Consider the following 60,948-nt stretch of genomic DNA (forward strand, 5'->3'; position numbering starts at 1 on the left):
AGTGGCTTCCAATGATGATCGAGAATTGAAAGTAACCAGATTATGGCATATGCATTTAGGGCATGTCGCAGAAAAATCCTTGAATCTTTTGATAAATCAAGAATTATTGAAAGGAGCCAGTGTTTGCAAGTTAGATTTTTACGAGCATTGTGTCAAAGGGAAGCAGACAAGGGTAAAATTTGGCACTACAATTTATGATACCAAGGGTATTTTTGATTATGTACACTCTGATGTGTGGGGACTTTCCAAAACAACTTCTCTGGGAGGCAAAAATTATTTTGTTATCTTTGTCCATGACTTCTCTCGAAGAGTATGGGTATATACTATGAAGGCGAAAAGTAAAGTATTGAAAATTTTCATCAAGTGAAAAAAGATGATGGAAACTCAAACAAAAAGAAAGATCAAATGCTTTCGAACAGACAACGAAGGTGAATACACTAGTGATCCGTTCATGGAGGTTTGTGAGAATGAAGGCATTGTTCGGCACTTCACAGTCAGGAATACACCACAGCAGAACGGGGTGGTAGAGCGTATGAACCGGATATTGGTGTAGAAAGTTCAGTGTATGTTATCCAAGACTGGATTGGACAAACAATTTTAAGCTGAAACTTTAGCATATGTAAATCACCTCGTCAACCGTTTACCATGAACTACTTTTGGCGAAAAAATGCCATTAGAGAAATGGTCGAAAAAACCTGCTACAGATTATAATTCCTTACATGTGTTTGGTTCTACTGCATATTATTATATTAAAGAATCAAAGTTGGATCCAAAGGCGAATAAGACGCTCTTTATGGGGATCACGACAGGCATTAAAGGTTATCACCTTTGGTGTTCCGAGACAAAGAAGATAGTTTTCAGCAGGGATGTCACCTTTGATAAATCTACCATATTAACAAAGGTAGATGTACAGCAGAATTATGGTACTGCACAACTGGTGGAGAGCACTCCGAAGTAGGTGGAGTTTGAAAGAAGCATTATCAGACCAGCGGTGGATATAGGAGCAGATGAAAGGACTCCTATGATAGAAAAAAAATCAACTGAAGAAGATGTTCCTTTTGGAGAGTCTTTATAGCAACTTGAATCAATTGCATTGAGTAAGGCAAAGAGAAATATTAAAATACCTGCTTGGTATGTTAATATGGTGGCAAATGCATCTGCAATCGCAATAGATGAAGTTCCTACCACTTATCTTGAAGCTGTCCAAAGTTCAGTGAAAGAAAAATGGACAGCCATGGAAGAAAAAATGCAGTCCTTTTATAAGAATCAGACTTGGCAACTTGTCAATTTGTCAAAGAGAAAGAAGGCAATTGAGTGTAAGTGGATATATGCAAGGAAGAAAGGATTTCCTGACAAGTCTGGTGTTCGCAACAAAGCAAAATTGATGACTAAAGGCTACGCTCAGAAGGAGGGAATTGATTACAACGAAGTGTTTTCTCCAGTCGTGAAACATTCCTCCATCAGAATTTTATTGACTTTGGTAGCACAATTGGATCTGGAATTTGTCCAATTAGATGTAAAAACTACATTTTTACATGGTGACTTGGAAGAGTAAATCTACATGATTCAGCCACAAGGATTCAAAGTTGCTGGTAAAGAAAAGATGGTGTGCAAATTTGACAAATCATCGTATAGATTGAAACAATCTCCAAGGCAGTGGTACAAGTGATTTGACAATTTTATGATGGGGCAGAAGTACATAAGAAGCAAATATGATGACTGTGTATATTTGCGCAAGCTACGAGATGGATCCTACATATATCTTCTTCTTTATGTTGATGATATGTTGATAGCTTCCAAGGATCAAAGTGAGATTGAAAAATTGAAATCTCATTTGAGTCGGGAGTTTGAAATGAAGGATCTCGGCGAAGTCAAGAAGATTCTCGGCATAGAAATAAACAGAGATAGAAGACTGGGGAGATTTTATTTGACTCAGAAAGAGTATCTTAGTAAGGTATTAAAGAGGTTTGGCATAAATGAAAAGACTAAACCTGTTAGTACTCCACTTGCTCCTCATTTCAAGTTCAGTGCATCTTTATCTCCAAAGAATGATGCAGAATGAGAATATATGCCAAAGGTACCGTATGCAAATGGGGTAGGTAACTTGATGTATGCTATGGTGTGTACAAGACCCGACATTTCACAATTAGTTGGAGTTGTGAGTAGGTACATGCATGATCCTGGTAAGGAGTATTGGCAAGCTGTGAAATGGATTTTACGGTATATTTTGAACATCGTAGATGTTGGATTGGTATTTGAGCAGGATGAAAAGATTGGTTAAGGCGCAGTTGGATATTGTGATTCCAACTACGCAGGTGATCAAGATACACGTTGATCAACGATTGAGTATGTGTTTACACTTGTTAAGGCACCAGTCAGTTGGATGTCAACCTTGCAGTCAACGGTTGCTTTGTCTACTATAGAGGTGGAGTATATGGCAGTTACGGAAGCTGTTAAGGAAGCAATTTGGCTTCATGGGTTGCTTGATGAATTGGGAATCGGACAGAAGTCTATCAAAGTTCATTGTGATAGTCAGATTGCTATTCATTTAGCAAAGAACCAGGTTTATCATGCAAGGACGAAACATATCGACGTATGGTATCATTTTGTGAGGAAAATTTTGGAAGTTAATACGATACTATTTCAAAAGATTCAGACTAAGGAGAATCCTGTTGATATGCCTATGAAGATTGTGACAACTATCAAATTCCAATATTGTTTGAATTTGATAAATATTGTGCACAACTTGAAGATTGGAACTTGACAGCACATTTGAAGACACCACCGAATGTTGGGAGAAGAGTGAAGCATTGAAGATGTAGAGATTTCGCCAAGGTGGAGATTTGTTGACTTTGGCTCAATAGCCACAATTGTCAATTGTGCAAAGTTACAATTGTTGATAATTGTGCAAAATTACAATTGTTGACAATTGTGCACAAACTTTACATCCCACATCGTTAGTTTTGTTAGAAATTCTCTAATTTGTAAACTATAAATAGAAGGATCCTTTGATAGGATAAAATATACAAAGCAAGAGAATTATAACTTGCTTCCTTCTCTCTCTTTGTAATATTTTTTCTAGTGAAATATTAAGCTGTCAGTTGTGTCTGAGGATGTAGGCAAATTAGCCAAATTTCGTTAAATTCTAGCATTCTATTTTATTGTCTATTTAGTAGCTATATTTGTAGGTATATTTGTAATGAGTTATTGTGCAATTAATTGCATATATAGGTGATTCTGTCTAGAAAATTGATATTTAAACAGGTCAGTGTGTCTCACCAAATAGTTCCTGAGAATTACCATTTTACAATTTTAGGTACAATAATTTACTTGTTATATCTTAATTTGATAGAGCTTCCGCAACACAAATGGCTTTGTAACGAAGAGTCTTGATACAAATAAAGTAATGACGAAAGGTGGAAAGCGGGACAAACAGTATTACTGGGAGAAATAACGCCATTGATTTTCGAAGGGATACAAAGCCAGTGGAAAAGAACTAAAAGGGATGAACAAGACTGATCAGAGGAAGACTAATTAAATAGGCTCTCATCATATATCATGTGTCCTGCTGATATGTATAAATCATGGCCTGAATTTGTCTCCCCTTGATCTGAAAAAAGAGCTCTATTTGTGTTTAGTAGCTAACAATCGTTGCTGAGTCTTTAATTTGTGGCATCTGTAGTTGTATGCCATTGTGCTTCATCCATATATAAATCAATATTGTAATCCCATTAGTCCTTAATTAATCTCTCTCTATTTTTTCTTTAAGAAAGCGACTAAAATATGTACAATTAAAAAAAAAAAAAAAACAATTGGGACTCACCCACGTTATCAGCTAAGAGAAAGGGAGATAATTCGACAAGGAGATAATTACAGACAATCATATTTTAATGGGATTTAATTCCTAAATTTGCAAAAAAATTTGTACACATATTTCCTTCTCCAGTATATTGAATAATAGTTCCATTTCCTTGGTTTGGTGGGATTTCACATTAAGAGTTCATTATGTTCACTGCCACTTTCCAATCAGGCTCAACATTTAGCTTTATTAAGCTTCTTTCCCTAATAATTCGAAGAACAACTCGTATGCTCCATATGTTATACATAGTTCTGCAACAAAGCTCATTGCTAATCCAATCTTTCCATGAAATCCATCTAACTATTTAGCCTTGATCGTTCCTAAAAATTCCTCACAAGCGAATTGGATTTGGGTTTCTTGCTGTTATTCCATCCATGTTTAAATTCATGTAACCATGTATGTACATAGAATAACATACAAGCTTCTTGAGTGATATGGATTGCTGTTGCCAACAAATAACATACATTATTCTTCTAGGATATGTATGTATTGCGGCAATGATGTGATTTTTGCTCAATTTTTATCTACGCCCTGCAAGGTTAAAACTCGTTTTTAAAAAAAAAAAAAAATTGCACCTAAAATTTGGTGGAAAAAGTGATGCCTTTGAATTTTGTATTGGAACACACAACGATATATGAACTTTAAAACCTAAATCTTGATTCATTTCAATTGCATAAATTTATACCTTCTAGGATATGGATTGTGGCAAGCAACGATATGATTTTTGTTCAATTTTTACTTATGCCCTGCAAGGACAAAATTTTTTTTAAAAAAAATTTTGCTCCTAAAATTTGGATGATAGAGTAATAAAATTGAATTTGACTTTTGCATTGGAACACACAACAAAATATGAACTTTAAAACCAAAATCTTGATTAATTTCAATTGCATGGATTTAATACCTCAAATCCATTAATGTTTGGATTTGTGGTCTTGCCACATAAGTCAAGCTAGAGGTTACTCCAAAAAATAAAATAAAATAAAATAAGGGCATGCCACATAAGTCAAGTTAGAGGTTACTGGATGCAAATTTGAGGATGCACCAAACACCTATTTTTATATGGCCACCAAATTCTTCTCTCTCAGTTACTTCTGTTTTGTTCCAAAAATTTGGAAGCTTTTATTGGATAAGTAATAGTAATTGTTAAACTTAATACCTGTTGCTACTATTTTGTCATCCTCAAGACTCTTCAAAGCAAAGCCGCTTGAGAAAAACTTAACACTACAAGAGTTCTTAGAAGTCAATGCAGCTACTGAAATAAGATTGTCCTTGGCTCCTTCAACAATCTGAACAGAATGTAGCATCATACCGTGATTTGGACCCCCTAAGTAAGTGTTTCCAACATGAGTTGCTGCGTGTGTTCTTCCTACAAGATCACCCCAATAAACTTTCACTGCAGAAGGGCAGTGATCTTCAAGTAAAGCCACATTGCTGGCAATGTGAATGGGAGAACCAGAATCAAGAATCCACAAACCGTCGCAATTTTCACCCTTAGAGGGATTAGTCCTCGTGTAAACAAGTTTAGCGAATCCATCAGCACAAAGAGCTACTAAATTACTCAAATTTCCCCAGAAAACGTTACGAAGTGCAGTCATTAAGCTTCTAACTGTGATTTTTATATCAGGTTTAGGCCGGTGTCGATGAAAGACATCATTAGGCCTTGGCCAAAAATAGTAATTTCCAAATTTCTTGCCCCATGCTAGCAATTCATTTGTCATGAAATTCTTCACAAAAAATCCACTGGAGTTGAACTCGACCATCAAGGTTGGAGAGTCAGTTGTCAATCTCGAAACAGAAATTACATTATAAGCCAAATCTGGAATGTGTAAAACACCATCCAGGCTAATAGTTTCGTTGGTTGGACTAATAACAGACAAGCAAGCATCTCCAACATGTTTTGCTACTGAAATTTCTCCAAAGAACCCATCAAAGTAGGTTTTGCATGGGACGATGTTTTGAAGTAAATTTGCGTCTTTTACACCATGGAATGTTGCACCTGAGTCGATTATCCAAGTGGGCTCATCGTCAGAATTGTTGGCAACAAAATTGACCAAGGCATTCTACAAATTTTGCCAAATATGGTGTGGTTTTTCAGCCAATTCGTTGAAGGGATTGATCATACTCCAATGGGCTGGGCAGTTGCCAGCTGACCGTTCTTCTCCGCTACCCACTAAATGGTGAAAGCAGTCATGATCCGACTATCTACCAATTCTAATTTTGCGACATTCTCAGTATATATGGAAGATCTAAACACGGCCTTGATTAAAGGTACATGCTATAATATTTGCTTTTTGGGCAGAAAAAACTAAAAAGAAAAAGAACTAAAATGAATTAATACTACTAGCTCTCCGAGTACTAGCAGGAATAAGTGTTTGATGGGCTTGTACTAGGAGGTAAAAACTTTCTAATTAGAGTTGGGTTAGGAGATTAGTAGATCAGGATATCTATACCTGTCCTACTACTAAATGGATTAGGAAATTTCAGATTACAGTTTTTTCGGTCTAATGAAAAACTCCAAACCTTATAAGTGGAAAAGGGGAAGCTTTGAGAGTGGAAACAAGAACTTCAATTGGCTAATGTTCCTATCAATCTTGAAGACAAAATTAAATGAGCTAAAAATGGATAAATAAAATCTCCAATGCTCGTTGAGCAAGTAATATGGTCACTGACCCTCTACAAAAATCATCCGTTTTCTTCTTTTATTTCTTTTAATGTTTAAATTCAACAATCACTACACTGACGAAGGATATCGTAATACATGAGCCAATTAAAGGTAGACACATTTTATTGAGGCCACCGAATGGTATTGGATCTATTTGATCATATTAATTTTTCTATTGGGGGAAACTATAATTTTAGGAATTGCAAGGGGGAAGGTGCAAGGGCGACCCATCTTTTTTTTTTGGGCAAATTCCACTTTACCCCCCTGTGGTTTAGCGTTTTTCACATAACCCCCCTATGGTTTTAAAAGCTATACATAACCCTCTTATAGTTTGGATTAAAGTGTCAAAGTAACGGAAATAGTCACTCGTAACGGCGTCACATAAAATGTCAAAAATACCCTTATGTAAAGTTGAAATTTATGTATTAACCAAGGGGGGTAATGTGTATATTTTGAAAATCATAAGGGGGTTATATGGTAAAGTATTAAACCATAGGGGAGTTATATAGTAAAATATAAAAATCATAGGGGGTTGATGTGTTATGTATTTATAAGGGTAATTTTGACATTTTTAGAAGTTCCGTTACGAGTGACTATTTCCGTTACTTTGACACTTTAATCCAAACCATAAGGGGTTATGTATAGCTTTTGAAACCATAGGGGGGTTATGTAAAAAAAGGGTAAATCACAGGGGGGTAAAATGTAATTTACCCATTTTATTTTTCCCTTTGCATCGCTCACCACACCGTCTCATTTTTAAATGTCCAGCCCTGGATTCGAATCTTAAACCTATCTCATCTGTAATTGTCCAACACAAGATTCGATCTTAAACCTGACAGCAGAAAAGACTTTAAAAGCTTTTCCCTAACTATTAGAATGGGTCTAATTAATGGATGATATGCAATCAATAGTTTTTACCATGCAACATTATGTATGCTCGAAGCACTTAATATTTCCATAAAAATAACAATATTGATGAATAGTTGTTTTTTAGGAAAAATGCTTAGTGATTGTTGTTTGAAAAATTAATGGGGTAAAAATGCACGAAGGGAAATTACATATAAACAATAACTATACATCCCCTAGACTTGTAATGGGCCAAGTAAACCTTGGGGTGCCTGCCTCAGCCCCAAAAAAAAAAAATTTATCACATTATTATAAAATTCATCCTTCTGAGTGAAAGGCTGACTATCTTGAAAATTAAATACCGGAAATTCAAACACTGCAGCTTTTCTAACAAGTGAAGATTTTAAAAAAAAAATTAAAATAAAGATGTGTCTGTCAAATTTATTTCTATTTGTATCATTCACCAGCTGATCTTAATGTGTTATCCTCTTTTAAAAAGCAAAAATCCCGACCTTGCCATGGAAATATTCAAATAAGCATCTAATGACAAGAATTTTAGCAAGAAAGGATGAACTAGAAATTAACCCCAATAAAATAAGGGTTATTATCACTTTACCCTCTTAAACTATATCACTGCCATCAATTCACCCCCTAACGCTCTGTTTTAGTCACTTTGCCTTCATAGGTAATTTAATTCAACATGTTAACAAATTTTGAACAAAAATACCCTTTTAGCATTATTATATTGTTATTATCATTTTATCTATTTAAATTACAGTGATACAATCTCTTTACTCCCTAGGCATTTTACCCCGTTGTTAACCTAACTAGTATGTTTAAAATTTTTTAATGGATTTACCCTTTTTGCTATATAATTAAAAGTAAAAAAAGTTGGAATGGTTATTCTTTCCTTTTTTTTCACTCTAAGAGTTCGAAAAATATAAAAATAAAAGATTTTTCACAAATTTCTTTTTTCTACTCTTACTGATACTAGGAAAAGAAAAAAAAAAGGAGAAGGAGATAGAAAATTAGATTTTGCAAAGAAAGAAAATAAGGAGGAATTTACTATTATCATATTACTTTAACGTCGTCGGGATTAGGATTAGAATTGGGTGATAAAACAAAAAAAATAAAATACTTTTAAAATAATAAAAATATTGAATTCTTTCTTATTTGTATTTTAAAAAAAAAAAAAGAATTGAGCTCTCTCTCTCCCTCATCTACCTTTCTTTTTTCTTAATATTAATAACATTTCCAAGAAGAAAGAGATTAACGATTTGACTTTTTTCTTGATATTAAAAAGGAGAAGAGCCACACTAAGTTTTTTTATTATTTTTATTATACAAAGAGAAGAGGGTACTTTTTTCTAATGTATTTGAACTTGCTAAATTGGTTTAATGGTGAAATAAATTGTCTAAAAGAATCTCTAGGGGTAAATCGATAATAAGGCTATAGTTTATGAGAGTAAAGTGATAATAATTTTAAGAACTAAACATATCTTTTCACTTGAGTTAACAAATTCATAGTTTTGGAAGTAAAGTGACTAAAAATACATTAAATAGGAAATTGATGCTGATACCAAATATTAAGGAGGTAAAGTGATAATAATCCAAACAATAAAGCTCTACACCTTCCACACACAAAAAATACATGGACTCAGGGACTGATTGTGCAAGATAAGAGTATAATTTGGCCGGGAATTCCTTTGCCAGAAAGAACCCAAGAAATGCTTAGAGGCCAGAACCCGTCACCCAAATTTTCACAATATAGTTTTGACAATCAATTTTAGATTCGGAAAGGTGCTTAAAAGTCATTTGAATTTTTACAGATCAATTTTCCCTTTTATTTCAGCCATTCGGACTCTTTCTTTCTTTTTTTTCCATCCACCGAAAACCCATTGGATTTGGATTCAGGTAGTCCATTTTTTCAATTATATATTATGCATGCTGCATGGCCAATTTCACTTATACCCAAGCATAATTATTTGGTGATGAAGGCAGGATTAGAGGGTATCCCAAGTTTATTGACCTATTCTATTTCTTGATTCTTGTCCAAAAGGTTGTGCATAGAGGCGGGCTAGTAGAACTTTGCTCCAGTTTTTTAACCATAAATTCGCTTTTGCCTTGTTATAATCTTGAATTATACTTCCCATCTCAGATGAATAACAAGATTTGGAATCGATTAACCGAAAGTTACTACCACTACTGGAAAATCAAGATCACCTCATTGTACAAAACGAGTCGAAATTCCGAGATTTCCGAGGATGACTGCACAAAAGTAAAGGTAGATTCAGTCGATGGTAGTAGTACCACAACTAGCCATGGAATCATGCTGCATGGTTTGGAACTAATTCAAAAATCTAAAACCAATCTACATGCAGTTGTTCCATTGACTTCAGAATTGGCTTCTTGTATCAATTCTGAAGTAAGTGACTATGTATCGAAGATTCTTAGCAGAATTGACGTAAAAGTTAAAGGTACAAAGCTGAACAATGCTATGAATTGGTCGAAAAAGAGGGTCCGTTTTCAGAGGAATGAAAAAGTAGTCAAGGGGCTCGAGAGAAGATATAAGAAGAAGCATAACAGGAAGACTTGTTATTGAAGGTTTCGATGTTTAACTCCAAGAAACTGTAGTGCTCGAATTTTGGATTGAGGTTGATCATTATTCCTATTGTTCTTCAATGGTCTTTTAGGTGGATTAGATTAATTTGTTTAAAGCTTGATAAACTTTTAGCTAGATAGGCCATCTATAGTTTGCAATGATTACTTTGATTTATTCCCAAAGTTTTGTTGCCAATACAACACTATTGTGGTCCTTTTTTTTACGCCTATGTAATGTAATGTATGCCTCTGATGGATGAGAAATTGAAGAATCGATCTTGTGACCTGGAAAAGATTAACATCTTTGTCGCCTTAACTACAGTAAAAAGAAACCCAAAGTATGTCAAAATCCAAAATTGCGAAAGAAATAATTCCTGTTTGTTAACTAACAATTTACAAAATGGCAGATTGAGTGTATGCAATGTAGGTTAGGACATTAAGATTTAAGAAGAGAGACAATGCAGATAAATTCAGGTTTATGAGGAGAATTCTGTGGGATGTCAGAAAGCAACAACCTGCGGTTTTCAGGCTGACAAAATATGAGGTAATGAAAGATTACCTAATGTGGTGTTGTATGAAATTAGAGTTGCTGATGTCTTTTTCTTGTAACAATGATCTATCTCAATCATCGAAATCATTCAAGATTAGTTGTAGCCTTTGAACGCTTCAGAACTGAAGACCACAAAAACAAACTTCCCCCTCTTTCCTGACACAACACAATTATGCAAGCATGTATCTTGTTAGTTACTCCTTCTAGTATGTAATGTACTGATATTGTATGTGAATGCCCTTGGCAACCTTTGAAAATCGGCAAAATTGGTCGAAATTATTACTCATACTTTCATTCATAACTAAAGGAAATGAAGCAAACAGTCCATCTAAACTAAATCAAACATGAGAAAATTTGATTATTATGAAAAGAGAGTTAACAAGCTCCTTTGATTTAAATAAAAAGCTACAGTAACTGCCAACAATGCCACCAGCAACATGTTGAAGATCAAGCTCATCAAGGACTTTTGAGACATGAATCAGGCAATTGATTCTCCCCTGCTGAACAAGTTTTATGGTGACTTGATCATCATTTATGTGTACATCTACTTCATCACTCTTGGACTTCCTAGTTCCTATGGGACCATGAGCTATTTAGTTATGATTCATCACAAGGCTGATTAAGATTTTCCTCAGTCTTCACAGCCATGCCATTGGGACCAACTTCCCTTACCAGCCTAATCTTACTGATTATCCATTTAAGCTCAATAATGAACTTAATTGCATCTCTCAGTTGCAGCTCTACCCTCTGAATTGCAGCACAAATGGTCAAACTTTCAAAAGCAAGTAATAATAATTGATTTTTGAACATCTGTTAAAAGTAAGTAATAGAGCGTGAACAAGTCAACAACATTTGGTAACTCATCATTGAAACTAGTCTTGAGCAAAAAATTTCTTCATTTTACTTGTCCTTCTTGTTCTGTGCAAGAAAGGAAGGAGGAATATGGTGGAGAGAGGTGACTACCTTGGTGGAGTTGGGACTGGGAATCAAATGCTCTAAGTCTATGTACTTGTCATATTTCTGTCGAATCTTCTTAAAAGCAGATAGCTTTTTGATATCCTTATGATCTCCATCAATAGCTAATATCTTCATATGCGTCATGATCTCAGAATCCACAATTTTTCCTCTCAAGTCTTGGTCACATGCCAAAGTTGGCGACTTTCCTCCTGCTGCATCCCCTGAAAGGTCCTTAAGAAGGTTTAAGGAAGTCACAGAATATGATGAGTTCTCTAAATAGATGATGGTGGCAAATGGGAGGCTGGACATCTTGGTAAAGTTATGTCTTGCTGTTGATGGTTCGATGGATCACATTCACATGAATAGCCATCCCCAAGAAAGTACTTCTTCTTTAGTATTGGAATCATCAAAACAAGCATCTTCTTGGGACAGTTCACAATGTACCAGATGTGTCTTTGCTTCCTACAGTTTAGCAATCCGCTAGAAAGAAACAAGCACAGAAGTGTAAGAAAACCAATGAATATAGATAAAAGAAGAACCAAATCAGCTGAGAGGACTTGGTAGAATGCTGGACTTCTGGTTACAAAATACCAGAACCAGCTTGTTATTTTTATTTACTTTAATAGAAACAAGAAGAGTAACCTTTTTTGTCCTGGTAAGATGATCAAGAATGACTTGTCATACACTTAATTAAGCTGGAATTTCTTTCAATAGAAGCCATAAAAACCTTTCAGATTCAATCTCTTTTAGGATCACAAAATAAAGGGAGGATTAGTTTGGTTCGGTTTAGGTGAAGCAACGGTTCCAATATGGCCAAAGTTTGTTACTTAGGTTCCCCATATTTTATTCATGATCATCCTGTTTCAATGTCCTCTCCATCCTCCACTGTGTTTTTCTTTCTTTCCCTTGTATTTGAATATTATGATAAGTTTCTGAGTCAAATTTTAGTTCTTTCTTCACTAATTCAAGTGCTGGCATCAGGGATTTTCCTTCTTTGTAGGTTTTTTTTTTTTTGTCTTTTGGCTGTAATTAAGGTTTGAGATTTCATCAAATTGGTAATCTCAATTCTACCTCAAGGCTACAATAGGCTCATATACACAATTTGTATCAAATGAACTCTTTCAAAATTTGCATTAAAATAAGATCATATGCACAATTTGTATGAACTGTGTTAGGAACTAACTACAAATTTTTTTTTTTCCTCAATTATACTAGCTTCAATCTTGAAAGATATCATTATATATTGTCTGGCATTTTTATGTTTGTAATGTTCATACGAGTATGGTTTTGGTTGAAGCCTGATAATCATTATGGGTTGACAAAAAGAGGTCCACTCATCAGAAAAATCTCAAGACCAATAGGATTTGGCCCAAAAATATAGGGTAATTGATCCGCTGCTTTTACTGGGGCGCGTTGCAGGAGGAGTTTGTTCTAACAAACTCATATGGGTCGGATTGTTATTAACCCGACCCGCACCTCAAGTGTAGAATTTCACATATATTTGGAGATAATACTGCAATTGTCTTTTTTCTTTCATTTTATGAGAGCCTTTTGTCATTTGTTTTATAACAACATTCTTTTATGATCCCATATTTTTCATAACATTTGGTTTGTCGAATTTTCAAACTCGCCCTTATGTAAAATTCATCGTGATTTTTTAAAATTCAAAGGAATCATTTTTCATTAAAAATTTTTTTTTTTGCCTCTTTCCCCCTTTTAGTATCATTTCACATTTCTAAAACACAAGAAAAAGCAGCCCTTTTCTTCCATGATTTTATAGGAAAAGATTTTGCAACATTAAGGCCTTGTTTGGAAAGGAATTTTCTATCAAAAAAATTTCTATGTTTTCCGTGAAGAAGAAGCAGCGTGAAGCCTTGTGATGATCACCAACATTAAGTTGCCACCATGATGATCATGAGCAGCATGAAGACTATTAAGTCAGGCAGCACGACACCAGAAGAAGCAGTTGATGATCAATTTGAGAGAACTTTGTTCAGGTTTTCATTTTCAAGGATAAAGCCTATTGTCCCAACGAGACTGTACATCCAAATCCCTGCCATGCAAATAATGAAATAGCCTTTGCTGACTTTGTTTTTCTTTTTCTTGGTCTTGTGAATTACAAACAGTTGCTGATATTTCGTGCATGACAGCTATTTCTTTTCTTTGGGGGTTTCGTTTTGGGTGGCAAATGAAATTAGCAGTCTAGCACAATCATGAGGCTGCAAATCAAAACAAAAAGGGTCTATTCTCAACATCTCCTAGTGCAGGTAATACTTTATGCACCGGTGCCTAACCTAAAGGGGAAAGACTACAACTGAAAGTTTGACCAGTTATTTGCTTTCTTGGAAATGCAGTATTGGAAGGTTAACATTCACTGATTGGAATCAAGCTTTGCAGTTTATGTTTTATAGTACACTTAATCTGCATTGAGTTGAAAATTTAAGTAAATAGCAACAAAAAAAAATGTGCTTCTTTGCAAAATTTGGACATAAACATCAGCTCATGAATTCGAAGGAGGCCGACTTTTAAGTTTCAAGTTTTTCAATCAGCCAATTTGCAAAGGAACTAATACTACACTACTGATGATCAAGAATGCTATCCATTGCTTCAAGACAAAGTTGTAGATTGAATTGCTCTGCACATTGTTGGACCGGAAGAGTCGAGGTGAGATAATAATACTCTTAACTCAGTGTGCAGGCCTCAAATTGTAGTGCTAATGTAAAATCATCTTGAGACAGGAGTCGACAGAAATGCTGACAGACTACAGATTAGCTCCACAATGAAGTCTGGAAAACGGTTTTCCTTTTTAAAGTGAGTGTTTTGTTCCAATAAGTTAAACTTCAAACTTACATCACAGACCATAGATGCACGAACTGCCAAACACACAGTCAATTAGAAGAGTGAAATAAGGCTCTGCATCTTGCTCAGGACCAAGGAGAACAACAACCTTCAACCAGCCTTGTACCTTGCATCTTCAAGGAAGCACCTTTTATCATCAGTTCAAGCCCTCCAAGACTGCAGAAAATTGCAGACTAGATAATTAGACTAACCCTGAGGCTAGCTCAAGAATTTTGAGCTACAAACTTGAAAATATGAACCAGAAATAGTACATCACATCCGAAAATTCTTTAATCGTTTAATAGCTGCTGGTTGGTTGAACAGCTGCATATTGTTTGTCCACAACCTCAATGAGCTTGTTTGCTATGGCATGTGCATAAACGGTGGAACCTTCAGAAATCTGCCAGATTTGTTTAAACCATGACTTTGTCATATTTCCAAAATCACAAGGTAAAACAGTTTCAGCAAATTAAGTGTGCTTATTAATTATGAAAATGAGTTATCATGACCTTAGAATTGAACAAAAAGCTGTAGTAATCTCCAATTAGCCCACCAGCAACATGGTGAAGATCCAACTGAAGTTCGTCAAGGACTTTCGATACAAACAGAAGGCAGTTGATTCTCTTCTGCTGAACAAGTTTTACAGTGACTTCGTCATCAATGATGCGCACATCAACTTCTGTAGACTTGGACTTCCTATGAAGCCATGAACTCCGTAGTGATGATCCATCGTAGGGCTGATCAAGATCATCCTCAGTCTTGACAGCAGCCCCTTCTGCACCATCTTCTACTTTATGCCTTTTAATTCTATCTCTGCTGCATCTCTTCTTCTCCACCAGAATTTTAAGTTCAGCCACCGTCCTCTTGAGCTCATTGATATATCCAATTGCATCTCCCACAACTGAGGCTCTATCATTCTGGGATGGAGACATAAAACATCAGAAAAGCTGATACAGATGTGTGCATAGATAGATAGGAAATCTTGACAACTAAATCTGGTAAACAAATTTAACATTCCATTAACAACCTGAAAAGTTTCAATCATTACCTTACTGGGATTGGGAACCAAACTCCTTAAAGCTTGGTACTTGTCATTAATTTGCACCCTCCTTTGCCTTTCAGTGGTAAAATGCTTTCTACCCTTACCATCTCTACCTTTACCTAAACACTTCACATCCGCAGTGAACTCAAAAACCCCATTTTCATAACTCCTACCATCTCCATCTTGGAACAAACAGCCACTGGCCTCTCTATCATCTACACCAGTAAACAAGGAATCACTCCTTGAACCTCCCAAGTTATAGCCATGTGGGAAAGAGTGAATCAACTCCCTCAACAAAGGGGGCTGTGGGGGAAGATTCACAGGCAATAAAGGGTCATAAACAACAGGTGAGGGCGTTGTCACGCCGTCGGTCCCGGAAAGGTCCCCGAGAAGGCCTAATGAACTTAAAAAATTTGAAGGTTTTTGGGCTGATGAGTTTGCAAAAGAGATCGATGTATTTGGTACTAGCAAAGCGGAAGGTGAACATCTTGGTAAAGGTAGCATGTTAAGGAGATCAGGAGTTGGAGGATATGGGGTGTCAGGCAATGGCATACTGAAGTTATGATGCTGAATGTTTTGCATATCAACTTGTTGCATGTGCTGGTGCTGCTGCTGGTGATGATCTTGTAGTTGTTGTTGGTGGTGATAGATAAAATTCACATCTTCCCAGTTTGATGGATCACAAGATGATAAAATCTGGTTGCGGCTAGACTCGTGAACCATGTCTTGCAAGTTAGTGTGTTCCATCTCAATATTGAGTTGCTGCTGAAGCTCCATCTCCATGCCTGCGGCTGAGGCAGCAGCAGAAACTACTTGCTGTTGTGGCTGGGAGGCATTTCGTTGGTGGTAGGGATGATCCTCCATGGAAAAGCTAGGGCTGCAATTTGGGACATGGGTTTGTGAAAAACCATCCCCAACCAGCCCCCCTCCTTGTATAGGATGAGGATCAAAACAAGCACTTTCTACAAGCATCTTTGTGGGATCAAGAAGTTAGAAGATAGTACTAGTACTGAAAGTTATGTTTATTTGTCTCCTACTTTTTGGGCTTTTTTGTCTGCAAACCTGGCAGATAAAAACAAAGGAAAAAAGTGTAAGAACATAGTACTGTCAAAATTAATCCCAACTGAGAGTATGAGTAGAAGAAAGAAACAAATCTGCAGAAAAGTGCAGAACCCTTGAAGTTTTATGTAAACTAGGACCACTAGCCCTGCAGGCTTTTTAGCCAGAAAAAGATTGCTTTTTTATTTTGGGTGGTCCTAGAAATAGAACTGTCAAGATTCAAGAATGCATGGCTTGGCCATAGGATAAATGAACAATCAAAATGAGGAGAAAACAACAGGAATTGAGAGATAATCAGGTCATGGAAATGATGAATACCTTGTTGTTTTTGAAGATTCACTGATGGAGAGTTAAGAGGGGCAGAAGAGTTTTGAGCACCTAGGATTAGGAAATAAAAGAGGGAAGGTTGGTTTGGTTTGGGTTAGGGGAGCTGGAAGTTGATGATATAGCATTTGTTGTAGTACTACAACAAAACATTTTCAGTTTTCTTTTTTATTTGTTGTTGGCTTTCTGTGCATTTTGGTTTCCAATTTGGGGAAGTTTGTTACTGAGATTCTCTATGGCGTGTAGGGCCTACTCATGATCTCCGTATTCTGATTGCCTCTGAACTGGTGTATGATTTGCGCGGACTGGCCATTGCTCTCTCCATCTTTGCCTTTAGTGCTTTTATTTTGAAAGAAAAGAAAATGTGTGATCAATTTATTTTTTGAAAATCAATTTCAATTTTGTTAGTAATTTCAATTTCAATTTTGTTAGACTTTTAGATTGTGAATAAAAATATAACTAACACGCGATTAGGATTGCAAACGAGTCGAGTCGAGTGGAATTTTTAATTTATCGAGCCAAACTCAATTTAATAACAGGTAGTTTTGAGTGATCAACCTCGACTCGACCAAGAAAAGCCAGGCTCGAGCTCAAGTCGACAAGGCTTGCGAGCAGTTCGAATTGTCAGCTCATAACATAACTCGAATTTTTGACTCGTGAGCAGCTTGTTAGCTCGAGTTTCCGGAAATTAATCTAATAAAAATAACAAATAAATATTTTTCATAATAAATAATAAAATATTAAGGATATATATGTAATTTTACTATTAAAATAATATATATATATTTATATATACTTGAGCTCGCGAGCCAGGTTTAATATTTTGAACTTGACCTTTGACTCTAGTCGCTCCCGAGCAGTTCGGTTCATTTGCAATTCTGCGTGATAGTTTTCTTTCCTTTCCTTCCATATTCCTAATAAGATGAAAGGACACTGATTTTCTCAGTTTCCTTTCTTTTCCTTCCATATTCCAAACAAGATGGACGGACGGTTTCCTCTCTCTCGCTCTCTTTTCTTTTTCTCTCTCACAGAATCCTATCCTTTCCTTTTCTTCCCTTTCCTTCTATCCAAATGGTGCCTTAAGATGAAATTGGACATGTTTGTTGTGATTAAAAGTGATACTTAAATAGACACATCATAAGTTATCCGTATCAGTTCTTTCAAAGATCTGAGGAGCGTACAATGAACATTGACAAAGACAAATAATGCTAGAAAAACTCTGTTTTTATTAATTTGTGGAGTAGAAGTGTAAAATACTCTAAATTGAGTGATTGCAGGAGCAACCAGCCTTGCGTTGAACGGTCTAGATTAGTCGAATGAGCTCAGTTCAATTGAGATTATCCATTAAATTTTTTAAGTGGACGGTCCAAATTAAAGAGAGCACATTCAGTCAATCAAAGCCATTGAACACATGCTGCGATTGTAATACATACAGCAGACAACCCATCTCTATGGCACTCTCATGCTCTCTCATTTTGATTGCAAGTTTATAGAAACACATAATTGCTTCAAATTAGGCAGCCACTTTAATTAATCTCATTTGATGCGTTTATGAGCATTATAATAAAAAAATATCCAACTTTTTATAAAACAGTTGACATTACAACTTTACATACAAATAAAATAGAATAACACTTCAAAATCCCTCATTTACATTTAAAATAAAAAATAAAATAACACTGTCGTTAACAAAGACAGCACCTACTTCCAAGTCTTCGCTTCTATGTTGGAAGTAGGTGCTACTTTTGTTAACGTTAGTAGTGTTATTTTACTTTCAAGTCTTAACTTCTATGTTGGAAGGGATTAAATTTACGCCATTTTATTTGAAAACTGTACGTTTAACACCACGTTAGTGGCAAGTAACATAAGGATCGATCATTTAGTATTAGTATTGAAATTTATAAACAAAGCGCGTATTTGAAATGAAAATTGAGGATTAATTTGTAACCTCTTCTTAGAATATAGTTTCTTTATTTTATTTTTTAATTTTTTTTTGTTGTATAGGGAATAGGGATTGGTTGACATAAATTGTGCACTAAAATGTTGATGGTTTCTTTGGTTTATTAGACAAGAATTTCAGAGGACTGGGGAACAACTTCCAGATGAGAAGTGTGTCCCAGCGTGGGGACGGATCTCGTAGGGCCAAGCTTGGCTGCCTCTTTCGATTTGTTAGTTTTACAACAACTTCAGCGCGTTTCTATAACACAACTGTATATTGCATTACATATTCTAATGACGAATTTGTTAAAAAATTAATGAAATTTTAATATTTTATTGAAAAAGAAATATTCTGGGCGATGCCAGTTGGCATCTGCATTCATACTTTTTTTTTTTTTTTTTTTTACCGAAAACGATAAACTTAATCTATTCTACACTAAGGGGAAGAAAGCGAGTCTAAGGAGGCCCAGGAATAAGTCGAAGGGGACTGAACCACCACCGGATCAGACGGGTGCACAGCACACCCATTTAGATTTTTTGGAGACAAACCGCAGAAATGTACCTCCCACTCCACCGATAAGGTGGTGGCCACTGAGCCAAAGGCCCAGTGGTTGCATCTGCATTCATACAATTTGCAAATATTTCGTAACTTTTTTTTTTTTTTGGTAAAAAAAAAATTTACATGATCCCGACTCCTATAATCATCATCATGGGTCAGATTGCATCTTCAAAACTATAGACCGCTTACGAGTTCTTACAAATCGTCCATTGATACAGCCTTCAGGTTTCCACAACAACAACGTTGTTGTTAAATCGGTTGAGTCGAGAATTGCTAATTGGTGCTGCAGCCTAGTACTTACTGTTCAGCATCCAATTTACAGTTGAAGCGTGGGTCCCACTCCCGCCAGTGAATTCCTCCATGCAAACCGGACTTCCCAACTAACATAAGCAGCCTCCAACTAACAGTCTATTATATTAGTGCATAATTTTGACAAGGTTTAGATAAATCAAATGGTAAGAAGAGTTAACGTATACAATACTGATGAGTTTTATGTCGCTTCAAAAAATAAAAAATGAAAAAAAAAAGAAAGAAATTTATGTCATAGATGCTCTTTGGTGTGCTGTGTAAGGTAAAATTGTAGTAACAAAATTTGTAATGATTAATCAGAGGGTAAAACTTAATCAATTTAACACGAGAAATTTTATGTATTACTAATATCAGTGATAAAAATATATTATGGATGGTGTCGATTCTCTGAAATAATTTCTAAATTAATTTTTTTGGAGTTTAATGGAGGGGGGGATTCTCTCCAATATAACTGGAGAGGAGCCTAATCTGTTACTTACCATTTAATTAGGTTTCTCACCATACCCAAAAAAAAAAAACAACAATTATGACTAATCTAAAAATATAATTCACCTTATTGATTAATACATTGGAATAAAATCTGACCATTTCTAGAAAAAAAAAAAATGACACTGAGCTCACTTCCTATTTTGCACTCCGCAGCACATACCACAAGGACCCTTCCATCTAACTTTGTAATAAACAAAACCGCAGAGGTGGGAAAATTACCAAAGAGATTGCTTCCCCCCCTTCATGAATCTCAGAAGTAATATCATCCTCTCTTTTTTTTTTTTCTTTATAAAAGAAACAAATAAAGCCTTTTATTTATCTTCTAATACAAACAAAATATAGACATCCCAACATATGTTTTGTAGGTGATATGTACGGTGGTCAAAGCAATTATTTAGGGGCTGAATAGAAAATCAGGTCATGGAAAGTTGATGTGCCTAAAGCATAGCTGATTTTCCTATTAGTTAGCCCTGTTTCACGTTAATGTTCTAATGTCTTATTCTTGCCAAACAATCCCCACAGGATGAGTAGATTTTTTTTTGTTTTACTAATAGTATAAATGGGGAGATTCGAACCCGAGACTTCTCACTTGCAGTACGAGCAGACTGGTTTAATCTCTAATAAGTTGCTTAAAGGAAATCTTTCACACTCCACGTTTACGAACTTGTACGATTAATTGCTAGATGAGTTTAAAAGGTTCAGTAAAAATGAATGCAATTCCTGGCAATATCAAACAACTGACTTGCAAACAAAAGTATCACAATATTATTGTCTTTGGCATCAGAAATTTTTACTCACTGGAATATGTCCATATTGTTAGCTATAAGAACCTAATGGCATCCGGATGATCTGTGATTCTTTTTCTAATCTTTGGAGTAACCAAGTTAATCATTAGACAGTGAAATGCGGTTGCACACAATTGTTATGATCATCAAATGCCATTAACCACCAGAGATATGCGTGTTAATCACTTGCCTGAAGTGTAGTAAAACAGGGTCAAGAAAATCTCACAACATTATTAAGCAAACTAAAGGAGAAAACCAAACCACACACTGTGTATCAAGAGAATCAATGATAAATCATGGACAGACTATGACTCTGCCACAGCTATGATTTCAGGCAACTGCTAAGCATCCGAAGTGAAGAGATTAATAAATGCATGTGCAGCAAGTATTGCTTACTTTCAAAATTGTCTTACGAAAGGAATGACAAAAGACAAGCCACCGGAGTAGGATGCAGTTAGCTTTCTCCTCAATGAGGAGGTGGTGAGAAGCTGGAAAAGATCCTTTCAAGCAGAATCTCCAGCACTACCTTTATATGTTGTGCAACCTAAAATTTAGTCCAATAAGAAAGGCCATGATTAATTTAAAAAAAAAAAAAAAAAAAAAAAAGAAGACATGCCCGAAAGGAATAACTGCCTGCTATCATCAATTTTCGATATAGAAGACTGAGAATCACATAAAAGAAAAAGGAATTACAAGGCACAAAACAGAAATGTACAAGTAGATTTGAAGGTGAAATGGCTGCATTAGATTCAAGTATATCCTATTTTGTCTCTCAAGATTGTACAGGATAAATCCTTTTTAGTTCTGCCCACAGCAATAGCTGCCAAGGTTACTCCTCCACAGAGAGAATGAACATGCTTCGAGACTTCTTATATGTTGCTTCTTCAACAAACCTAACAATGGTTTCAATTAGAAAAAACTTCTTTTTTCAATGATGATCTTACAAGTCACGATTCAGAACAAACTATGTTAAATTGAGACCTAAGTATGTATTGATTTATGTGACAAATAAAGGATCACTTATCAAGCACCCATTTAAAATGAGCCATGTCATGCACTAGTCAAATTTGCAGGAATTCCAAATCCTAAATATAGTAGTTAAAAATTGTGCACTGCCCTCCAGGCCTCTCTCTCTCTCTCTCATGCTCTTTTCACTGCTTGTATCGATTTTTTCTTATAGAGGTTGGGAAATGTAAAACATGCTTCTCAATAATTAAGTGGAGATACCAAAGGGTGGTTGCTGGCTTTCCTAAACAGATGCATGAACATTAACAAGCTGGCACACTTGCTCAGAGAGAAGGGGAGGGGGAGAGAGGGAGAGAGAGAGAATATAAAACACATATACGTATGCATCTGGTTTGCATATATCTGCATAATGTGTTTCTTAAAAATAGATAAAGAGTTTAAGATTCACCTATTATCATTCTGATAAGCTAAGAGTGTCAGAAGATAAGCACCAGTCCATCTTACCATCCCATGGATAGAAAGGAAGCTCTTTAAGTGAAGGTAAAATTCAAAAAGAATAATAAAAAAATCATCTAAGCTGCTGCTCAAAATCTTTCAGTTAACTTGATAATTTGCTTCTGCATTAACTTTAATGTACAGAACTGCTTATGACCATGTTGATGAGGGCGTCTGCTTCATGAAAAAACTGGAAGATTGAATGCCAGAAAAGCAACTTTTTTTTGGGTACAAAATGCCAGAAAAGCAATTACCAAAGATGAACAAGAATTTTTTTTTTTCTAAATTAGTCAAGGCCAAAGCAATTTGATAACACTGATATGGAAATATGGGCAGTGGCATTTCTTTTCCAAGCTAGCATTCTGTGTTGGTCCAGGAAAACCAGACTTTCCAAGTCTTTAAACTAAAATTAGTGATGATCCTCTGATTCCTTGGCTCAGAGGTTAAGGAGCTCAATATATTTCTGAAACAAAACAACAATTCTACTAAATTAAAGATGACTCTTTGGTTCTTTTACAAAAGTATAGTTCCGAAAGATAAGGGCATTATTTGACGTGCTTTCCAATCTAACTTCTTGATGTTAAGTTCAATAATCAATGTCTATCTCTGAGCTGGCCAGATCTAAGGTAGTTCAGGGAATTATTAATAATTGGTTTCCCAAGAGCTAAGAATTGAAAGCAAGCACGTCAGTTGATTTGAAATGGACTTGTCGGAAAAGTAGCTCAACTCATCAGCATATTAAGTTTGGGGGCATCAAACTCGACCGTTTCTAGGGAACAAACTAACAGTCTGTTTCTCTCTCTTTCTTATGTCTATGTTTTAGAAGAAACTATTGCATACTGATAACCTGGAAAAATGCCACATATCTGAGTACTTTGAGTATGGATAAGTCTTAAGGAGTTTGGTACTTATTGGGCTCATAAAGAATCCCTAGATAAGAATCCCAAATACACACATCATGACCATATGCAACAGGCATTTCCAAGAATTTTACAGAAGAGATACAAAACTTGCAAAGAGATCAAAATATAGTTCTTGAAACAAGTACGTCAAATCATATTGAAGCTCTAATTCCTGTTCCATGATGACCTTTTTTGGTTTGTGAAATTCTCTTTCACCATATAACAAGATGACTAACATCCATTGCAGATATAGAGCATCACCTGTCACGTGATGAATGAAAAACCTACATCTTAAATGAATTAAAAATCACAAAAAACTAATAATTATATATAATTCTCTTTGGAAAAGTAACATCTTGATTCCAAGCAACTCTAACCAAGAATTCGACACAAGTAGTTCATTTGTATTTTTATTTTGCAACATATTAAGCAAAATATTGCATCTGACACAAAAAGAAGTAGACAACACTAAATAAATTTACTATTCTTTTTGTGGCTAAAATAATGGGAACGCAAATAGAACAGCCCAGAATCCCAACAAAGATTATTGCATTCGCATCATACCATCCTGTATCTGCAGAGAACCAAATACACCCATGTTGAAGCCAGAGCTTAATGAATGTCTCAAGAGGCTATTTGGTCATTTCAGATAACATAATTGCTTATAAGTTCATTAAATGGCATATCATATTTATGCATGGTACACCTAATAGAATGAACTTAGATACTAGTTAAACCTTTCACACTAATGAATAAACTCTAACTCAATATTGTCTATCAGTTAATTTTATGAAAAGTGTGTCAACATATATTAATCTCAACTGATATTTGCCTATGAATCAAACACTGTACCAAATAGGTAGGTGTAACAGAGAATAAGACAAATTTTGTATGTCACTCACAATTTTGTTCAAGGACTATAAAGTTTAAATGAAAGTAAATCATAAGTTGACAGAAGGAATTCGGAACCTATTGCAACATAATGGTTAAGAAATTTGATATATTCCATTTACACTTGTAAAAGTGTTTATTCATTTGCTTAACAAGTCAATAATAATAATAATAATAATAATTAATAATAATAATAATAATAATAATATTATTATTATTATTATTATTATTATTATTAATTATTATTATTACTATTATTATTATTAAAAATAAACAAACAAATAAAACTCTACCAAGGGAAACATCTGTCAAGGATTATTGTGCATTTTCGACTTCAACTATCAAAAATGAACATAGAGAATTTTTTTTAGCCCAAAAAAAAAATTCAAAACCCATATATACTTTGTCCACTTTGTCACATAGTACAATTCTTCTTTTGGTCTGGAGTGTAGGGGTCAAGTATTTGGTGAAATTTGCACTTCTTGAATTTAAGAGAGGTAAAGGATATGGTTTACTTTCTTACCAGTGGTAACATGGAGCTAACAAGCTAGAGCCAGATGAGAGTCTTGGAGAGAAACAGAGCAAAAGTCGAGTTCTAATCTCCCCAGCCTGCAATGGAAAAAAATGAAAACTCTACTACATCAAATAATACCATCAAGATATTTTAAAATGCTATAGTATCTGAATTTGCTTTATTCACTAGGAATAACATCCGGAGGGTATGAACTACTATGCCTCTTATCATCGATAGGTACAGTATCACTATGAAGTAATACCTCTCTTGACATCTCTTGCTGTTACATGTTTCACAAGTATTTTGCTTCTCAAGCGTCCTGTATAGTTTCAGGAAGCTCCCTTCAGAGGGAAGGAAGACAACAAAATTGCCCGATTCTTATAACAGGCTACATAACTCAATCGGCGGTAAATCATATATACAGCAATTCAAAATGAAATATTCAACATGGAACTCATATCTGGTGCACAACATTATGGTGCTTGCATACAAGTAATGATTGCATTTTTTAACTCAATTTCATTAGCATTTCCAACTGATTTGAATCTGTTTAATACAGTACAAAGCTATGCAAGATAAGTATCTGAAACGCTATCAAAGTGGCTAACCTGTAGAGTGCATTGAGCTAAAAGTACCATGGATGGCCCAAGATTACTCGGCACTGTTGACTGACAGGGCTACAAATGGATAACAGACTTGTTTTCATTTGGCTTACTTCTGCAGAGTAGAATCTCTTAGATAAGTGTGACGAGGAAATTTTTTCAATGAGTTGCAGCAACAGCAAGCTCTGCTATGCAATTACAGTCTCTTGTTTACATAGATAAGTGAGGAAATATGTGTTTCTTCTATCCGTTTCCACTATTTACATAGATATCATTCATCAGTAGATAGCATCATACAACTGAAATGATATCTTATTAGGCACTGCATATCTGCCTTCAGTTTTAGGGTGTGCTGTATCACCACTCCGAAATTCATAAACTATTCCATCCAATTCAATGCAGCTGCATCCTGGAGTTTTCTTCAATTTTCTCTTTTTCATTGCTTTTCTCAACTGCAATGCTTTGCTCCATTTATTCGCTGAGGCGTACATGTTTGACATAAGAACATACCCACCATCTTTCTCAGGCTCTATGCGAGCAAGGTGTTCCATTATGCTTTCAGCAAGCTCAAGTTTTTCATGTAACCTGCAAGCTCCCAGTAAAGTTGCCCAAATAAAGGCATCGGGCTCCAGGGGCATATTTTCGATAAAATCCATGGCCTCGGAGAGAAGCCCAGCTCTTCCAAAAAGGTCAACCATACACCCATAGTGCTCTGTTTGAGGTTCAATTTTGTGCACTTTGGACATGTCCGTGAAATACTTCTGCCCTTCTTCCACAAGCCCTGCATGAGTACATGCCGCCAGTACCCCAACAAAAGTCACTTCATTAGGATGAATGCCCACTTCAAGCATCTTGGTGAAAAGTTTAAGTGCCACCTCTCCTTCCCCATGCAAAGCCAACCCAAGAATTACAGAAGTATATGTAAACACATCTCTATGCTCCATGCGTTCAAAAACTCCTAGAGCGTCAACTATGCTTCCGCACTTTGCATACATATCTACAAGAGCATTCCCCAGAAACCCATCTGCCTTAATTTGGCTTCTATCCAAATAGGAATGAACCCACTTCCCCAAGTCAAGTACACCTAAATTAGCACAGGAGTTAAGGACAGCAATTAAAGTCGTCGCGTCTGGCTTAACTCTATTAACCTGCATTTCCCTGAACAAATTCATAGCTCCATCAAAATCTCCCTTCTGAGCTAGTCCTGATATCAGAGAATTCCAAGAAACAACATTTGTCGCTGGCATCTCTTTGAAAACTCTACAAGCAGAATCAGCATCGCCACATTTAAGATACATATCCACCAATGCATTCCCAACAAATACATCAAAATTCACGTTGTTGTGGACTACATACTCATGTAACTTCTTGCCAAGACTAAAATCCCCTAATTTAGCACATGCAGAGATTACAACAACCATCATCTTCTCATCAGCTCTTTGTCCTGATTCACACATGTCAAAAAACATATCTATTCCTTCTCTCCATTGCCCATTGTCCACATACCCTTGAATCAACGTAGTCCAAGATACCAAGTCCCGCTCAGGACTTCCATCAAACACCTTCCTAACGCTGTCAACAACTCCACAAGCACCATATAAACGCATCAACGTGTTCACAACATACAAATCTAAGAAAAACCCCGTTTTCACCAGATGGGCATGAATCATTTCCCCTTCGCTCAAGGCATTTAACTGCGCACACGCTCTCAAAACAAAAGGGTGTGTATAGCTATCAGCAACTAATCCATTTTTCATCAGCTCAAGATAAAATAACAGCACAACTATACAAGTTTCTTTGTTCTTGGAACCGGAAAAACATCGAATAACGGTGTTATAGAGATTGATATCTGGGTCAGACAATTGAGCAAACAGGGAGTGGATGTAGCTGAGATCAGTAAAGGGGGTAAAGCAAGCACATAAAGGTAGCATCTTGGAGTATAGTAGCTGTTGTATTTCAATTGATGGGCTTGTTTTCACGATCAAAGCGTGGATTTGCTTAAGTTCTTTTATAGATTTGCATGAGTGGAGGAATGAGAAATCCTTCAGGGATTTGAACGGAAAATCTCGGGAGTTAATCAAATGGTGTGGTGAGAACGATGAAGAACAGGTTATCATGGTGGTTGCGAATTTTGATGGATGTTGGAGATGAACGGCTGGAAATTGGATAAGTTTCAAGAGCCCGAATTAACTGTTTTAACGGTATGACTACTGGCGGGAAAGTGGACCAAAGTAATAGTCTAATGAAAATATTTGCATCTTTGCCTCATATACTTTTATTTCACGGTTTTTTATTAGTATGGTTTTCGGTTTGCTAGTTCAAGTTTGGGTTTTTTACTCTTTTTTTTTTTTTTTGGAAAAGGTTTTTGTATGTCATAATAATCAACAATTGATAATCTCAACCCCCTCGCTTTTTAAATCTCATTCCTCCTTTTGATACAAAAAAAATTGATAATTTAGACTACTGATGTTATATTATAATTTTTTAATTATTTGCTTTGCTTCAAAAGAAAGAGATAATTCTAAAATGAAAAGAGTAAAATATGCATAGAACTGTATAAAAGCCCATAGTACTAAGTTACAGAAACATCAGTATAAGAAGCACTTGTCACTTAACTGAGAAAAAAAGAATAAACAACAAAAACACAATTAAAAAAAGGACGGAAAAAAAAAAACAACGATCACGAAACAACCTAAAAGTTTTTTAGCATCAATGGTGTGGTTGGGTTGATAATTTCATTTAAATATTTTCTCATTTTGTTAGCAGATGAACAAGTTGTCTATGAATGAATCACCTTTCTAGACAACCAAAAACAATACAATAATAAAAAAAAAAAAGATCACTATGTCTAAATAAGAAAAATAGCACTACTTTTTTATATTCTCATGGCTAGAAAAAAAATTGTAACTTGATTAGGTCAATATCATATTGAAATAAGAAAGTAAAATGTAGGGTTAATTCCAATAAACTTCCTTAAAAAAACATTTTTTTTAAAAAGAAGCCTTTTCTTTACATTGCCCCCTTGAAAGTTTAATTGAGCCAATCCCATCCTTATGCTATTACAACTTTCCCAATGAAATACAATTGGGTCAAGCAATTCAATTTTAGGCTAAATTAGTCGTATGCAGTGGGAAATGATTTCGTGAATTGACTAAATTATCTTGCCCTTGCTATTTAGAATCTCATAAAAAAAAGTTTTACACAAACTTTCGAACGAATAAAATAAATCAAGATGAATTTTAGATAATTAGACCCGTAGAAAAAATTTTTGAAGTAATAAAACATACTAGAGTGCAATGTACTAAACAATCATGTTTTTCATTATGTTCTTATATGTAATAAAGATACTACAAGAATTAGTAGCCATAAGCTAATAGATTTTAGCAGCCATAAACCAATATACACTAAAATAAACTTCAATTATGAGAATCAATAAACTAAAAGGTACACAAAATTAGACCTTTTGACGGGGGGTAATTTGGTCACTTCACAAGACCAAGCGCACTGCACATGACACATGACCATTTTAGCCAATGATTGGATCACCCACAAGGCTTGAATTGGTTCAACTATAAGTGGGTTTTTTTTTTTTTGCAGACAATATGCGAAGTAAGAGTAGCTTAATGGTTGAGAAGATGGAGTAGCCTTAAGCGTCATCTTGCATGATTTTGATGGGCAGAACCATAATTATGTGATATGCGTTCAGTCTCATCTTACATGATTTTGATGGGCAGGAATATTAATTAATTAATTAATTATGATATGCGCTCTTTGCTAACGCATAACAACGTTGTAATAATTGTTAATAGGATAAATCAAACAGCTCTTTGTGGTGATCAATCACATCAACTGATGTCTTCATGGTTTATATTTAGCAAATGATGGTAAAAACTAACCAAAAACTTCAATAATTTTGTTTGGACGCCAGATTATTTGTCGAATTTTATTTGTTTACATTATCAACATTATCTTCTGATCTCTATTTTATTTCATACGCATCGCATCTAAAAACGCGTCACACTACTATTTGTTAAAAAAAAAATTATCTCAAATAATTTACTATCCAATAAAATAAAGACATTGCATATCGAGTCATTTCACAATATTGAAATGACTCGACGTGCCTAGGTAGAAAACTAAATAAGAGTCAACATATGCAGCAACAAACATGGATACATACTTCAGACTGATTAATCATGTCAAGATTCAAGAACCCCGTGTACGTTATCCTGATGTTTGAACTTAAATTAATTGTTGCTATTGTGCCCCAATCCTAATTATATTACATGGGATTTGCACGCTCTATTCTATAAATACCCACGTCCATCAACCTTCCTGTCAATACAAATAATGGCATCCAAATCAGAGACTTCAGTTGCATTTTCCTTGTTAGTTTTGCTATCAGTAGCACTCGGTTCTAATGCAGGTGGAATAGCCATCTACTGGGGTCAAAATGGAAACGAGGGCACATTATCTGAAACTTGTGCCACAGGGAACTACAAATTTGTGAACTTGGCTTTCCTTTGTGTGTTTGGCAATGGACAGACTCCTCAACTCAATCTCGCAGGCCATTGCGATCCATCTGTCAATGGCTGCACAGGTTTGGGTTCCGAAATCAAATCCTGCCAAGCCAAAGGAATCAAGGTGATGCTGTCCATAGGAGGAGGTGCAGGGAGTTACTATCTCGCCTCTGCTGAGGATGCCAGACAAGTTGCAACACACCTGTGGAACAACTACTTGGGAGGACATTCATCATCAAGGCCTTTGGGGGATGCTGTTTTAGATGGAATCGACTTCGACATCGAGGGAGGAACAAACCAATACTGGGATGTTCTTGCCAAATACCTCTCTGCTTATAGCCAACGCGGAAAGAAGGTCTATTTGACGGCAGCACCTCAGTGTCCTTATCCTGATGCTTGGGTTGGAGGCGCCCTTCAGACGGGTCTTTTCGACTATGTTTGGGTACAATTTTACAACAATCCTCCATGCCAGTATTCTGGTGGGAACTTGAGGAATCTTGAGGATGCGTGGAAGCAATGGACTTCAATCCCGGCCGGGGAGGTGTTCCTTGGATTGCCTGCAGCTCCTGATGCTGCTGGAAGTGGCTTCATTCCTGCTGCTGATCTTACCTCGCAAGTGCTTCCAGCAATCAAGGGTTCCAGCAAGTATGGAGGCGTTATGCTGTGGTCCAAGTTCTACGATGACGAAACTGGATATAGCAAATCCATTAAGAGTCATGTCTAAACTCTAAACAACTTCTTCTTGATTTCAACCGAGCATGAAATCAAATGTATGATTCTACAGTGTCCCTTGCTGTCGATCCGTATAATAAAAATTTTGTCCAAAAAATGTAATGATTCCCTAATTGAGATTCTGGTTGCCAATTCACTTGTTAATGAATCCTGATTTTTTTTAAATCTTGGTTTAATTATAAATTGTAAGTGCCAATAAAATGGAAATTATAATTATAGTTTAACAAATGATAGGACTATTACATATTAATTGTAATTCAATCACATTATAATTTGAATATCTATAAACAATACAAACTCTTGCAATCTAACTGTCCATTCTAAGGCTGAGGTTCCAAGAATTAGAGACTTTAATTCTAATTCTTGAACCCCTTCCTTACTTCTTAAATCCTACCCTTTCTTGCCAAAAAAAAAACTTAAAAAAAGAAAATAACAATCTATTGATACGATATTGTCTGCCTTTAAGATAGTAACAAACAAACTGACTGCAAAGGACATCCATAGGAGAAAGATATTATTGCTCCAAGCACTCAATTACCTAAAAAACAATATAATATCTTTCGAATATACTCATGATTTGTATTAATTTAATATCAATGAAATAAGAAATAAGCTTGCTTACACATTTGAAAGATTAAAAATGTCTTTTTTTTTTGTTTTATAAAAAAGTCCTATTTCGTTGTGGATTAATCGCTCCTACACACTATTAACATCGGATGATAACAGTTATGCAAAATTTAAATTTGAAATTCAATTTTTACTCATATGTCGCGGATCTAACGGTAATACCATATATACTATTCGTGTGGATAAAAATTTACTCTTTGGTTATTATAATTTGCTTGATTCCTGGCTACTACATATTTTATAACAACCACCACTTTGCTGGTGAAACTATTGCTTGGTCAAAATAATATTATTGACACGATTATTATTTCATCATAGCTCATAGGTAATTTAATCAATTAGTAAGGTCAGATTAATGAAATAAATTTCTCCATCTATTTTAATATTCACCTGAGAAGAAGGCGAAAGCAGGCTAATCCAATCACAGTTTCAGCACCTCTTTATAGAAACCCAATTACCACATTTCACATCTAGTAAGAACAAGAAGCTTAAGCTATATGGGAATCGTTGATGGTTTAGCAATTGGGACATTTTTTCTAATTGCACACCAAGTGTTTGATATAATGTCCACGCTAATGGTGCTGCTATTTCTTGTACAGGAGAGAGTGATCAGTGGGAGATGGCAAAGGGTCTGATATGGGCAACAGCAGAGGACTTAGCAAGAAACAGAGGAAGAGTACTTTCACTGTATAGACAGATTTTAAGGAGCCTCAACTCGCCCGCTTTGCCTTTGAATCTGGCTGCTAGATTGTCCAAGAAAGCCGAGGTTCGTGCAATCTTTATGCTGGGTTCTGAAGAACGATCCATCCACAACATTGAGGACCTTATAGATGCCGCAGAGTACTCTCTATCTCTGTTGAGGAAAGGTGAAATGCCAAAGCACATCCAGTAATTGAGTGATGGATGTCTATATCACTTCCTATGGACTAAGCAAGCTGTATACTTGAATTGAGTTTGTTTCTGTCTGGAGTTGATACTCTCCCATAACTGTAGTTGGAAGTATATGACTGATAACTGGAAAGGCTGTCCTACAACTGTTTTTGTGTAGCAGGAATTTTCGTTTGTCGATGAATAATAGTTGATGAAACCAAATTTACTAACGAGATACTTACTAGTATCTGGGGGAGTTGTCCTTCAACTCAACTCTAAATGCCTAGTGGAATTAATGTTGAGAGATGCTAACTTTAGTTGTGTCCTTAGAGAGTAGGTACTAGGTTGTTTTATTTTATTGTGTGTGTGTGTTTGAACTGGAACTGTGGCCATGCTAAAGTTGTACCAAGTAGTTTTATCTTAGGAATCGTAATATACTTAGTTGTAAATCCAATTTTACTTTCTTTTGAAGTAAGATGGGAAGATGATGGAGCTTCTCGGATTTGCTGAATTGGAAATTTCTGAATCTCCCAACAAATTTTGTCTTGTGGGTTGCCTATGGTTCTGCAAAAACTCATGTATTCTCTCAGTCTTCTAAAATGAGCTATTAGATAGGTCTGTATAGTCATTTAATTGAGCATACTTGATCCTGCTGCTGAATTTTATGATGACATACTCTCTGGTTCGTTTCCCAAGAAAGTTACTGCAATTTGAAGCTGCAGTCCTGCACTCCAGTGATTACTGGGAGATCTCAAGTGGATGGTTTCAGCATAATAATTCTAGAAATGTACTTCATAATTTCTATGCACCCTGGAGTTATCTGTGATTGAAAAGACAAGGTAAATGTGTTGTGCCCGTGTTCGTTACCAGATAACAGCTTGGATGATGCATAGAGAAATAATGGTTTAACTTTGCAAAATACGCAATCAAAGATTTACAGTACAAAAGCCAGCACTTGCTGTGGAGAATGGAAAAAGAAGATCTGATTTATAACTTGCCAGTTCACAAATTGGCGCATAAGGAATGGAAAACCAAACTGCTCAGTAGATCAAGAATGGCATCTGATTTGCCAAATACAGTGGTGAATTGAGTTCCATGCAACTAACATTCTTGAACGGAAGATGAAAGGGGCGCAAAGTGAAGCCCTTCAATGAATGTACACTAGAACCTGCAAAGAGCACAGATACTAGTTGTCCTTAAATGCCACTTAAATTCCATTAAGAATTAAGGACAAGCTCTCACATACTCACATGAACGTAGACAGGAAACAAATGATTATAGACACAAGCTGGACACATTTACATGACACTTCAAGGAGTTAAAGTTTACAGATGCCTAACATCAAGGAGTTTTTTAGACATCACTCTTAATGGATTTACTATATCCAGTTTCATCATCATAATACTTAGACCACAGCATAACACCTCCATACTTGTCAGAATCCTTAATTGCTGGAAGCACTTGTGAGGTAAGATCAGTAGCAGGAATAAAGCCGCTTCCAGCTGCATCGGGAGCAGCTGGCAATCCAAGGAAGACCTTCCCTGCAGGGATGGATTTCCATTGCTTCCACGCATCCTCAAGGTTGCTCAAATCTCCACCAGAATATTGGCATGGAGGATTGTTGTAGAATTGTACCCAAACATAGTCGAAAAGACCAGTCTGAAGTGCACCTCCAACCCATGCATCAGGATAAGGGCACTGAGGTGCTGCTGTTAAGTAAACTTTCTTGCCGCGGTTGCTATAAGCAGAAAGATATTTTGCAAGAACATCCCAGTATTGGTTTGTTCGTCCTTCGATATCAAAATCAATCCCGTCCAAAACAGCATCACCTAAGGGCCGTGAAGATGACTGTCCTCCTAAGTAGTTGTTCCACAAGTAAGTTGCAACTTGTCGGGCATCTTCTGCAGAGGCAAGGTAATAGCTCCCTGCTCCTCCTCCAATGGAGAGAATGACCTTGACTCCTTTGGCTTGGCAAGATTTGATATCAGAACTCAAACCGGTGCACCCATTGACTGATGGATCGCAGTGACCTGCAAGGTTGAGTTGAGGAGTCTGCCCATTACCAAATGTACAAAGGAAAGCTAAGTTCACAAAATCATAGTTCCCGGAGGCACAAGTATCTGCTAATGTGCCTTCATTTCCATTCTGACCCCAGTAGATAGCTATTTCACCAGCATTAGAACCCACAGCAAGTGCTAACAGAAAAAAGAAGGAGAATGTTGCTGAAGTTGCTGGTTTAGATGCCATTTGTGGTAAGAATTTATGTTCTTCAATTTGCAGTGCTTGGAAGTTTTCAAGAGCCTGACTTTTATAGAGGACATCCAACTAGAGAACAGAAGTTGATGCTGTTGCGTTGTCTTATCTCTTATGGATTGGCGTAGCTAAACAGTAAAGCTCAAACATCAGGACAGCGTATACGGGGGTCGCGATGATTAAGTACACAGGCAAAAGTTCATCCATTGCTGCAAAATTTGACTCCTCCTCAGTTCTTTAGCAGGGCCAAAGGCCCTTGACTCAACCATCCCTTTGCCATAATGCGTTCATGCTGACAAAAGTAACTTTGATGGATCTTTGAAAGAAAACAAATTTATTGATACTGCCATGCATTCATATGATAGGTAAGAGTTGATACAGACATATACTAGTAATTACAAATCATTAGAACTCAAAATTAAAAGTATTAACAATTGATTCCAAATCTTTTACGTGACTACTCGGTATAGCTTATCGTCATCCTTTGATTTCTTATTGATTTTAATTGAATGCTCCATAAGTTGTTAAAAGGCTTCAAACTCATTGCAGACCTTAATAATTGAGCCCAATTGTCTTGAAGTTGAACCATTCCTTCCGAGGTTGTTTTATACAGCCATCAAAATTGCATCTACGGCAAAAGATTGATTTAAAAAGCCATCAAAATTGCAACTCTGAAAATATTCAAATTGAAGTACCCATTACCCCTCGAACTATATAGGCTGCCTCTTTAAATTACTCAATTTAAATAAACTTTTGACTCTTTAAGAACGCTTCAGAATGTCTTTGTAAACTATGTATTCTGAGAGTAAAATCATACCATCAGAAGTCAGGTTGATGGACTTCAAAGGGAAAAAATGATGGTTGATAGGGATGGCAATTCGGCCGAGTACTTGAAGGGATTTGATGGGGCAGAGCGGGGATCATTTTCTACCCCTACTAAAAATGGGTCGGGGACTTGAAGGGATTTGATGGGGCAGAGCGGGGATCATTTTCTACCCCTACTAAAAATGGGTCGGGGACGAAGGAGTATACCTCTGCCCTATAATAATCATATTATTAGTTGTAAGTATCAGTTTATGTATATGTAATATAATTACTATTATTTGTTATACTAATAATTATACATTTATACTGATACAAATTACTAATTAGTTATACTATTACATTTAAGAATTTGTGTTTTTTACTCAGTAACTGCAACATTTCCCCTTCTCATAATTCTTTTTCTGTTAGATGTCCAATTGTCTCTTGCTTTTTCTTCTTTTCACCTCCTTTCCTCTGTTTCGTTGTGCAGAAGTTGTTTTTATGGCACGTGCACGTCTATGAATTTTGTATTGCAACCAGTTTAATCAAACATAAAATGCCAGAGCCATGCAATCAATCATGTGTATTGCTGTTTTGCATGGTAATGTATAGAATTCATGTAAAATTAGTGTTGTAAATTTAGACTTCATGCATAGGCAAATTTCTATTAGCCCACAAGAAGTGGATGCTGCTGAGCCGATTTCAATGGGTAGGGGTGCAATTTGCAAACCACGACAATGAAGATGGAATGCTAATGTACCATGGCTCAAGAGGGAACAGGCATGATAAAATATAGGAGGAAAGAAAGATTCTTTCCTGTCTGTTTCTGTTGCAGCTGGCAAACAGGGTTTCTCAATCGAAACAAAAGAGTAGTTGAACATCTTCTAAAGTCGGCAGCACCACGCCTTCAAGATCAAATCCTCTTGCAAAATAAGCAATTACAAGCACAAGACATAAAAACCAAGTAAAAGATGATTTATTGGGACCAGAAACCGGCACATGTATGCAGCGGACCACATGCCAATTTTTGGGACCTTTTAGCTGAGGAACTCAAAACCATACCACTGAGGATCAAAAATGGTGTCCATTTGTTGAAGACAGAGTAGTAATTAAATTGCACGCTATTCAATCGAAGACTGGATGGATGGCGAGTGAAGCAAGTTTGATCACAATATTTTAAATGTACAAGCATCCAAATGAAGTGCAATAACAACATCATCTGATTCAGAAGTAAACAGACACATTCACAGAACTAATTACATCCATAATGAAGTCCGGAAAAGAGAGTTTCCACGCTTCATGCAGGTTTTCTTCCAAGAAGATAAATTTCAAAGTTACATTACACTGACCATTGATGCACAAAATTCATCGCCTAATAGACTGTCATTAAAGAGTGAAATGAGGCTTTAAATCTTCCTCAAGAGTAAAAACAACCTTTGATCAACCTTGTATCTATGCATCTTTATGGGAGCACCCCTTACCATCAGCTGAAGCCCTCCAAATGATATATACACGACCCTGCAGAAATAGTTTGCAAGCTAAATCATCAGGGCTAATCCATGTGGAAACTCAACATTAAGCAAAAAGCTTGAAATTTGCTCTTCCAGTTATGAAAATCGTTTAATCAGTGGTACAGTTTTCTGAGATTTGTTCTCAATCCAGACAGGACTGCCAGTTCAACCGGAAATAGTCCTTGTCAAGTCTGGTCCTAAATAACACTCAAATTAGTTAACCGGTAAAGACTAATCAAATAGATGAAACTGGAGTTGGCTCCCCATTTTTTTGCAATTCCTTTTTTCTGATTTCTTTCCTCAAAGAACTTGACATAATCCTTCAGTTTGGCGAGACTCGAAACCAGCCAGAACAGCAACCTATTCAGTTGCTCGTCAATTTTGACATCTAACCATGTTGAGTATGATTTGCAGTAAATACCGATGTGTTTCAAATATGAACCAAGAAAAGACATAACCACATGATGATCACCTCAATACCAAGAGGATTGTAAAACAAGAAACAGGCAACACACTTCTCATGAATAAGCAGGCACAGAATACATACACTTTTACACCAGCTTTTGCTTTCTCCTCCGAGATCTTATACAGCAGGCCGTGCATGACATACTCAAATTTGTCTGCAAGAGACTTCTGCTTGGCCTGCAATCAGAAAGCAGATAAGTTTATTAACCACTGTAAGCCTTTAAGATTTTGAGATCAAACACAAAAGTTCATCATCAGAGACCAAACATCCTGAATTGCTATAAATGACAGTAACCAAAAATAAAATAAAATCTAATAAAATAACTTAATTTTAAAAAATCAACTTTTCGATTGTTAATCAAAGTTTCTAATTCAGGAAATGAACTAGGATAACAATAAAATACTTTGATCTACAGACTCAAAAGAAGGGAAATAGTTTTGTGTATAACCAAAATAGAAGCGTAAAATAAACAATTGCCGAAAATTAAATGAGCATACTTTAAAAGAATCACGAGAAAGGTAATAGCCACATAAACAGCACTAATTCAGCTACAAGAGATAAGCTGCAAATCTATGTTAACAAAGAAAAGAACTGCAGAAGTTTAAGAGCACTAACAAAAATCAGAGGGTTTGTACTTTCAAAAAACTCATGCATAAAGTAGTATCAACTTGCTGTTTTCTCATTATACAAAAGACAACAAACATGATATGCTGTTATCCGTAGAGAAACAACATTTGAACTGTGTTATCCATAGAATTCCAAGGGCTTGATATGCTGAGAGTCAAACTTACAACAATCAGCAAAAAGCAGAAAAGGGAAAAAAGGATGAAGCTCCTTTCGAACACAACTTGTCCCGGCCCTAAATCAGTTATGCTCCATCAACTCAGAATATCAATCCTCATTTTGTTCCATTAGTACATTTAAACACAAATGGAATACGTATAGTTAGATACACTGAAAGAAACTAAATTACCTTTACAACGTTATCAAATATTGACCTTTTCTCTTGATATCACTACGTTCAAGCAGTAATTACACTATCTATCAGTAGACTCTGAAAAAAAGGGAAATAAAATAACTTGCATCCCCATTTTAACAAGTCTTGACCCTTAATTTTCCTTATATTAATACATGCACTGACAAGAAAAGAAATTTAGCATCAGGTAACAACATTACCCCGCTTACAAGCCAACTAAAGAGTTATTTCATCATGTGGTGCAACTGTCATAAATAACTTCTCATATGATAATTTTTAAATTGTAATCTGGGCTACAGACTACCATCTCAAACCTTTGTGAGAGCCTTCTAAAGTTCAATTTATATTGAGATTCTCCAAGCTTTGTTGTTTCCAGGACCATAGTCACCAATGTTTTGAAAACCGGACCGGACCAGCCGGTTGGACCGGTTGAACCGCGAACCGGCCATAGCACCGGTCCGGTTCTATGCTCTGGTTGACTTTGCCAGAGAACCGGTCAAACCCGGTAAAAACCAGAAAAACCGGTGAACCGTGTTGAACCGGTTTTTGAGTTTTCCTTTTTTTTTTTTTTTTTTTTTTTCTTTTTGCAAAATGCTTCTATCAAGATTCGAACTCAAAACCTTTGTAATAGAAGACCAATGTAGTAACCATTGCACCATCACATCTTATTTGCTTTTTTTGATAACTTATTTATATAAAACAAACATCTATATTTCATTTTTCCATTTTTCTTACAAAATCTCATCCTCTCATGACTCTTTCTTTTTAATCTTCAACTCTTTCTTTTCTCTCTCATCTTTTCTTTTGTCACTCCATTTTTAATCAAACCTCATTAGTTTTAATTTATTGATGTTTTCTTCTATCTTTTAATTTTGTTTTTGCCCATTAAATTGGAAAAAGTTAAAAAAGAATTATTTTTCTTTAACCCAAATTATTTAATGCCACAACCACTCACTTTTATCTCATTTTTTGTTTCTTATCAAGTTTGCATTTCTATTTTCAATTCTCTTAACTTCTTTCGAACTTCAAACTTTCTTTTTTAAATTACAATCTTTAAATCTCAAAGACGTAAATTAAAATTTAAATTCACAATATCAAATTCTCATAGACGTGAATTTGTATAATTTCAAAATATTGTGATATTTTTGGGTTGGATTTAAGATTTTTTTTGGTAGATATAATTGAAATTGAGATGAAATTTCTTTGTTTTAACTTATAATTTAAATAATTTATTTTTGAAAATCCAAATTATTCAAAAATAGTGAACTTTTCATCATATAAAGTTTTAAATTAGTCCATTGCATGTCTTATTTTGTGCATATATATATTTATATAAATTATTTTTAAAAAAATTCATTGAACCGAGGTTGAACCGGTCCGACCAGTTGAACCTCGACCCTTTCACCTCACCGGTTCAATTGACGGTCCGGGTTTTAAAACATTGATAGTCACCAAAAAAGAAGGGGAAAAAAGCAATAATAATTCACAGTGGTCAGTATCTTGAATCCCAGAAGCTACAAAACCATGCGTAAATCCACAAGGTCAAAGAAGAAAACTACACAAAGCACCACTGAGACAACTGATAACATGAGAAGGAGCAATTAGTCACTCTTTATGCCAGAATCCTACAGCAGCAACGTGTATGTATAATTTGGTTTTATCATGGAAGAAGTATCCATACAAAACGCAAAACCAGAGTAAAGTACATTAACTAGGAAAGACACTAAAAATACCAAACGATAATTGGTCCATGTTATAATTTGGTCTTCAAACAGGACGAGTACCATTTCTGGAAATACAATTTTCTGATTTGCAAAGAAGAAGCATGTGATATTAGAATACCAACATAATTTGTATTAAATTCCAGTTGTCCGCAAGAAGCATAACATAAACTAAAACATTCTAGAAAAATGATGCTGAGGGAATTTCGTTTGCAGTCTTTTAAGTTCAACTCCAGACAGAGAAGAGTAGCAGAATTTTAGAAGGAAACTGACATCCGGATAAGAAATTGTGACCGACAAAATGAAAATTGAAGTTTTCTTCCCTCAAACCTTGGTCAGAACAAAAACACATACTGTAAAAGGACGAAGAAGGAAAGAGCACCTCAGAATGGCTTGTAACAGCTGTCCCATCTAAGTTCAAAGTCTCAGATAACACCATCCTGTATTTTTCTTTTGGATGCATAGGGTATAACTCGGAGTTCACATCTAGCTGCATATAGATCTCACCATCCTCACTCTTTGCATCAACACGAGAAACTGTACAAATGCATCAGCAAATCTTAGCTAAATCTCCAGTAAATGCAATTGCATGAGACAGAGACATCCAAAATACCTACTTGATCATGTTAATTACATAATTTTCACAGTAAAGTTGAACTCTATCTAGAGCACAAAACCATTTCCATTTTCCTGAACTGTTTTAAATGTATTGCCATTACAAAGATATGAAATCACCAAATGATGTTAAGAAAGTTATGAAACGCCTCTATAAATAAGATTAGGTAATCACTTCAGGAAAATGAACAATAAACAAAATACTATATCATGAATGTCCATGGGCACCAATCAAACATGTCCAGGACAGGAAAATGAGGATGGTTCCCTTTTGAACTGGCCAATGTGAAAAATTCAGTATTCAAAACCAATTGCATGATTTTAATATTTTAAATGTATCTTCCAAACAATAGCCAACAATGCAGCATTACCAAAATCTACCAATCAATTGACTAACAAAATAGTGAAATTCTTTGTAATATGCATAATATGATAAAAGGCACTACAACTCATCAAAATCACACCACATCAAACATATCAGGGAAACACACTTTGTAGCTGAAATCTCCTAACACGATTTCATAAATGCTATCCTTCAATGCAATACAATGGAAAAACAAAAGCCTAAATCCTTTGTTGCAGGCTCATATATCTAAGTCCACAACTAGAGACCTGGAAGAAGCATGAGATGCTATTCTTTGCTTCCCCTGCCTGGACCTAAATAATTTTTGGGATCTTATCTATGTACACAGAGTGATAGAATAAAGGTAAAGATACAACCAAAACAAGACTGCAGGGATTGAATCGATGAAGAAACAAATCCATCACAATCTAAAGCACAAGAAGACATGAATACAAAGTCTATCCATAGAAAAGCTCTCTAAACATCCACTGGAATGGGAAAATCCAAACCCCAATAAGAATTTTGTTGCAATTATATACAGCCAAACATGAACATTCTGGAAGCAAGCATTATTCAGGAAAAATCAATAGCTGGCACAAAGCATTGTTTTCACAAAGAGTAGACAGAAGGCAAAATACCTTTGTCATACTTTTTGCCCTCAACATTCACATCCTGAACCTCAATGATGTCATCAAAATGAAATTTCACCATCTTCACCGGAACTAAACCTCCCCAAAGTGCTAAACCTATTCCAATATACAATCTGCACAAACCAAAAATTAGTCGACCTGTTAGTCTAAGTACGAATCGTAATAGCATCCGCAAGCTTATAAAACAAGCGGGCTTTGACATATAATTCAACATTAAAAAATCAAAAGCCTAATATATAAAGATGAAAAAAGAATCTTCCAAATACTAAACATTCCCCCTCCCCCCCCCCCTCCCGCCGCCCCCAACACAGACACAACAAAAGGAAGTTGGGGGATGTGAAAAGGGAGGGGGGGCGGGTTTAATTCACCAGCTAAAACCACTGGACCAGCTAAAAGCACCACTTAAAAATGTTCAGTAAAGAAAAATCTGCCTTTTTCTCACAGAAGGAAGAAGAAAAGAACGCAATTTGCAAATGTCCATCAAACCCAGAATTTTTAAATGTAAACATTTTAAGTCAATTAAGACAAGGAAAAGGGCAAAAAAAAAAAAAACCATCAAGAAAACCACCTTATTCTCTGTGGAGCAAATTAGTCAATTAATAGAAAAAGACAGAATAAACACCAGCACTATAGTTTAATGGGAGAGAGAGAACCGACCTATAATGGTGGTAGCTTAATTGGTTGGAAATGGAACGAAGAAACTGGCAGGTAGATGAAAAAATTGGTGAGAAAGGAAGGGTTTATAGGGTTTAGGGAACGACGACGTGAGCGGAGAGCCGAAACGAATGAAGGGATCGTTCCCTTTTGTATTTGTTTCCTTTTTTTTATTGGGTAAACAACGAAAAAGCTCACCTATGGTTTCAAATCATACACATCGTAGGTATCTCATAGTTTAAAGTAAAGTAAAAAATAAAAAAAAATTGTTAAATTTGGCGGATGCGATGTACACGTGCTCGAAATGCGCGTGGTTCTTTTAAAAAATAATTTTTTAAGGTAAATTTTGACCTGAAATACCTCTTTTGTCCCTTGTACCTTAATAAAACAACCATGATTCTTTTTCAAATTTGCTCCAAACTTGTAGAAATCAACATTTTTTTGCTTATATTATTAGTGAATGAAAATAATGAATCAAAAACCGTTTGTTTTAGGCTATTTTTTACTTATATTATTAGGATATTTTTTTCATGTCACTCAAAACCGTTTGTTTTAACAATTTCCGTCGTTATTCAAATTATTTCAAACATGAGATACTAACATGTGTGATTTTAAATCATAGGGAATTTTTTTTGTAAAATAGCTATACACCGGGATTTTTTTTGTTGTTTACCCTTTTTTATTTCTCCTGGGAGATTGAATATGACATGAAAGCAATTACGTAATATATACATTTAAAGAATGATCCTGGAGCTTAATTTGGCCCCTTATGCTTTTACAAACTATGGAATTCGCCTTCTTCTCCACCCACCCCTCTCCCCTCCCCAATCATCTAAAATTTACCGAAATATTGATAATAATGAGAAACAAAGTCCAAAGTCAATACAGTGACTCTATTTTGTTGTTTTTCAATGCAAAATGGAAGGCATCATGTTGTGGTTAGGACTATAAACGAGTCAAGCCAGTTAACGATTTCTCGCAAGTCAGTTTGATCAAAATTCGACTCGAACTTGGTCAACATCGAATTCAAATTCAAGTATAAAAATACTCAACTTGTTAACTTGCGAGTGCTAGATATGTTATTTTTTATTTCACTTGTAAAATTACATATATATTCCTAATATTTAAATATTTGTTAAGAAAATAATTATTATTTTATTAATTTAAACAATAAAATAATTATTTTTTATTATTTAAGCTCCAGCAGATTCAAGTTTGAATTCAACTTGGCTCGAATTTGACATCAAACTCGAGTTCGAGTTCAAATTTGGTAAAATTGAATCGAAACTCGATTCAATTAGATCAAAACTCAATTCGATTTGATTTGTTTGCAATTCTAGTTGTGGCGATTGATTGATTAAAGATTAAATAGTATATATATATATATATTTATTTATACATAAAATATTTTTAGATACATGATAATTATTTTGAATATATATTATTATCATAATTAATTTAAATTTAAATTTAAAATATAAATTTTATGTGTGTGTCAATACATCAATAGTATACTATTATGTAATAGTAGTAATTATCTTAACTCCTGATTGAATGATTGACCACCAACCTTCCAAACTCCAAAGCTCAAATATTAAAATATCTCACGGGAACCAGCAGACCACTAGATGTTCTGTAGTAGGTCCTTAGCGCACGCTACTCTTCATCTCCAGAAAGCAAAAACCTTCTTCCTGCAACGAAAACCGTCCCTGCCCCATTTCTCTTCCTCCTGTCATCTGCTCCAAAGCCATGGGACAAATTCTTGACAAAGTCCAAGGTAAGATTAAGAATTTCAGCTTTTTCTTTTAGCGTTGTATAATAACATGCAAATACGAACTCACATGACACGCTGTTTTCTTGAATTCTTTGTGTTTTAGTTATAGCGATTGAACTGATTTTGTTCTTTTTGTCTATTAATCCAAGTGGGAATGCATTTGTTTGGTTATTTAATTGATGTAAGTGCTGATAAATGGATTATTTTCATCGCTCCATGAATAATTTTTTCTGGGATGTTACTGGATTAGTGAATTGTTTCCGAGTGCTGTGTTAAAAGTCAAACTTTTGGAAGCTATCATATTATTTAACTGACATCCTATTCTTGAAAAATTAGATGCTTATCTTTATTGTCTTGTTCATTTAAATAAGAGTTGCAACTTTTCACGGCCTAATGGTCTTTAGGTTGTACGTATCAGAAATAGGAACTTTCTTTTGCGTTTCTTTATTTTTCTGGGTTTGGTGGCGTGGTGGACTTGGGGTTTTTTTTTTTTTTTTTTGGGGCGGGGGAGGCCGCGGCGTGGTTGATGGTTAATTTGTTATTTCTTTTCCTTTTGAAAAGGAATTCTGAGGGGGGAAAAAGGTTTCTAGTAGTACCTTGGTCTAATTGAATTGGTTGTGAAGTTGGAGCACTTGATATGTATGGAGAATAATGAGGGCTTATAGCAGAAGATAAGTTGAATTATTTCAGCTTGTTCATTTGGATTTTGAGATCTGTATGTGATTTTATTCTAAGACGAATGAACATACCATTGCCTCTGTATAATCAATTTAATTTTCTCATTTGCTGGTGCAATTTAAAATCCCAAAATTTTGCTTCAATTTCACTGTTTTTTGTCATCTCAACAAATTAATGTCATGCTGCTGAATTATATGCATTTGTATAACGTTTTGACAATTTATTAAATGATTTTCTGCCTATCAGAATATGGGATTTTGCATAGGTTTCTCACCTTGTATTGATGTTAGGTTCTGATGGAGATCATTCATAAAGATGTCATTCTCTAACCCTTATGAAAATGGTCCCATGTTTTAATTCCAAAATCAGTGTATCGGTTTCTTGAGTTCTTTTTTTTCTTCCAGAGATTCAGCAAGCTTGTTTTCTTTTGAATTGGGATGTTTTGACTTTTGGTTGGATATGTTGTCTATGCTGCCATTTTCATTGTTTGACTTGGTGTCAAAATATTGTAATTTCTTTGCTTTTTCATGTGCTGATTTGATGAAACATATGAAAACCTTTGTTGCAGTTTCTGCAAATTCATTCTTGACTTGGTAGGGGAAAACAACTTGGTCTGGTTGCCTTACGTATGAGTCTTGCAATAATGTTCTAAGTTAAATAGTTTGGTTCATCTAAGGATCATGTCTTGCTAATGTAACTTGAATTAGTCAACAGCATCTGGCCATCTTGTGTTCACATTAATGGAGATGAACACGAGAGTTTTGGAGGAAATTGGAAACCCTGAATGAAGCATTTGGAGCACCATTTAGTTTTGTGCCTCTTTTGGACTGGGGATACACTCTTCCATAAACATACATGGATACATCCTCCTAGAAGTGTTGTGCTATAGTTCTAGTTAGTAAAACATTGTGTATTTTGGAAGCAACCGTTCACCAAGACAAAACAGTGGTACGTATTTTGAAAAATTTTTAAGGTTAAAATTAACTGTTAGCAGTTGTAACAAGGTGGAAATGGATTTATAACTCAAAGCAGTCTGTTTAAAGAATCTTGTTGCACTGTAGAAATCAGTGAGGTTCACTACATGGTCAAGTAATTGGGATGGTCTTTCTTTCTTTTTCTGGCTGGGTTTAGTATCATTATCTTTAGCCTACATCAGAGAAAATCATCAAAGTGCATTGAGATAACTAACTATTTATTGTGCCTGGTGAACTTGTGGTCATTTGGTCCAGCTTCCTTGTCTAGTTACCAGAGCATGCCAGCGTTTGTATGAGATTCACATTTTCACCACCTTATGCAGGTAAGGAATGGAGACAAAGGCAAATCAGAAAAATAACAGACAAGGTCTTTGATCGTTTCAAGAATGAACAAGGAAGGGCTAATTTGACATTTGAAGATCTGTATATTGCTGTGCTCTTGGTGTTCAAGTAAAATATTACTCCTAGACATATAGCAAACTCTTAGCATTCTGACCACTTATGGTATTTGTAGAAGTATTCTTATCACAGTTCAACTCTTTGATTGTTAGTGATATTAATAAGCGCTTGCCTGGGCCTCATTTTGATCCCCCCTCAAAGGAGCAAGTCAGAGCCTTGATGCAGGTGTGTAATACATATTGTTCTCCTACATCGTTACCTGAAGTACATAGCAACCAAAGTGCTTGTTAATGACTTAAGATAACATCTGCCATTTGAGTAGTTTATTACTTTATTACATATTCACTCTTCCTGAGGCAGTATTGACATTTTATTGATTGTGCAGTAAATTTGTTGAGCTTATCCTGACAATAGTATAAATCTGGCTGCAAATCTTATCATGTAACTGCCACCAACGCAATCTGGAAGTTTCTTAACAGAACAAATGATGATCTAATGTGACAGTATCCAATAACTGTTTTCAGACCTTTTTCTGAATTTAATCCATGTACTTGTCATAACTACATTGTATACAGGATACCTTCATCTTGGCCACCAGTTTTATGCTAGAGTAAACATTTAACCCGTGAGCTTTCTACTTTTTTGCAATATGATTAAAGGCCATAGCTCTTAAGCAATAAGAAGGATAGTAAGCATTCTGATTCAGCTGACTGTGTGAGAGTTGCTCTCTGTGGAATTCTGAATTGGTTATGTTGTTCAGGAGTGCGATATCAACCTTGACGGTGAATTGAACCGTGAAGAGTTTGTGAAGTTCATTCAACAGCTAACAAAAGATACATTCATCACGGTTAGTCAGGGATTGATCATCACTTTGGCTGTGGCACCAACTGTTGCTCTGGTGACAAAGAGGACAACGGAAGGCGTTCCTGGCATTGGAAAGGTAGTGCAGAAATTGCCTAATTCTGTTTATGCATCTCTGGTGACTCTTGCAATTGTTCTGTTCCAGAAGGCAGCAGCTCTGAAGGATTAGATCCTTAAGTCCTCTTGTAAATAAAAAGATACCAAGTAGCACTGAATACCTAAGCTAGAACTTCTGCGATTATAGTTTTCAAGCTTCTTATGTTTGTTGACAATACGTGCTATGGTTGGAATGTCTGGCAACAAACTTCATATATATATATATATATACTGAATTACTTTTGGCATGTAAAGGTAAATTATGGGCCACTTGTCCTTGTTTTGTTTCTTTCTTGGTGGCAAGATACAATCATCAAGATCGCTTTCATGCCATAATTAATCTTGCCCATTTTTGTGGGAGGTATTGGTACATATAGATGCATGGTTAAACTGTCTGCCAAGAAGAAGTCGAGCTTATTGTCAGTTTATCAGGAACATTAACATTCTAAGTCCGACAGCTATTTATATGGTTTTACATATTGGGTTTGACAAAACAATGCATTAGGAACCAATAGCATAGTCGCGTATCAAAAGCAGAGTCATCAATTGTATGGGCCAGCTTACTTCAGTAATGAAGGAACATGAAACAACCCTCCCCACAATTCGAACACAAAAGTAACCTAATAAAACTCGAGGAACTGTATTTGCATCACCAAAACATATGAATTTATTGACAAAAGACTTGGAAGAACAAACTAGGTGAGTTCCAAACCCCCGGAATAGATTAGATATCAGTAACTCTCTTTGTTAGCTCACATCTTCAATTCTGTTGTCCAGGTACCCTGAACACTAGGGTGCTTGGTAACGTGCCGAGTTTTCAATTTGACCACCTTTCTTCCAAGTGAATTTCTTAGCCTGGTTGCACATAGTAGTATGTCCTCGGGAGTCATATTTTTAACAGATACAACCCGCTCATTTTTGTTCCTATACAGTCCCTTCAAATATGGATGCTGACCACGATTAAGCTCCGATACAACCTCCAGCTGGGGGGAGATCTCTTTAAAAGCTGGCAAATGAGATTCCATAAATGCTCTAACACCTCGGCTACTCCCTCCCCAATCACAATAGCTAACAATCAGCTTATTTAACTGCCAGACACCTCTTAGTGCCATCTCAATAGAGTTTAAAGAGTAAACAATGAGCTTGGTTTTGGAGCTTGATTTTAATCACTCAGCTGCTGCACCTTGACTTTGGCAATATCCAATTGTTCTGTCCAATAATCAAACAACAGCAATAAGAAAAAAACAGTACTAGAATAAACACAGAAAATAGGAGGCAACCATGGAATTCAGTGGAAGATCTCTCACTCTGTTCTAAAGCAATTGCTTTCTGGATAGTTGTACGAAAAAGAATGTTCCCGTTTCTCTGGTAGACACCCTGAGAATCAAGCAATATAAATACTTAAATGGGTTAAAGGCTTAAGGCAACTTCACCATATTCGAATCATAATAATCTGCAGTTGGAGCAGTTAATTGTTGCAAACTAGACACAATAGGGCAGTCAAGTTCTTTCCAGACAGTGCTAAACTTGAATAGGAATTGACCATGGTTAACAAAATGAATTTAATACTCACTAGACAAATGTTATTTAGCTCCCCCATCCTCTGGAAAGGGATAGTATCAGAATTGTGCCTAATTTAATGAAACTCACCAACTTAGCTCAGATTCTAATCAGACCAAACTCAACCCTTAAGAAATCAAACCAAGCTTGAGAGTCAGATATATTGAACTTGGTTCAGCTATGTCCATCCACCCCTACCCCTAATTGGACCTCCATTATTCAAGAAGAAACACGCTTTATCTAGATCTTTATGTCTCAAGGCTTGGAGAAATAAACGAATGAGAAATGTTGAAAAGGTACTCATCTTCTGTAACTAAAAAGCTTAAAGGATATGCACCTTTAAATTCTCATCTAAATGTCTACTTTGTATTACCAAACAACCTATATGCACCATGGAGCACAAACTAAAGCACAAAATCCTAAGTTTCAAGACAAAAAATGGTTTTACCCCCTACTTATACTACATCTTTAGTCAATGTAACACAATACATAAGACAAACGAACTATAAAAACTATAACAAACTTAAAAAAAGTGAAAAACTATGGGACACGAAAGTTTCCACTTCATTAACAGAACAGATGCACAAAATTTTTTCCCCTTATAGAAACTTCCCACCTTTTCTCCACTCAACAGTAGTGGACTGCATGAACCCATAATCAAACATTGGCTTCTCATTTCTCTGCTTGGTAACTCAATTGTATATTACAAACTCACCAAAGAGAACAGTTGAACATTTTTCTCACTCTTTTATTTATTTATTTTCTTAGTTTTTGCTCCAAAACCTACCAAGCTTGTCTATGCTCTTCCCTTCTGCAGAAATCCTTCAACAGATCCTTATCGGCAATTAGACTTAAATCTATTTCAATATACAGGTTAAGGGTTAAATCTACACTAGTGTTTGTTCTTTCTCTATGACTGGACCCCTTGTCCTAATGATCTCAAGAGTCAAGGAGGGGAAAAAAGACAAGATTTTCAGTAGTCACAACCAGTCAGTCCCATCTCCTGACATATCTTAAGGAAACCACATAAAACTTCCAGCCCACTAAACTAAATCTTCTCAATAACTGTAAGTAACAAATTTCAAACGACAGATACATTTTCTCTTATTTTCTCTTTTGGACAGCCTGATACATGTCAATTACTTGCTCCATCTTCAGGGACCAAGAATTTATATACTCCTATACTCCCAAATGCCATCTTATAACATGATTTTTAACCAAAAAAAAAAGAGGAAATAACATATTTCTTTCCTACTTTCTTTAATCACATGCATACCCTTGAAGAGGATAGACTGTTGAGCTCAGCTATGGCAATTTCGTGACTCCTTATCTGTATTATTCAACAACAACAACAACAACGACAAAAAAACCATTAATATTTCTTGAATTTCTGACATTTATGAACAAACCCACAACCTAGAATTGAAAGACTTGCCTGTTTGAGAATGTCCCGGTGAGATTCTGCGGCGGCTGTGTTGGAGGGCTTTGGTGCAGACGATGAAGGTACTGAGGCCATACAAGTTGCACACTGACTTACTATCGGTGCGATTTTACGGAAACTCGTGCTGTCTTTAGAGGCTAATAGCGCCCCGCTTTTCTGAATTTTAGAATAGGTCCTTTCTTCTTTTCTTCCTTCTTTTTCTTTCCTCGTAACATTGACACACCTCTTGTAAGGCTCTATTGCATATTTTGTCTACTATACATGTTTTGGAATATACATGTTCGAATGCATTATGTGCAAACACAAAGAATTTTAATACTACATAAAGATTGTGGGCAATAAATTTAAATTATATAATACGATAATTGTGCATGCGGCACACTAACTTTCTTTCTTTGTAATATGTCTAAAACTGATATTTTTTTGATTTTTCTAAGTCCATGATGCAGTGAAAACTCCAAAGTTATCCATATTATGGTAGTCTTAATTAGTGTTTATCTTCCCATTGTTTTTGTGAAAATTTTGTGTTGAGTGAGATAAGTTATTGGCTAATGAATAATAAAGGGACTGAATTGGTGCAATTGATAAAAATCAAGAGAAAGTGAAACAAGTCGAATACAAAAGGACTAAAGCATAATTTTGTCCCTCAACTTTCTTACTCTTGCATTCTATCCTTCCTTGATTAGTTATCTAAGACTTCTCGTTTGGGAGTTGAAGATTCAGGTGAAAAAGAAAGGAAAGGAAGAGAAATATTAATTTTAACTTTTATTTAGGAGCTTTTTCGCCATGAAAAGTAAAACAAACTGAGGCTACAGTTTAAAAAAGTTTTCTGCCTAGTCCGTCAAAAAGGACTGAAAGCTGGCTGAGTTTTTATACAACTTTTTAAATGTTAATTTTATCATTATATGTCTACAACACAAATTTTTATTTACGTATCTATCCCCTTTTCTTCACTTTTTTTCTTTAAACTCCATACAATTCTAGTTCATTTGTTTTTTTTTTTTCCCCGAAACAATAACAAACTTGTATTAATCATGATAACCTTTACACTTTGGAGCAAAGGCTGTTCATTTCTATACAAAAAAGTGCATCAATAGCATAGAGGATTAATCCTTTCCCCATCATGTAAAATGGCTAAAACACAGTCATTAATTCTATTACTGACATGGTTATCATTCTTAGTCATAAGGCAAAAGGAGCACATGTAAAACAAAGCTCTTAAGCTCAGTATATCCTCAACTAGAGTGTGCATTTTGATATTTGTCACACTACGAGATTGGATCTGCTGGAGTAATTGCTTATTGCAGCTCTGGGTTATGATTTTCCTCCACCTCTTCATTGCCAGTTTGCTTATGACTAGCTTAATTGCCTCAACTTCATCCAGTTGTTTGACAGTTGTAGCTTCTTTCATGCATTGCCCAAGCTACCACTATGATATCCCCTTCGATCATAGCAGTCATACCTATGCCAACCTCATCAGTGTTCGGTCTCCTGTGAGTAGCAATACTCACTTTAATCAACTCTGCATCCTCCACTTCTGTCCTCTTGAGTTTGGTTAGCTGCTGTTTCTTCTGTGCTCATCTTCTCCGAATCTTTGTATGCTTGACTGTATTCCATCCACTCCTCTTGAGCTTTCTGCACTGTTACCATTGCATGTCTTTGTTTGTTGTTGAATTCCCACTCATTTCTTCACTGTTTTTCCTAGTTCACTTGTTTCAGTCCTTAGTATTTCTAGTTTATTTGCGTCACTCCGTATATGAAATGCCACTATCAACTCCTACCATCCAATTGATGCCTTTTCAGTCCTACAATTTAGTTAGTTGGCCTTATTCAACTATGGCGTTCTGGGAGAAATTTCACGTTCAATTGCTTCCTCTACCACGCCAAAACGAGCTCGCTTAGACCTGCTTTAAAAAGTTGTTAATTAACCACAGTCTAATAAGTTCCTGTATTGTAAATTCGATAAACTGCAATAAGAATGGATGGAACTAGTTTGCCAGGTACTAGCTTTATATTATGCTTTTTTAAGAATTTCCCAGTCATTCATCAAATCATCTTCTTGTGGAAATTTTTGGTCAGAAAGCCAGCAAATCAGCAATAAACGGCCAATCCAGCACTAATCAATATCCAGAGAGCCAATTTCTTACGGCACAGGTACAAATATACCAATATGATTGCGCTGGTATTAAGATTTCCATAATAACCAAAAAGGACTATGTACATGATCCAAACAACAAGCATCATTTGGTTTAGGTAGCTTTACACTTGTGAAACTGAAAACGATGAACTGAGCCAATTCCAGTCTGGAGAGTGAACGTCAATGAGCAATACAAAGAGACCTCCTAATTCCTTTCCCACCTAATATGCTTCCAAACCCCGACCCCCCCCCCCCAACAACCCACACCACTTCCCACCCCAATGCACGACATCCATCTGATCTTGTTTGGCCATGCTGAGATACATATAGAACAGTAGAATTTTAAAAACTTCCATCCCCGTGCATGCTAATCAAAGGCCCCTCTAATATCATCCAGGCTCTCTCCTAAAGATACTCTGCCAAAAAAGAAACAAACTTCTGATAAGCAGCAGCAACATTGAAAAGAAACAAAAGATAAAACAGGAAGGATGAAAGAGTGACAGATGATTAGGGATCAAGTGATTATCATAGTTAATTATAGACAAGTAAACAATGTAGAGATGTGTAACTTGAGATAAAAAAGAAATCATTACAGCTGTTGCAGAACACAGAGACATGCAGCTTATATTCTAATTACTGATGATTGTAAAGCTATCTTGATTGAGGGTGCAAACTGGTTTAGTATTTGGGGATATCTTCCTAGTGAATGGGCACAGTTTAATTTAGATTAATATTGGTCCCTCCACCATTATCACTGTCCCAAAAAAATGATCGTCTAATCTAAGCCACTGAATCCCACCGGCTTCAGGCCTCATGGGCCTTGCCAAATGCCTCCTGAAGTTGCGGTATAGAATTCTCCTGGTATAACCTGGCTAGTCACTGAAAACTCATTTTGTTACTAAATGAGAATTGTGCCTTTGACAGGATGTCCCTAAAGGGTAATGCAATGGAGGACATGGACTTGAGCTGGCCAACACAGTTTTCTTCTGAACTACTCCTCACTGGACCTTACTGATTCACAACGGGCAGCGGGTTTAGGGAATCCTCCCAGTATTAAGATAAAAATTCTCCAAAATATAATTCCCAAATATCAACTGCCACAGATTTCATCTACTGCCTTCCTCTTGTAATCCAAAACACTGTTGAGATCGTTTTGCTTCTTGAGCAGTAAAGCACTTTCATTTATGTTATCAATAAGCCTGTTGGTTATGTTATCATAACCATTCGACTTTCTGATGAATAAATCGTTTCAGCATGACACAGAGTCTCTTCAAATTTAAGGTTGAGTAACAGTTGAATTCCAATATTTCATGACATGCGGATTTTACTGGAATCAATCTCTACAAACTACTCAATTTTCAACTAATCTCTCCTCGCCTAATCATGCATTTCATTCTACCAAGACTTTGGAAGAAGAGGCCCTGATACTAGTTAATGTAGCTGCTAGAATTTTCTCATACTATTATTGTTTCTCTTACCTTACTCTTCCACCCTTGAGTCAACAGGCAATTATTTGGCTTTTCTCACCAAACAGTAAGCTTGTGGAGCTGTAGTGATGCAATTATTTATGTTTCACATCTTTTCCACAAATAGAAAAGGCAACGATTGATTCAATCTGAGTTTTGAAAGTGAAATGAGCATCATAAAATGTCGTAATGGATGCAAAACACATTTAAAGAACCCACAGGCAACATATTCTATCAATCATTCTGGATTAATTATCATCGTAGATGCTAATGCAGTTAAGCAAGGCACATGGCAAAAGAAACATTAAAACATGATATTCCATATAATTCTCCAGATATACAAGGCATCTGTCTTACTTGTGCATGCAGTACTTGTACTCTTGACTCCTGATGTAATCTTTTTCTCCTTCTTCCAACTAATTCAAGAAAACCAAAAAAAAGAAGAAAATTCAGATTAATCATCAGCCACCACAAAAATTGAACAAGCAGACCACAAGTACCATTATTAACATTCATTTTCCTTTTCCTTTTCCAAAAAGCAAAATCAACTAGATGCTACTATCAAAGTTCATACCAGTCCATTTAATCCTGAATCATCTCAAACAATGTAGTATCAAAACAAACTCTTTTTGCAATAAAATCAGTCAAATCGTAATTTTTTACATAAAAATCCATACAAAAATTTTCCAGACCGACTTTGATCCTTACCGGATCACTCTCATAGACGAGCTGATAACAGGTTGGTGAGAGGCAATTCAAGGCACAATTCTCCTTTGCTATCTTGGAAGATTTACATTGCTGACCCCATAATCCACTATTCACCAAAAATTGCACCATTCAACAAAAAATTAGACATACCAAAACACCACAAGACTAAGTAAAACACAATAAATTAAAGATAAAACAGAATGATTCCTTTCTTCTTGACTATCACCCCCTTTTAAGCCAAATAATGATAATTATACACAAAACCCGTCAAAAACCCCTAACTTTCCATCTTAAACGCGTATCTAATTGAGTTAGTCTCGAGAAATAGACACAATTTGAAAAAAGAAAAAAAAAACTTTCTTTAAACTGAAAGTACCTTTCGATGTCTGCATAGCACTGGTTTCTTCTCTCTCGAATCTCGGATTCCTCTCAAAAATAAATGAATAAGAGGAAAAAGATCATAAAACCTTAAAAATTATGTCAAGATCACACCTGACAGCAAAAAATAAAATAAAAGGGTAAACTTACAGAGATTGGCTGACGAGATTTAGCTGCTACATCAATGGAGGAAAGCAGAAAAACAAGAGCCCATATGGTTAAAACTATGCAACTTTTGTGTTGTTTAAGGAAACTCATGTTCTAGCTCTTGTTTATGAGGTTGGTTTTCTCACTCTGATTTGAAGCACTGGCTGGGGAAAACTGTGTAGTTTTATGGAAAGTGGTGGTGTTGGAAACTTGGAATGCTGAATATTTGCAGTTTTGTGCCCTCCGGATTAGTTTAATTTCTTATTTTCCCTTTCGTTTAGAAATTGGTGTTTTTGCTGACCCAAAGAAGAAAATATTAGTTTTATGTCCTTTTCAAATATGGAAAGGGAGAAGAATTCGTTTTGATGTTTTCAAAGTAGAGTATGCTGTATGCCTTGTATTTTTTTTCGTAACGGCACATCTAGTCTAACACAACATACTTCTACTCTTAAGGAGGGATGGAACCCTCGAGAGAATCTGACGGGAATTGAACCACTATCAAATCAGATGGGTGCACCACTCACCCGTATGAATTTAGAACAATTCCCATATAGAGGCACATTGATAGGAGGCAAGGTTTGAATCTCTGACCTTCCACTCCACTATTAATGTGACGGCCAACTCCTCTATTGGGAGTTGGTTATGCAGTATGCCTTGTAGATTTATAGTTTTTTTAACTAAGGAGTAAGGAACATTTTTAATATTTATTAATTAAAAGTAGTGTTTCTTCTGTTCACATCTATTTCTTACTTACACTAGCATAAAATTTTGATTTGTTACACACTTATTTCAATGTAGCTTAACTTGATTTCTTGCTCAAAATTATACATTCTTTTGATCTGCATTGAAGTTTCTCCAAAAAATTTATTCATCTACCACTAAAAAGTTATGCTAATTGCTGTAATTTAGAATCCCTAATTAGATTTGCTAATTGCCGTAATTGTGAATGGCATTGAGTTTAAAAGGTATATTATTTTAAGTCATGATTGAAATGAGTCTTTAACTAGAACTTTAAAAATTTATACATCATTGATGAAGTCGGGGGCAAAACTGAAAAGTAACCTTCGAGGTAATTTTCTTTTTGTAGGAAGATTGATTGGAAATTGAAGTTTTATTTGTGGGACAATATCTTGAATCATGGTGGTGATGGCTTTACGTTTTCTCTCCAAGGTTTTGATATCTACACAATTGATTCCAAAATAGAACTGCTATCAAGTCAAGTTGAGTTCAAATAGAGCTCGAGTAGTAGTGCACTACTCAACCTCTACTCAAGTAAAAATGCTGAGTTTGAGGTTGAACTCGAGCTCGTCAAATTCTTTGAAGTATAGTTCGAGTTCATTTTACCTTACTCAAGCTCAGGTTCAAATTCAATCAAATTGAGTTTAATCAAGTTTAATTAAGTTTTCAAGTTCGATTTTTTTATTAAATTTCATAATTTTTATAGATAAATACACTACTTCATAAAGTTTGATGAGTACTCGAGTTTTGATTTTTTCTACTGGAATTTGAATCGATTACCTTATCCTATAACTCGAACTCGACTTAAACTTGGTAAATGTTGAGTTCGTGTCGAGCCTTTTATCAAGTTACTATATTTCTAAACAAGTTCCTGGAAAACAAGTCTAAAGGTTTTCTTATTGGTGACATCAATATTGATGATAGTGACGATATTGATGCTAGTGACAATATCAATCATGACCTTGATATGGAGTTGGAGCTGCTAACTATGACGAATGCGCTAACTATGGATATGATGCCGGAAATAGACTGATTTTATATCATCATTCAATTTGAATTAGCAAAAACAATGTCTCCTTGCATAATATGAATTCCAAACATTTATGATTTGGATGTGAATGAGTCAAATTGTTCGAGTTGAATAGTTTGATTAATTTCCTATCCCATAACCTTCTTTCACTCCTAATTCCCTTCACTCGAAAACCTTCACTGTTTGGAAATAACAAATTTTAGAAAGCAAACTCGGACGTGGAATACTTCTTTTTGCTAATAATCTCATGATCGTACTTCAATAATAATTACTGCTTTGAAGAGACTTACAATTGTTTTTATAGTGAATTTAAAATGCTGATAGTATTTTATTTGGTTGATTCTAAGATTGTCTTCAAGACAAGATGCTCGATTTAGTTGCCGTTGCCTAATTCATCTACACCTGAGATAATTGTCACTTGTGATTATCCATTGACTGTAATGAATTAGTTTTCCATTTCCGTCTTTTAGAGTAGTTTAAAGCTCGGGCCGTTATGTGATATAACAAAATTTTGTCATTCATGATGTCAATTTACTCTTATTTCAGGTTGGTCCACGATAAAAATTTTTTTGTCCCTTACCTTGATATAATTCTCATGGCCTAGTTCTTTTAGTAATCCACAAATTTTAATTAGGAAAAGATTAAGCTACTTTTGTTTCCCTTCCCTACGGTTTATCTCTCATTCAGCTCATGGAATAAGAGTTTTTTTTTTTTTTTTCCTTAAACGTCTTACGATAATGTTCAATTCTTGAAACTAGCTATTTTTCTTTCTTGGCAAAAACTAAATAAGTAGAATTAGTTTTCTACTAGCAAAACTGATTTTTGCGTCAAAATGCATCACCATATACAACTCCCTTGATCAATATTCTCATAAAAAAGCTTCCCGCATTATTCTCCCCTTGTTTTCCTTCTTGAAAAATTTCATCATTACATAATTTTCTTGCAACTCAACCCTAGATCTGGAAGACAAATGAAACATTCTTGAACATCAGCTTCTTCCCAACAAAAAAAAAAGAAAAAAGAGAAAAAAAATTTAACCTAAAGACAGAGAAAGAAAATCCCAAAAGGGAAAAAAAAAGGAATAGAGGATCTACAACATCTATAGAGGGTGACAGGCCCTTGTGCAAAAAATTAAACAAGAATGGAGGAATCAAGGGAAGGAGATTGTAGGGTTCCTTTGATCTCTTCCATATTTTGTGTATGCGTAACGACCGGTGGAGTCCTCCTGGCTATGTATGTTTTCATGCCTTCAGTCTCTGAACCATGGTTTCCGATTGCAGCATTCATTTTGATAGGTGCCCCATGGATTTTTTGGGTTTTTACATATATATATACGTGCATAAAAGCTTGTTGTCGTCATAATGGTCTTAATGATCGAAGATTGTCAAGGAAGAGGAACGCCACGATTTCAAACAACGCAATGGCAAGAAATGAATCCATTAACGATCAGCCATCTGCTGCTTCTGCTGCTGCTGTGAATTCTCCACGCGAAGGAAAACATGTGCAATTTGGTGGTGTGGTTGTAATGGATAGCGAAAACAGCAATGGTCAAGAAAGCCACCAAGATCCATCGGTTGCCTCTTCTAAAGAATGCGAGATGCCATTACATTTAGGCGTTTCATCTTCATGATAGGAGTTATGGGTAATTCTTCCCTTTTTTTTTTTGGTCTTTTTTGTGGAATATGAGGATAGTTTGTATCGTGATCTCCTATGCATTAATAAGTGGAGATTAATCTTTTACTATCATGGATAGATAATGAGATTATTTGATGGAAATATCAGATGAATTGTTGAGAACAAATTGATAAATCTTGGTCGGCCAATGTGACAACATCTTTATGGTGTATTAGTATTTGGGACGTAAATTGTTGATGCTGATCATTAAAACTTAAGAAGGGAAACGACTACTTTTTCGATCCAGCTCATAGAAGAAAAGAAAAAAAAAAAAAAAGAATGTAATCCTGATCTCCCTTACTTTCTTGGATATTTTCTTCTTAGTTTCTCTTCATATTTTTCTTTATAATTTTCACTATTCCCATTGACATTCTACCTTAATTTGTTTTCGGTTGACCAACTCTTAAAATGGTTTTAGTTGTGCAGCTTAAGTCAATTTAAAGATGGGTTTGATGCATAATCTAATTCATTTGGAATTGTTTGTTGTTGTGTGTTCATTGTTGCAGCTCTCCTAGTTGAAATAAAATCTTTTTTCGTTTGAATCATTCCTTCAATTCTTCAACTGGCACTTACTGCAGCTTCAATTGAAAATAAACAAGGAAAAGGTTAAATAATCTTATAGTTTAAGATGCTTCATGCTGCAACTCTATGAAGATTTCAGCATCATATATAAAAGGCTTAGAAGCACCAGCTTTGATTTGTAAACCGCAACATATAAACTGAAAGCATCCATTATGCATATCTACCGTGGACTTGGATTAAATAAGCATCCAAATATTTTTGAGAGTTTAGCTATAAGGTATTTATCTTTCCTATTTAATTCTCTGTGATTTTTGTCATTTATGAATGGTATGTGAGGAGAATGTACAAACTTATGAATCTGGAATGAGTATTTATAGAAAAGGAATGGGACAGGGTTTAGATAAGTTTTGCACCATTTTGTTCGATTGGTGTAATTCTTACTATATTTGATGTAGTTCCCACTAAACTTGAATACAAACAAAATTCACAATGAAACCTAAATTGTTTGCATTTACACTAAATTGTATAAAAACTACAATGAGTGGTTGAAAGTACCCTAAAGGAATTAGTGAACTTCTTCAGTTCTTCGCTTCTTCTTAGCAGAGTTTACTATTAAAGCGGGTCAAAAATTTCAGGGGAGATTTCTTGCTATTTCATTCGGCGCCTTTAAAATTTAAAAAATTTTGCTTGGTTCCTCTACTTTAAACTTTTTCGTAACTTTTGAAATCCATTTCAAAATATAATATTAAAAATCTCATTTTCGAGAAAGGATACAATTTCAATCCAAATTTGTATTTTTCTTGTGCTTAATTATCATAACAGACTAAATTTATCTCTTAATTGATCGATATTGTTCTTTAATGAAACTTTAAAATTCTTTAATAGATAACAAGATCAAAAAATTTCTTTAATATTTTTGTGTCATTGATTTGAACAAGAAATGTTAAATTATTTAAAATTATGAATAATGACTTATAATACTCTTACAAATAAATTGCAATAATTTACAACTATGAGAATCTATTTTTGTATTAGCTTGAAAACAATACAAACAAATTTATATATAATTTTTAGTATCTTATATCTTTAATTTTTCAAGCCATCGATTTGGAAAAAATTATAAAATTGAAAAATATGTAAAAGATTTATCATAAAACTTCTTAAATTAACTCAAAACACAGCATATGAGAAAGAAAATATTATCTTTGTAATTTGCAAAAACTTTAATAATCATTCAAATATTAACGTTTGATATTTAAAAAACACACTACATTTTGTCTAGTTAGAATAAATCTTCATATCTTTTGTTTTTGTTTTTAATTTGTTATTATTAATATACTCATAATTGTGGTAATAAAAAGTTAGACAACAAAAGGGCGAATTTGGAATGAGAATATATTTACTCTCTCAAAATGAATTTTTTAATATTCTATTTTAAAATGGGTTATATATGAAACAAAATACTTAAAGTAAGGAAGCCAAGTAAGATTTTTTAAAGTTTGAAAGTCCCAAGTGAAACTGTCAAAAACCTGAGCAGAGGTTTTTGAAATTATCCCATTAAAGAATGTATATTCCATTATCTATTTGAAATTCTCAAATTAGACAAGACAAATTTTATTGGTCATCTGATGGGACAAATTCTTTTAGTCACAGAAGTATGTCAATGCATGATTGTCTTCCTGGTCCCTTCCCATTACCTGCTTGTACTTGCATGAAATACTTTCTCGTTAATAATGTATAAGATGTGCGTATTATGTCATTTCAATTTCTGCTAATACCATTCAATGTTTATAGGTGATGACGGTCACCAGATAATATCATAAATAATAATCTACCCCTTTTTTCTCTTTTCCTTTGCTAAAAATAGGAATTCTTCAGTTTTTAGAATTTCTGTGTTCCCCAGTCCCTTCTCAACTATCTAACTTTTTGGCTTTCTTTGTTCAAAAAACTCACACCACCAGACTTAATTAATACGAATCAGGGTCTGGTTTAATTTCAAATATTATTTCAACATCAAATGGTGTTCCTAAAATTTATGTGAAAAATTAAGATGACAATTAGAATAGTAGAGGATCTTGATTTTTGTTGGTAACTACTGATGTGCAGCTGCACAATAGGCGGTGGCCAACAATTGCAGAAAAAAATTTACAATTCACAAAGGTTTTGGGACGCGGTTGCAGCACAACATTTTGCTATTGCATGCTTTTTCTTAGTAAACGACATGTTGCCTTAATTCTTCTTTTGTTTCTAATTTTTCACCCTCGTAAATGAGAATACAACTATCCCACATCTCTCTTGGGGGTTAGGGGAGTTTGGTAGATAAGTCCCTGGACGTCCTCACAAGTTGCCGACTTTTGAGGATTGTTCGGGGATTAGGTTTATTTGTGAAATTCTTGTGGCTTCATAAGAAGATGAAAGAAAAAAACATTGCAGGGG

General features: G+C 35.3%; 9 protein-coding genes and 1 long non-coding RNA gene across 13 annotated transcripts; 4 read left to right on the top strand and 6 right to left on the bottom strand.

Annotated features, from left to right (window-relative positions):
• Positions 1-14,057: 14,057 nt before the first annotated feature.
• LOC113724136 (transcription factor bHLH91-like) lies at positions 14,058-16,823 on the bottom strand. 2 transcript variants are annotated; one of them, XM_072075453.1, is made up of 5 exons: positions 16,732-16,823; positions 15,361-16,416; positions 14,822-15,229; positions 14,590-14,712; positions 14,058-14,489 (listed from the first exon to the last, which is right to left on the bottom strand). In XM_072075453.1, exons 2-4 carry the CDS (start codon positions 16,324-16,326, stop codon positions 14,611-14,613), a joined length of 1,476 nt encoding a protein of 491 aa, XP_071931554.1. In that variant the 5' UTR covers positions 16,327-16,416; positions 16,732-16,823; the 3' UTR covers positions 14,058-14,489; positions 14,590-14,610. The 2 variants fall into 2 exon arrangements, with proteins under 2 accessions (XP_071931554.1, XP_027102874.1); XM_027247073.2 differs by having other exon boundaries at positions 14,585-14,712.
• A 4,607-nt stretch (positions 16,824-21,430) lies between these two features.
• LOC113727022 (pentatricopeptide repeat-containing protein At1g08070, chloroplastic-like) lies at positions 21,431-27,431 on the bottom strand. Its single transcript, XM_027250977.2, has 3 exons — positions 25,194-27,431; positions 24,595-24,680; positions 21,431-21,710 (listed from the first exon to the last, which is right to left on the bottom strand). Exon 1 carries the CDS (start codon positions 27,302-27,304, stop codon positions 25,466-25,468), a length of 1,839 nt encoding a protein of 612 aa, XP_027106778.1. The 5' UTR covers positions 27,305-27,431; the 3' UTR covers positions 21,431-21,710; positions 24,595-24,680; positions 25,194-25,465.
• A 1,968-nt stretch (positions 27,432-29,399) lies between these two features.
• LOC113722907 (acidic endochitinase-like) lies at positions 29,400-30,604 on the top strand. Its single transcript, XM_027246140.2, has one exon. It carries the CDS (start codon positions 29,538-29,540, stop codon positions 30,429-30,431), a length of 894 nt encoding a protein of 297 aa, XP_027101941.1. The 5' UTR covers positions 29,400-29,537; the 3' UTR covers positions 30,432-30,604.
• A 793-nt stretch (positions 30,605-31,397) lies between these two features.
• On the top strand, positions 31,398-32,447 carry LOC113722916 (uncharacterized). The gene is made up of 2 exons (XR_003456849.2): positions 31,398-31,539; positions 31,666-32,447. It is a non-coding gene; the product is annotated as an uncharacterized lncRNA (long non-coding RNA).
• Positions 32,448-32,984: 537 nt separating this feature from the next.
• Positions 32,985-34,202, bottom strand: LOC113723146 (acidic endochitinase-like). The gene has a single exon (XM_027246384.2). The coding sequence runs from the start codon at positions 34,181-34,183 to the stop codon at positions 33,290-33,292; it is 894 nt and encodes a 297-aa protein (XP_027102185.1). The 5' UTR covers positions 34,184-34,202; the 3' UTR covers positions 32,985-33,289.
• Positions 34,203-36,138: 1,936 nt separating this feature from the next.
• Positions 36,139-42,111, bottom strand: LOC113727023 (DNA-directed RNA polymerases II, IV and V subunit 8B-like). The gene is made up of 5 exons (XM_027250979.2): positions 41,933-42,111; positions 41,264-41,388; positions 40,050-40,204; positions 37,052-37,146; positions 36,139-36,511 (listed from the first exon to the last, which is right to left on the bottom strand). Exons 2-5 carry the CDS (start codon positions 41,334-41,336, stop codon positions 36,400-36,402), a joined length of 435 nt encoding a protein of 144 aa, XP_027106780.1. The 5' UTR covers positions 41,337-41,388; positions 41,933-42,111; the 3' UTR covers positions 36,139-36,399.
• Positions 42,112-43,533: 1,422 nt separating this feature from the next.
• On the top strand, positions 43,534-46,959 carry LOC113727024 (uncharacterized). The gene is made up of 4 exons (XM_027250980.2): positions 43,534-43,706; positions 45,679-45,805; positions 45,907-45,979; positions 46,515-46,959. The coding sequence occupies exons 1-4, from the start codon at positions 43,679-43,681 to the stop codon at positions 46,782-46,784; spliced, it is 498 nt and encodes a 165-aa protein (XP_027106781.1). The 5' UTR covers positions 43,534-43,678; the 3' UTR covers positions 46,785-46,959.
• Positions 46,960-47,236: 277 nt separating this feature from the next.
• LOC113727025 (large ribosomal subunit protein mL43-like) lies at positions 47,237-49,839 on the bottom strand. Of its 2 annotated transcripts, XM_027250982.2 has the most exons (4): positions 49,707-49,839; positions 49,548-49,601; positions 48,019-48,088; positions 47,237-47,920 (listed from the first exon to the last, which is right to left on the bottom strand). In XM_027250982.2, exon 4 carries the CDS (start codon positions 47,821-47,823, stop codon positions 47,464-47,466), a length of 360 nt encoding a protein of 119 aa, XP_027106783.2. In that variant the 5' UTR covers positions 47,824-47,920; positions 48,019-48,088; positions 49,548-49,601; positions 49,707-49,839; the 3' UTR covers positions 47,237-47,463. The 2 variants fall into 2 exon arrangements, with proteins under 2 accessions (XP_027106783.2, XP_071931555.1); XM_072075454.1 differs by lacking the exon at positions 49,548-49,601 and having other exon boundaries at positions 49,707-49,816.
• A 2,034-nt stretch (positions 49,840-51,873) lies between these two features.
• LOC113727026 (uncharacterized) lies at positions 51,874-54,847 on the bottom strand. 2 transcript variants are annotated; one of them, XM_027250984.2, is made up of 5 exons: positions 54,552-54,847; positions 54,400-54,440; positions 54,024-54,129; positions 53,673-53,731; positions 51,874-52,265 (listed from the first exon to the last, which is right to left on the bottom strand). In XM_027250984.2, the coding sequence occupies exons 1-5, from the start codon at positions 54,657-54,659 to the stop codon at positions 52,217-52,219; spliced, it is 363 nt and encodes a 120-aa protein (XP_027106785.1). In that variant the 5' UTR covers positions 54,660-54,847; the 3' UTR covers positions 51,874-52,216. The 2 variants fall into 2 exon arrangements, with proteins under 2 accessions (XP_027106785.1, XP_027106784.1); XM_027250983.2 differs by having other exon boundaries at positions 54,400-54,449; positions 54,552-54,833.
• Positions 54,848-57,457: 2,610 nt separating this feature from the next.
• Positions 57,458-57,946, top strand: LOC113724137 (uncharacterized). Its single transcript, XM_027247074.1, has one exon. It carries the CDS (start codon positions 57,458-57,460, stop codon positions 57,944-57,946), a length of 489 nt encoding a protein of 162 aa, XP_027102875.1.
• Positions 57,947-60,948: the final 3,002 nt, after the last annotated feature.

Source organism: Coffea arabica, chromosome 2c (genome assembly GCF_036785885.1).
Source record: "Coffea arabica cultivar ET-39 chromosome 2c, Coffea Arabica ET-39 HiFi, whole genome shotgun sequence".
NCBI classification, from domain to species: Eukaryota; Viridiplantae; Streptophyta; class Magnoliopsida; order Gentianales; family Rubiaceae; genus Coffea; species Coffea arabica.

Excerpts from the sequence above, each read along its gene's own strand:
- LOC113724136 (XM_072075453.1), bottom strand. The coding sequence starts at position 16,326 with ATGCTTGTAGAAAGTGCTTGTTTTGATCCTCATCCTATACAAGGAGGG. Across the intron at positions 15,230-15,360 it reads TGGTTCCCAATCCCAGTAAG|AATGATAGAGCCTCAGTTGT; the intron begins GTAATGATTGAA and ends TCTCCATCCCAG. Across the intron at positions 14,713-14,821 it reads GCTTTTTGTTCAATTCTAAG|ATTTCTGAAGGTTCCACCGT; the intron begins GTCATGATAACT and ends CAAATCTGGCAG.
- LOC113727022 (XM_027250977.2), bottom strand. The coding sequence starts at position 27,304 with ATGATAACCTGTTCTTCATCGTTCTCACCACACCATTTGATTAACTCC.
- LOC113722907 (XM_027246140.2), top strand. The coding sequence starts at position 29,538 with ATGGCATCCAAATCAGAGACTTCAGTTGCATTTTCCTTGTTAGTTTTG.
- LOC113723146 (XM_027246384.2), bottom strand. The coding sequence starts at position 34,183 with ATGGCATCTAAACCAGCAACTTCAGCAACATTCTCCTTCTTTTTTCTG.
- LOC113727023 (XM_027250979.2), bottom strand. The coding sequence starts at position 41,336 with ATGGTGAAATTTCATTTTGATGACATCATTGAGGTTCAGGATGTGAAT. Across the intron at positions 37,147-40,049 it reads CTGTTACAAGCCATTCTGAG|GCCAAGCAGAAGTCTCTTGC; the intron begins GTGCTCTTTCCT and ends TTCTGATTGCAG. Across the intron at positions 36,512-37,051 it reads GCAAAAGCTGGTGTAAAAGT|GGTCGTGTATATATCATTTG; the intron begins GTATGTATTCTG and ends CTATTTCTGCAG.
- LOC113727024 (XM_027250980.2), top strand. The coding sequence starts at position 43,679 with ATGGGACAAATTCTTGACAAAGTCCAAG. Across the intron at positions 45,806-45,906 it reads GCTGTGCTCTTGGTGTTCAA|TGATATTAATAAGCGCTTGC; the intron begins GTAAAATATTAC and ends TTTGATTGTTAG. Across the intron at positions 45,980-46,514 it reads AAGTCAGAGCCTTGATGCAG|GAGTGCGATATCAACCTTGA; the intron begins GTGTGTAATACA and ends TATGTTGTTCAG.
- LOC113727025 (XM_027250982.2), bottom strand. The coding sequence starts at position 47,823 with ATGGCACTAAGAGGTGTCTGGCAGTTAAATAAGCTGATTGTTAGCTAT.
- LOC113727026 (XM_027250983.2), bottom strand. The coding sequence starts at position 54,659 with ATGAGTTTCCTTAAACAACACAAAAGTTGCATAGTTTTAACCATATGG. Across the intron at positions 54,130-54,399 it reads TGCTATGCAGACATCGAAAG|TGGATTATGGGGTCAGCAAT; the intron begins GTACTTTCAGTT and ends TTTGGTGAATAG. Across the intron at positions 52,266-53,672 it reads TACAAGTACTGCATGCACAA|AGTATCTTTAGGAGAGAGCC; the intron begins GTAAGACAGATG and ends CTTTTTTGGCAG.
- LOC113724137 (XM_027247074.1), top strand. The coding sequence starts at position 57,458 with ATGGAGGAATCAAGGGAAGGAGATTGTAGGGTTCCTTTGATCTCTTCC.